Below are 71,662 nucleotides of genomic sequence, written 5' to 3' on the forward strand. Positions count from 1 at the left end.
TTCATCCGAGCGTCTGGGTCAGTTCTAGGTAGTAGGCACTGTCTGCATCACCAACAAAGTGTGGATAGTCTAGGCACAAAAGTTGGGTTCAGTAAGCTACTCCATAGGCATATTATATTAACTGGAAATGATTCATCTCTAGGATTTATGTAGATAACATGAATGGAAGGAGCTCAATGTTTGTATGATTTCGATGGTGTTCTTTTTGTGGCTTGTCAGTTTGTCTCTTAGCTTATTGTGTGAAGTGTATGTGTCCCCCCTCCCCCTACGTGCGCATCTGTGCTCGCGAAGAAAAGAGTGAAAAGGAATTGGCATGCATGATTAGAATTGGCTTGCATTATTCTTAGAGGAGCTTAATGAAGTCTGCTACAGTTTAATAATACTTCATTAGTAAATTATCTATCACGCTCAGAGACCAGCACATTTCATTTCTTATGCCTAACAAACTCTTGTGTTTGTACGTGAAGTTTTATTTAATTGGACTCTATCATTGAGAACCTGGTTGATTAGTATATTCCAAGAAGATAACATTTCTTAAACCTGAAAATGGAGCAAGAATGCTGAGTTTTCCATATTGCTTTCTTTGCACAGATTCAGCTGCATGAACTAAGGCAAATATATTGCAAGCTTTTGTTAGCAGTTAGCACGGGTTCTCTATGGGTGAACGTAGAAAACGCAAATCATTGTGGACTGAGGAAGCAGAAACAAAACCTTTTACTGGAAATCATAGTTGGATAGGTAAAGACAAACATCCCAGTCATGATGGTGAACAAAATCATGAATTTCCTGCATCTGGATCTCATGGATTGCCGAAGTCCAGGTATCATTCTGGTCACCCATCTATGGAATCAATTCATGAAGACCCAGTTGATTGGATAAATGGTAGAGAGAATGCATATCAAGATATGGAAATATGTGGTGAAAATAATTATTACCAGGACATGTCTCCCGAGTTCAAATATAACCACTTACTTGAAGATGATCAAAGCCATTCTCGCAGGTACATCAGTATCTGTAATTCTAAGCTGTGTTAAGGGAAGCTTAATTCTTTACTGTGTTATCCATGTCACTTTTTTCGGTTAAGAGGTATCTGCGGCTGACCTCTCTCTTGTTACAGCTTATTTACCATGTTTTTGCTGGAATACTTTCTAATTGCAATGTAAAAAATTTTGCAGATTTACGATGAACCTTACCTTGTTTTTGGCTATACATAATAAGATTACGACATGTGGGTTGTTTTTTTCTGACCTCACTTCTAGTTTCTCTCAGTTTATAATTAACTCTAACTAATCTTTCCCTGCCACAATATAAGTAAGTTATGATGAAATGTTATTAAGTTCTTAGACAGTGATTTTTTTGGGGTATATAACAAAATAGGTTCTACCTTTAGTCATAAGTTGGCATATGTGGAGTGGAGTCTTATTTTAAAACTTCTTGAAAGGAAATAAGAATTGTGGTGCATTCCTTTCGTTGATCACACAGAATGCGCACGTTTGATTGTTTTCTTATTATTGTAGGTAGCAAGGAAGAGGTAGGAATAGAAGCAGGCGTCGAAGTAGGAGCTTGAGTAGGGTCAGGGAAAGGGAAAGAAGAAGGGGAGAGAGCAGAAGTGACAGCGATGCACAGGGTTGGACAAGAGGCCATAGCCCTTTAGGAGATTACAAACATCTAGCTTCTGGATCGAGTGACAGGAGATGTCAAATGAAGCTGATTTTGCTCCAGGAAGGGGCAGGAGAGACGATTTTAGCAAATATTTCCTACCAAAAAACACAAATCACAGGGATGGTGGCCTTGGGGGAAGGGACACATCAGAGAGTCGGAGAAGTAGGGAAGACCATGGAAATGATTCCAAACAGTCTTACAGCAGAGGTGCTCGGATTGAAAGTGATGCTTCTGATCCTTATCATGGAGAGAATGAGCAATTCCTAAACAACAGTCACCGTGCAGAAACTTTGTTAAGGGTAGTTGTAGGTGGGGAGACAATTGCAGATTTTCTCACCATATTGCTTCTGATGAAACCTGTGTTCAAGGTACGTAACGTTCCTCCTCAGATAAGGACCCTGAGCACCAACCTTACAGAAACAGGAACCCACTTTGTAAGTATTTTGCAGCAGGCAAGTGTGATCGGGATCGGGATAATTGCAAATTCTTTCATGAGGATCCCAATTTTAACCGTTTGGAGGGTAGACTGGGCAAAGTCAACAATGACCATAACTCACGTGACAATGACCGTAGCTCACATGACAAGGTGAACAAGAGGGATGGCCTGAGATGGGAATCATGTAATGAGGCAGCTGGAATCTCAAATCATATGAAACCTTCTGGGAGAGATATTGTTATAGAAAGCACTGTTGACAAAAGTAATGCAGGACAAAACAACAGAATGAGCCAAAGTTTGGGCAACGAGAAAGTAAATCGGGGGCTGCCACAACACACAAATAATTTAGTACCTGTACATCGTGCAGGAAATGGAAGTTATGGTGGAGATGCCGGTACTACTGAATCTGCTGTTGAGGAAAATATGATGGCCAAACAGGACGTTCTTGAGTTTCATGGTTCACAGTTGCAAAATCAGGATGGAAATACGATCAAATTGCAGGTAGACCAAAGGTTTCCCTTGAATGCTGGGCAGCAGAATGTTTCTCCTGTTTCACATATTCAGCATCAGAACCATGGAGTAGTAGAAAAGAATGTGGTAAATTCATTCCATTCCGACGTTATTAATGAGGTGAAAGACTCCAGAAATGGCACTGTTGGAGATTTTATCTCTGCACAAAACTTGCATCAAAATGGCAAAAGTGTACTTCTTGAGAGTTCATCTATTTCCAAGGAAGCTGGTAGCAAAGATATGCCAGCCTTGAATGGGGCTGAGATTCACCATGCTGCTAATTTGAATTTGTCTCAGATTCAGAAACTTCAAGATGCTATCCAAATGGCTGGAGTGTCGGACACAAACGCCATGTTGTCTTTTCCGAATTCTGTAATCAGTGAGCAGTCTGCTCAATGTACAAACACTCTTCTTTCTACTTCCCTTCAGCAGGTTGCTCCTGCTGAAGATATGCAACTCAATCGAGTTACAGTTTCTCATGATCCAATCAGTTCCGCGGAGAATGGAAGAAATAGTAATGAGCATGAAGAAGGCACTAAAATGCCATCAACAGATAATACAGAAACAGAACATTCTGGAAGGTCAACAGAACAGCAAGAGATGTCACATAAAAATGCAGAATGTGATGAAGTCAAAGGAGGCATGGGCGAGCAAACTAAGGGAGTTCAACTCAGTAAGCAATCTGAAACTTTGGACGACCATGGGAAAGCTGACGAGAGTATTGGTAACAAGGATGATAAAGGGACACGCCTGTTTAAAAATTCTCTGATAGAGTTTGTCAAAGACAAACTGAAGGAAGGCCGAATGAGCAGAGACGTTCTATTGTAAAAAAAGTGGTGGACAAAATAACAAGCTCTATTCAAACCGATCACGTTCCAAAGACACAAGAGAAAGTTGAGCAGTATCTCTCATTTTCTGAACCCAAAATCACCAAACTTGTACAGGTAAACTGTGTTATCCAATCAGTTCTAGTCGAGTCCACTAGTTTGTCAAAAGATTTCCTTGATATTTTTGTGCAGTGGTTCTACCTAATCTTCTTTTCCTCTGACTAAATATTGGTACAATCAGTTCGTATTCGTAATCTCAGCCTCCAAATCCCAGTCTTGTTACTTCCTCCACCTGAATATTAAACTTGGGTTTTGTGCGAAAATTGAGTTTATGCAACATTTTAATATTTTCCATCATGCTGACCTTGAGATCTCTTGTATTTCGTTGCTCACTTATCATCAATATATTTTTTGTATGTAATCGAGTAGTAGTTTTTGATTCCTAACGCTAACACAAACTTGTGTTCTCTCTACAGGCTTACGTGGACCGTTGTCTAAAGATTGATTCTTGAATCACTTTTTTTCCCTGTTCTTCTTCAGACCTTAGGTTGCACTAAGAAGTGTTCCATTATGCAGTTGTGCATTTATGTTACTTTTAGCGTAGTTTGTTAGGATTGTTTTTATTTTCTTACAACTTTTTTTGGATGTGTTTTGGAACTGCACAGCCCTTCTGAGAAACATTTTTGGAGCTCTGATCACTTTGTGTTGTTTAAGCATAATAGAACACTTTTTTTGCTATACTTCACTAGCTGGCTTGAAAAGGCTATTTATGGACTTAGCAAGCTTCAAGATCACTGGACCTTTGTCAAGTTCATTGGATTTGAATAGTGCTCTAACGAAAGTTGTGTGTATAAGAAAGTAAATGGAAATGTGGTATTCTTGTTACTCTACATAGATTACATCCTATTGATTGGCAATGACGAGAAGATGTATAACATGGTTATCATTGAGTTTGAGATGAAGGATTTCGGAGAAGCTAGGCACATCCTTGGGATCAAGGTCATTCGAGATCGCGGAACTTGGGAATTCTACATCAACATAGTGCTGAAACGTTTAGTATGGAAAAACTCAAGAAAGGTTTATCATTGCTTCATTATGGAATTGGTTATAGATGTGTCCTCAAGTAACATATGCTTTAGCAGTTTTAGTTCTCTAGACTTGATATTTGCTTTGTCGTATACATGGTTACAAGATATAAACAAATCTTGGTCGAGCACATTGGGCTGTTGTGAAGAACATTCTCGAGTATCAAAAAGGGACTAAAGGGTATATGTTGGTCTATTAGCTAGACAAGTTGTGCTTAATATATCGATTGGGATTTTCAAACTGATTGATCAAGGTTTAAGGAAATCAACATCTGGCTATATGTTCATCATATGAGGTGGAATCATTGCATGGAAGAGTGTGAACCCGAAATACATCGCGGATTCCACCATGGAAGTTGAATATGTGGTTGCATTTGAAGCCGCTAAGGAATCAGTATGGCTTAGAAACGCGTCCTATTGTAGCTAGACATAATTCTGAGTGTGTCTAAAGACCAAGAGTATTTCTCATGTTGTGTCACTGTCGTAGAAGCGTTTCATTTTGAGCACTCGTTTTAGAAAAATAATAATAAATAGTTAAAATGGAGAGAGAATAAAATAACACAGTAGTTATTATTTTATCCATTTAGCTTGGATGTAACACCGTAGTAATAATATTTATTGAACTCCTTGCCAATCTATCTTTTGTAAACCATTATATATACGTAATATAATAGTTTTTCGAATTTATTCATTTCATACACTAATTGAATTCATATACATATTCTTTTTTGTGTTTAACATTCGGAGATCTACATGATCTCTTCTCTGTCATCCTAAGCTTAGAGAGAAATTTATTAACATTAAAATGAGAAGAATTATATTTTTAGTCTTTACTCATTGCACTAATTTCACCCGTAGTCTCTATCTTTAAAAATATCACCGATATCTATGGTTATTGATATAATATTGCTATCCCTGATTATTAACATAATATTGTTCGAAGAACTTTTACATTTTTCTGGATCATAATGCCCGTCATACTATAAGAGTTATTTTTATCATTTTTTAGAGAGAACCATCACTTTGGTTTATCACAATATAAAGAGAGGCACATCCATATCTCCCTTCATCAACATTCCCAAACAAACTCAAATCATCATAATTTGAAAATGGCTGTTCATACCGTCTACATCGTGTTCGTCGTCTCATTCGGGTGGTTCTTCTTCCTGGCCTTCTGCCTACTAGCAATGTGGTACTTGTTGACTCGGAGGAAGGAGAAGAAGATGCAGGAGGCTGAAGTCATACGCCGCAACGAGCATGTGAGGGTGAAGGAAGATATCATGAAGGGGCCTACGGGAGCAGAGACCGTAGCTCTATCCATCGAAAAAGACGAGAGGTTTGAGGAAGATATCATCAAGAAGGAGAAGGAATTGAAAGGCAAACATATGCACTATGCTGATATTGAGAAAGGAGCTTCTTCTGCTTCTAACTGATTTTCTGCTTATTCATGTATGGTCAAATAATAATGACTGTTGTTTGTAATATATTTCCTGCTTCATTTATTCTATGCCAGTGCAGCCTGAAACCCGTGAACTGACCTGAATTACCCGCGAAATTTAGAGGGTTGTGATTAATAATGAAACGCGTTAGAACATAACTGTTGATACAAGTTTCGGTTACGTGCAATTAACATGACAAAGTTGAATCTACATTGACACCAAACAGAGGCTTCATTTGTCTATTTAAACTCCTCAAAGCTTTATAAACCTCCTTTCTCTGTGGATGGCTGGTGTCTTTAGCAACAAATTCATGAACACTTTCTCCCACGTGAATCGAGCTGCAGCCCGTAACTTTCTCCCTCCCCTGTTCTCGAGCAGCCACTCGAAAAATCGATGCCTCCTGCCACTGCCCAGCAGAAGAGCTCAAGTCTGTGATCAGCTTCAGATAATTGGCATTATTCGGCTCTTGTTCCAAAATCTTTGTGTTCAACAACTCCATCAAATCCCTATTCCCATGGAGTTTACAAGCAGATAACAGAGTTGCCCAAATCACTGAATTAGCCTCCAAATGCATACTCTCTGTAAACCTAATGGCTTCCTCTATCTTCCCTGCTCGAGCAAGAACGTCCACCATGCATCCGTAGTGCTCAATCCGCGCCTCAATTCCAAAATCCTGCACCATTCGGTTGAACAATGCCTTCCCTTCTTCGAGCAGCCCTCCATGGGTACAGGCTGAGAGCACCGCGATGAAGATCACATCATCGGGCTCCTGGCCTTCCGCACACATGGTGTCGAAGAGGTCTAGGGCTTCCCTGCAACGGCCATTTACTGCCAGCCCCGAGATCATCGTGGTCCAAGTGATGATGCATCTCCGGGGCATCTTGTGGAAGATGATCTCCGCGCTTTCTAGATCCCCACACTTGGCGAACATGTCTATCAGGGCGTTGCCTAGGGGAAGCGAGAGCTCGAATTTGTTCTTCCTCATGTATGATTCGATCCATCTCCCGTGTTCAAGCGAATTCGAGTGCGTGCAGGCAGATAGGATGCTGATCAGCGTCGTCTGATTGGGCATGCATCTGCCATCGACCAGCATTTCTTGGAAAACAGATAAAGCCTCGTCAAAAGCGCTGTTGCTAACACAGCCAGCGATCATAGCGTTCCACGAGATCACATTCTTCGACGGCATTTGGTCGAATACCATTCTCGCAGAGGCAATGTCGCCATTCGTCGCATAGCCCGAGACCATTGTCGTCCAAGAAGCTACGCTTCTCTCCGGCATCTGATCAAACAACTCCCTCGCCCTTCCCAACTCGCCTAGCTTGATGTAACCCGAGATCATCGTGTTCCAAGACACGCTATTCCTCTCGGGCATTCGCAGGAAAACCTCATCAGCCAGCTCCATCCTGCCTCCCTTCACGAGCCCCGAAACAACGGTGTTCCACGACACCAAATTCTTCTCCGGCATCGCCTCGAACAGCCTCATCGCGCAAGCTACCTCCCCGCAGCTCATGTACGCCCTAATCATCGTGTTCCACGAGACAACATCTCTCTCAGACATTTCATCGAACACCTTCACGACTACCCCCAAATCCGCCGCGCATTTACTGTAGAAATCCAGGAGATTGTTCATCACAAACACGCTACACGAATATCCGATCTTCAAAACATGACCGTGAACCGTCTCGCCGCATCGCAGCTTCTGAAACGACGCGAAGCAACTAAGCAGAAATGTGAAAGTGAAACTGTTTGCCAAAATGTCGGACTCTCGCAATCGGTTGAAAGCGACGGCTGCGATTTTGTGGGACTTTCCGATCGAGCACTTGATCAATGTATTGTGAAAGATGAGATTTGGAGTCGGCAAATCATTGAACAGTTTGAGAGCGTGATCGAAAGAGATCAAGTCCGAGGAAAGTGGCATGAGCTTGACTGCTAAAAAGTTGCTATGTTTTAATCCGTTGATGAGAATTTGAAGATGGATTTGTTTCAATTGGTTGGCTGTTTTACATTTCTGCAATATAATTCCCAGACGATGCTCCATTGATTTTCATGTGTGATGAAACAGCGCAATCAGGTTGAAGCAGATGAGGATCAAATGTTTCTATATGCTATTTTTACAGCCTTATTTATTTATTTATTACTTTTTCAACCACTTGTTTATCAGCGCAAAGACGAAAGCCAACACTGCTCTCGATGAGGCAAAACGCCGGTTGGTTTGATTCCATCAATAACTGCATCATCCACAGAAAACCTAAAGCCGCAATCTTGACATACATCCGCATGCGCCGCTGCTGCGGAGGCATTGTGATCCCAGCCGCCCCATTACTCCTCAAAGCCTGCGCTTCACTTTCTGTGCTTAATTTCGGGAAAGTTGTGCATTCTGAAATCATCAAGTCGGGAATTGAAATCAATGTGATGGTGGGGACATCGTTGGTCGACATGTACGCCAAATGTCGCGACATAGCGAGTGCACGCCAACTGTTCGACGAAATGCCTGAGAGAAATTTAATCTCCTGGAATACGATGATTGGGGGGTACATGTGGAATGGATACGCGGGAGCTGCTTCGGCCTTGTTTGCGATGATGAAGGAGAAGACGACGGTCACATGGAACACCATGATCATGGGGTACGCCAGAAATGGGGATATGGCTACGGCTAGGTTAGTTTTTAATGCTATGCCCGAGGGTTTGAAGACTGTGGTGACATGGACTTCGATGGTCAGCGTGTACTCCAGCAATGGGAATATGGAGGCGGCGAGGGAGGTGTTCGAGAAGATGGGAGCGAGGAATTTCTACGTGTGGTCGGTTATGATAAAAGGCTACTTCAAGAGAGGTGATGCGGTGAAGGCGAGAGAGATTTTTGATGGGATTAGTTTGAGGAACTTGGTGATCTGGAATTCGTTGATTTCTGGATATGCGCAGAATGGGATGTTTAGTGAAGTGATGGATGCTTTTACGAGGATGCAAGAAGATGGTTTTGAACCAAACGAGGTCACGGTTGTAGGTGTTCTTTCAGCTTGTGCTCAAGCAGGGATGTTGGATGTTGGCAGAGAGATTCATGAGAGGCTTCTTAACAGCAGGATTGAGTTGAACGAGTTCGTTGTTAACTCATTGGTCGACATGTATGCAAAATGTGGAGATCTAGGAACCGCTAGGCTGATCTTTGAGGAGGCGTTGGAAAAGAACTCTGCAACTTGGAATAGTTTGATAACTGGATTCGCCGTTCATGGCCGATGCAGGGAGGCCATCGAGCTCTTTACCAGAATGGAGGAGTCGAGCATGAGACCCGATGGCATCACATTCCTCTCTGTTCTTTCTGGGTGCGCGCATGGAGGTTTAGTCAAAGAGGGGTTGGAGTCATTCTCGAAGATGGAGAGATACGGAGTTAAACGCAGTGTGAAGCATTATGGGTGTCTCGTTGATCTTCTGGGACGAGCAGGGAGGCTTGAGGATGCGTTAAATCTAGTGAAGGGGATGCCCATGGAGCCAAGTGACGCGATCCTTGGGTCGCTGCTGGGGGCATGTAAAACCCACTCTGATACATATATGACAACAAAGGCGTTGGAGTTCATAAATGAGCATTCTCATCACTATAGGCTTCTGTCGAATATCTATGCAGCTTCTGAAAGATGGGAGATGGCTGAGAGAATGCGTGTCGCCTTTTCAGCTACAGAATGCGAGAAAATAACCGGATACAGTGTGCTCACGACTTAAGGCATTCGACATCAAGAATCTCTGTTTTATCATTCAACATCAAGAATCTCTGTCTTATCATTCAACATCAAGAATTCCAATGCTAGAAAACATACTCACAAAAGCAACTCTCAAGCATTCATTAGCCTTTCTTGTATAATAGATGTTGGAGGTTTGTGTCGATTACATGAGTTTCTGCATTAGACGACCCTAAATGAGTCGGCTATCTTCTTCAAGTCCTTGTAATGTTTCTTCCATTGGAGTCCTGGCAAGTGAGAACCAGATTTTTGTTAAAATCAGTTACTTGGAGAAGCCACATTTTGCAGTTGTAGGTTTGAAGTGGAGGCAACGAATTGATTTACCATTTCCTGTCACGTTGAACAGGTAGAGGCGGTTTCCTGCTGCCGTTGCTGTGATTATAACATGAGGTGGCTCCAACTCGAACTGGTAATACGTTCTTCCCTCGTGTTCTGCAACTTGAGAGCTCAAAACCTTTCCTTCAACATTCTCTCCAATCACCTCTGGCCCGAATGCACTTATGACCTTCTCTGGCGTCCCTATTCGATCTATTGTGGTGTTATCACCAAGATCTGCAAAATATGGCGAGATGATGATCAGCGCATCGTTTTTGCTTATGGCATCACATCTGATTTATGTGACTAACCATCTGCAAATCTCAGGACAGGCGCGACAATGACAAAAAGGCGTCCCTCTTTGGGGCTGGCGAACCTCAGGTCAATCTCCGTTCCTCCTAAATCAGCAATTGACACAGGAACCTGTCGGGCCAGACATAAGAGATTCTCGGAAGAATGTAGAAGGGATAACATGAAAGAATCTCACGATGTAACCTTTGATGGTCATATGTGAGGCATTGATGCTTACCTCATTCCATTCGGCTGGCGCAGGCACGGAGAATTTATACGGTATAATGGGACTCCAGCCGACGCCATGGCCACCGGACTTATCCTCTGGTCTTTGGTAAGTTCTCCAACCTGTCTGAGCATTTTCTTCATCTTAAGATTACATTTATTTCTCATGAAAAAGCTTCACTTTTTATCCACATTAGCCACTTATTTCAGCAATAACCAGTCTGATATACTGTTGCTTTTGAAAGTAATTACTTTGTGATATGATAAAATAAAATCAAACTTATAATTGAGTGTTTGATGGATTAGATGATTTCAAAATTAATCAGTCCATCAAAGTAAATGATAGATAAACCTATACTCCTATTAATTTTTAAATTCTCTTAGTTTATGTTGTGTATTATAAAACTACGAAACCAAGTTTTCACTGCTCTCGAGTTACAGACCAAACATGAGAACTCAGCCCAAAGACTAGTTTACTAGGAGAGATAGTCCATTTAATCTATATATCCTACACCAGTTGTTCTCACAACCGATGTGTGATTTGAGTCCGTAACACTCTCTGTCAGACACACACACACACACACACAAAGACAAAGATATGGAGTATGATTAAGTGAGTAACCTTGTTCATCAGGTTCGGAGAGGCCAGGAATTCTCCCAGCCAGAAGGCCCTGTTTAACTACTGCTAATCCATCGCCAGGAAATCCAAACGCTGCTGCAGATGAAAGTAGAGCAATCCCAGATGATATAGCTTCCCTTCGATTAATCACACCTCCAAATTCAACATTTTGAGTTTCTCCCCTTGTTTTGGAGTGAAGTTTTTGTTGAGATGGAGGGCAATTCCTCCAACAAAGGCTTGAAACAGTTTGCATAACTGTGCCCATTCCAATCTCTACGCCAAATAACGGTAGAGACAGATCAAAGATTTTAACTCTTCTTCTCCTCAATGTATGAATTTTGTCTAAAAAAATGTTTTTTTGTGAAGAATGGATAGTGGTTGAGCGATCTTTATTTATCTCATTTATTTTTGTCGTTTTGTTCGTGGGTTTTCATGAGCCATAAGTTAATGGCTGATTCTAGCATTTTTCAGAAATTTCTAAATCACTAAAACTGGCTCAGGATGAGCTTGGTCAAATTCAATGCAATCCAATAAATAACTTCGGATATTATATTTTACTCTATTTTCAAAAATTCTAAAATAATTGAATTATTTTTATTTTTAGCAAAAATTAATTCTCTCTTTTACTTTATTATTTTTTCATCTATCTTATTTTATTCTCTCTTATTTATTCATCATTTATTTAACACACTATTTTTAAACCGTTGTGCTGAAAAAAAAGTCTCAATTAATAAGAAACGGACTGTATATCAAATACGTACATGAAATTCTTGATAGGTGTTCCATTTTCTTTACAAAACCGGCCAAAATCAGTTCTGAAGCTCAATATCTAGCTACCGAGGTAAGCCCATTTTGGAGCTCAAATTGGAAAACGATGCTAATACACCCTAAAATTATGCTCGTTACCAGGAGTGTGCATTCGGGTTTCGGTTTGATTTTTACTAAAATCGAACCAAAATAAAAAAAAAAACCGAATTTAGTTCAAAATTCTAACCGAACCAAACCCGAAAAATCGAAATCGAAAAACCGAACTTAAAAAACCGAAAAACCCAAACAAAACCGAAAAAATAAATATGATATTAATATATACTGTCATCAATTGAGATTTTTTAGCCTAATTAAAAATTGAGATGCATTATCAGCCACTCATTTTTATTAAATGAGTGGTCCAGAATTTGCCACATGGAAAATATTTTTAGATTAATTAATTATGAAATGGCAGAATGATAATTTCATATTTTAATACCTCCTCCTACGCTGCCTCCGCCTCTCCGGCTCCTACGACGACTCCTCCGTCGAGTTCCAGCTCAAAATCTTAAGAGAAATTTGATGCACTATTTATTACTACTAAAAATACCTGCAAGCATACAGGGTAGATCTAGTATAGCTAAAGGTCAGTACCGGATATCGAATACAGGGAATAAGATTGCAACTGACTACCATATACTAAGCGTCATATACTATCTAGAGACACGTGATTTTTGGGTTGATTAATTAAACTAGACTGAAAGAAATAAACAAAAAAATGGAAAACATAAAAAGAAATAATACAAAGCAGGCTTAAGAATGTAGAATTTTAGGATCCAAAAACACAATCGACTTCCTTGAATTACGGTCTCCAGAGCTATTAAGTCGATCACAATTATAGATTAAACCCCCTCCCGAGGTGAGAAACCTGTAGATTAGGTGATAGGATTGAAGTCCCCTTCTAACCCTTAAACCCCTAACTCCTAAAAGCATATAAGATCAAAGACCTCACTCAAAACCTCAACTCTCCTGAGTTCTATTGAATTAAGGTGTGAATTATCCCTTTTTCCAAGTCAATTATTTCGTCTCCCGAGTACTCTAATCAACTCTAACATGTATTCAAGAGGTAGCTAATCAATTGAACATAGAAAGCACGAGATAAATCAAATAACTGCAAGAGCTAACAAGGAAAATCAATCGAATATCTATACCAAAAATTCTACAAAAGATGTTCTACTCATAGACAAGTAAAAACTACAATTAAAGTACGAGACATGAAAGAAATTGATAAAACCCAAGGTTGAATATTCAATCTTCAGTGTTCTCTTGCCTGGATCTACAGAGCTCCGCTCCAATGGAAGATGGATGAATTATGTGTGTATTATGGAATGGAAAGAGGTGTAGAGATGGAGAAGGATTGGAGCCTCTGAGATTAAGATTATGAATTAGGTTCAGAGGTATTTATAGGCTGGAAAAATGTTTATTTTTGATAAATTTCGTGCCCTACAAGAAATATGAGAGATTTGACTTCACAATATAATAACTTCTTCTCTTCCGTGAATTTCCACCTAATTTCCGCCAGATTTTGACTGCACTGCGCGATGTTTGTAAAATGGCCATAACTTTCTCCACAGAACTCTGATTTAGATGTTTAAGGTATCCACGCGAAGGTCTTTTGAAGACGAAGAGACTGGTATCTAGTAGGTGCTGATTGGACTTCAAAATCGCTTCCAGAATGGGCTCGAACAGAGGCTGCTGCACTTTGGCCTTTTTTCACCTTTTTCTATCTTTTTCTATCATTTATCAACAAACACGTCAAAAATACCAAATGTATAACATATGCAATTTAAGAACATAATTTGCATGATTGACATTTAAAACAAGTCAAATCTAGTCCTTAAAAACATGCAAAATCTGTGTTTGTCAACTCCCCAAACTTAATTATTTGTTTGTCCTCAAACAAAACAAGAGAAAAACTACTAAAGAAACACGGATGATAAGAACTAGACTTCATAGTTGCCTCAAAAATTGTAACAAGAAATGAAGAGTTTTGACAAGAATACAAATCAAATCAAGCAAAGCTTATTAGTGCATTTCCATTACTAGCTCGTTGATCACCTTGAAGTACATGCGCTCACAAGTGTTTAGAATGTGTTTATCACTCACTCTCAAAGTGTATAAGGTAAAGAATATATGCTCTCAGATCATGCAACATGCAAAGTTTACCATAGGCTTGCTCGATGTCTAATCCCTCATCTACTTTATGTGATTAAAATCAAAAATCCGAAAGGTCTTTATTTTCAGTTATAATGTAGGCTCTTTGGTAAGGTGAGGAAATATGGCTAAAAAGTGACTAATCCCAAACTTAGCAAAAGTGATCAATTTCTACTACATCAAACATAGCACTGCACCAATAATTCGAATCTTAGTAAATTCTAGACTTTGTCTAAATTTCTTCTCACTTCCCAAATTCCTTTGATTTTTTTTTCTTTTCATTTTGTTTTCTTTTGTACATTTTTTTTCTTTCTATGCACAACCAATTATCTCATTCAAACCACAAATGTCTATGTACTTTTCACAAGTAAGCACACTACTTTTCTTTCTACCTTATCTCTCCAACTCTTTTCATAAGATATGAACTAACTTTCTCCAAGAGTGTATGAATATTCCCCCTTATTTAGCTTCCAAAGAAAAAGGCTTTAAAGGCTCAAAATGGCTAGATAGGGAAAAATATTTTGAGTAAGGTCAATAATTTGGATATATAAAGTAGCTAAGAAGGATGGCCTAACGTCCTCTTTTATCATTTAAACACTTTGCAGACTTAAGCAGACTAGGAGCAAGTTCTAGAAACAAATACATGAATACAGATAAATCACACAAGAAAGAAATTTATGGCTCAAGTCTCACAGGATATAAGCAAGATTCAAGGTAAACAAGCACTTCATTATTTATGCACATTTTCACTAAACCTTCAAATCAATGCATCAAGTCAACTCAATCAACACATAAACGAACTTTTAATCATAGGCAACTCAGTCTGATGTTCCTAAACATGAGTATTTCTAAATTTTCTATGTTATGGTCATGACAAGATTCACCTCGGGATTATTAAAAAAAAACTAACAAAAATAAGCAAAAACAACTAAACTCACGGTCCACCACTTCATCCCCCCAAACTTATTCAAAACCAAGTTAAGAATAAGTTTGAAAAGTCGGTGGAGATGTGAGTAAACTAAGAAAACAAATCAAACTAAATAAAAAAAGATACCAATGTTGGGTTGCCTCCCAACAAGCGCTTGGTTAACGTCTTTAGCTTGACGTTCTTTGAGTCTCATAAAATATCCCCCATTCTCGGGATTTTCCTTGGGATGCCTTATGTACCTACAATTTCGCAATGTGAGCATAGAATGAAGAAAATTATAGTAGAGTACAATGCATAACATGTGGCAATCCCCTAAACTTTAATCATATCAAGGCATAAAATATGCAAATCAAATTATTTACCTTAACATGATCATTTTTCATCCCCCGTAATATTCTCTATCCCCCAATTAATTGCAAAAATTTTCAACAATAGACCAAGATCACGCAAAACAATTTAAGCTCCTAAAAACACAATTCATGCAAGATAAAATAGCCTCGCAATGCTATGAACATGAACTATGTGTATCAACAATTAAGCCAAAGTGATATTCAATTTTCATCCACCAAAGACCAAACATACCCAAGCACACCCTACAACTACTTCTTGCAAATATCCAAAACTCACAAATTCACCAAAAATAAATCCAAATTAAATCGTTACTCATCAAACTCTTATCCAAACTCCCAATATATATATCAACAACAAAGTCATTTAATGAAAGAGTTCAAGATCAAAGCCCAGAAATTAAAAGAGAACGTACCTTGTGTTGATTGACAGCTAAGCACATGAATAATTGGTAGAGTACAAAGAATTTGCTTAAGTGATGTGAATTTGAAGTGTGTGGGTGATTTACGTGGAGAAAATAAAATAAAAATAGAGGGAAGGAGGTTCTAGTTTTTCTCTTTTTTAAAGATTTTCTTTAAGAAAAAAAAACGAAGAATAAGAAGTAAAAAAAAAGAAAAAAAGGAAAAATTCAAACGGGAAAAGAAAAAAAAATTTAAAGAAAAGAATTTTTTATTTTATTTTATTTAACTTAAGCTCTACGGAGGAGAAAACCAACGGTAAAAAAATAACAAAAACAAGAGAGCAAGCATATTTTATATCTCACCCACACTCTACGGAGTATATCAAATGTTGTAGCAGATAATTGCATCTTCCATAGGAGCGCAGAGTAATCCACTGTTGTGCTTCGTGCTCCTTGCAAAACAAATAAAATAAAACAATTAAAACAAAACTATACAAAATATTACACTCCAAATTAGTATTATCAACCGTTCTACAATATCAGCTTAAAGCTATAATATTCCCCGGCAACGGCGCCAAAAACTTGATGCACTATTTATTAGCACTAAAAATACCTGCAAGCATACATGGTAGATCTAGTATAGCTAAAGGTCAGTACCGGATATCGAACACAGGGAATAAGATTGCAACTGACTACCATATACTAAGCGTCATATACTATCTAGAGACACGTGATTTTTGGGTTGATTAATTAAACTAGACTGAAAGAAATAAACAAAAAAATGGAAAACATAAAAAGAAATAATACAAAGCAGGCTTAAGAATGTAGAATTTTAGGATCCAAAAACACAATCGACTTCCTTGAATTACGGTCTCCAGAGCTATTAAGTCGATCACAATTATAGATTAAACCCCCTCCCGAGGTGAGAAACCTGTAGATTAGGTGATAGGATTGAAGTCCCCTTCTAACCCTTAAACCCCTAACTCCTAAAAGCATATAAGGTCAAAGACCTCACTCAAAACCTCAACTCTCCCGAGTTCTATTGAATTAAGGTGTGAAGTATTCCTTTTTCCAAGTCAATTATTTCGTCTCCCGAGTACTCTAATCAACTCTAACATGTATTCAAGAGGTAGCTAATCAATTGAACATAGAAAGCACGAGATAAATCAAATAACTGCAAGAGCTAACAAGGAAAATCAATCGAATATCTATACAAAAAATTCTACAAAAGATGTTCTACTCATAGACAAGTAAAAACTACAATTAAAGTACGAGACATGAAAGAAATTGATAAAACCCAAGGTTGAATATTCAATCTTCAGTGTTCTCTTGCCTGGATCTACTGAGCTCCGCTCCAATGGAAGATGGATGAATTATGTGTGTATTATGGAATGGAAAGAGGTGTAGAGATGGAGAAGGATTGGAGGCTCTGAGATTAAGATTATGAATTAGGTTCAGAGGTATTTATAGGCTGGAAAAAGGTTTATTTTTGATAAATTTCGTGCCCTACAAGAAATAGGAGAGATTTGGCTTCACAATATAATAATTTCTTTTCTTCCGTGAATTTCCGCCTAATTTCCGCCAGATTTTGATTGCACTGCGCGATGTTTGTAAAATGGCCATAACTTTCTCCACAGAACTATGATTTAGATGTTTAAGGTATCCACGCGAAGGTCTTTCGAAGACGAAGAGACTGGTATCTAGTAGGTGCTGATTGGACTTCAAAATCGCTTTCAGAATGGGCTCGAACAGAGGCTGCTGCACTTTGGCCTTTTTTTTCACTTTTTTCTATCTTTTTCTATCATTTATCAACAAACACGTCAAAAATACCAAATGTATAACATATGCAATTTAAGAACATAATTTGCATGATTGACATTTAAAACAAGTCAAATTTAGTCCTTAAAAACATGCAAAATCTGTGTTTGTCAAAATCCGGCCTCGGCGGCCGCACGCATCTCCCCGAGGCCATCCTCATGATCCCTCCCTCCCCCACCTTGAAGGCCGCCAGGGAAGAAACAGAGCAATCTATATTCGGCGCCTTCGATTCCTTGCTAGCCAACACCAAATTCAACCCAAAGGACATCGACATCCTCGTCGTGAACTCCAGCCTTTTCAACCCCACTCCGTCGCTGTCCGCTGTCATCGTCAACAAATACAAGCTCAGGGGCAACATCAAGACCTTCAATTTACGGTTTGGATTATCAATTGTGTTGGATGTGAGCTGGATTGGGGAATCAAGCTTAATCATAATCCACTCTAGGTGTTTGGTGATATTCCTCACTTGGGAATTGGTTGCTAAGAGTTAGATTCAAGATTTAGATATCTCCCTTTTTTAATGTCAACTACGCACATATAATGTCAACTACATATACAATTCATGTCAACTACAAACATATAATGTCAACTATATATACAATTCATGTCAACTACACACATATAATGTCAACTATGTGTACAATCCATGTCAATTACATATATAATCCATGTCAACTACATACATATAATGTCAACTACATATATCTACATATATTATATGTAAAACGTTGTTGTTGACATAAATAATATAGGTCGTTGACATGAAAATATTTGTTGTTGACATTAATTATTTGTAAAATGTTGTTGTTGACATAATAGTTGACATAAATAACGTTTGTTGTTGACATCGTAGTTGATATAATGTCTCTATAGTTGACATCGCGCAAAAATGACAATTATGCCCACTAGTTGACATCGCGCGAAAATTGTGAATGAGTGGCTAAAAATGCATCTTAGTTCTCAATTAGGCCCAAAAATCTCAACCTAACAGGACCCTTCATATATATAATTTATTTTATTTTATATATACTAATAGAATATTTATATATAATATAAAATTAATAATACATATAATATATATTATATAGTAGAATATATTAAAAGAATATATTATATAATACTATAATATATTAAATTAATAGAATACATATATTTCGGTTTTTCAGTTTTTTTCTTAGCCCGAACCGAACATAACCAAAAACCCGATATTTTTGTATTTTCAAAACCGAATCGAACCGAAAAATCGAAAAAACCAAATCGAATTTTAAAATTTCATTTGGTTCTGTTCGGATATTCGGTTTCCTATTTTTTTCCTCACCCCTACTCACTAGTCACTCCTAGACTTTTGAAAAATGACACTAAAAATAATAAATTTTCATAAATTGAAAAACTATCTCCCTCTTATTGTTAGAGACCAAACACTCATTCTGAAAGACTTTTCGATTGATAGTTCATTTAGTCTATAAACTTCATATCAATTATTTTTACGATCGATGTGTGACATTACATGATTAGTTTAGGTATTTTTTGGTTTATCTTTTCTTGTGTTTCCCTGCTAGGTATTTTTTGGTTTATCTTTTCTTGTGTTTCCCTTTGTTCCATAATATATGACATACTTGGAGAATGACATGAGATTTTAGAAAATACTCCCTTCGTCCCATTAAATATGCAACATTTGAGAATCCGTACGGAATTTTATGTAGTGTTGTTTTGTGTGTTAATGAAGAGAGAGAAAAGTAAAAGAGATGAAAAAGTAGAGATATAGTTGTTTCCATTTTAGGAAACGTTTCATTTTCAATGGGACAATCCAAAAATGAAAACGTTTCATATTTAACGAGACAGAGGGAGTATTGTTTTGTGTGTTACGTGAAGACAGAAAATAGTACATTTATATTAATGTGAGAGATAGTTTTTTCCGTAAAAGGAAATGTGACATCTTTTATGGGACAAACTAAAAAGAAAAGCGTGACATATATTATGAGACGGAGAAAATAGTATTTTTCCCATCATACGAAAGAGTAAAGGCCAAAACTAGTACTCAACATATGTCCATTTTGTGATTTTGGTCATAGACATTATCTTTTAAATTTTTGGATCCCAAATATTTCAACTCGGATTACAATCGGTCCAAAGTTAACTATTCCGTCAAATTTTAATGGTCAATGTTTTTAATCTCGATTTTGACCAAATTAAGCGGTTAAATAACACAACAAAATTTAGCAACGGAACAAATCCGTCACTAATTACGAGATTCCAAAACTTTGTTCTCCCTCAATTTAATACTCTAAAAAGTGAGAATGCAAATGATACAATCATAAAATGCTAGACGTAAAAAGTGAAATATTTTGAAAGATTGGAGTAAAATTGACAAAATCACTAACAGACTTTATGAATAGCTAGAACATTACATACAAATATTATAAATGAAGATCAATATTATATTGCAAATCCTCTACTCCAATATTTTTGCTCCTCCAATCATCACTTGTCTGTGCACGTACGATTCTACTTTACTCGTAGGAAAAATTTCCATTTTCTGCAATAACTACCAATAAATCATTATAGAAATGATCAAATTCATTTTTGCCCTTCCAATTATCACCTCTTGTGGCATGTTTCTACTCGTTACTCGTTATTATAGTAGAAGAACTTTCTATTTTCTGCAATAACATCAATCAATTATATTAGAAATTATTAGATTCACAAATGCATATACCCATTAATCAAGATCGAGCTAGAAAGATTTAAACACACACATAACACAACAAAGACATATGATGGCAGAAGGAAATTAAAAAGTATTTACCCTTAAGACTATTCTCGAAGCTTCCTCGGGTGTATGAATTTTTATTACATTTTTAGAACTGCCTTCTGTTACACCAAGAAAAAACATAAATTGATAAAAGGTTAATACTTATTACATAATACCAAAAATGTTTGTATAAAAAAATTTGGACACAAACCTTGCTCGTTTCTTTTTTGCCAAATTAATTTTATCTTCCATGTCGCCTAAAAACTATTGTTACCTTTAGTATCTTATTCAATGCTGAAAAGAATGATTTTAATTTAAGAATCGAAAAACAATCAAAGAATCGAAAACACAACTATGGATAATTTCAATTGACAAAACCTAAAACACAGTATTTTAGGTTCTTCAATGAAATTATTCTTGCTAGCATTGAATGGAATGCTTCAAAAATGTGTTTTCAAATTTCTTATGTTGAAAACTTAATTGATATGAGGTTGGCCAAAAAGAGGTTGGAGTGAGTCAGTGAGTTAATGTAATGTGATGGTATTACTTGAGTTCTTAAATTCTCTAAATTCTATCTCACATCAACTTGGTGATGATCCTGGCTCCTCTATATAAATACGGATAACCTTCCCCCTTATATGGTATCAGAGCAGGCCCAAGTCGATGATGGTTTTCTCTTTTACTCTTATCTACCTCACGAGTGGAAGACCGATGTCCTTTCCGACCCACATCGATGATGGTTCTCTTATCTCATGCATTGCCTACCCACGTGATGGAAGACCGATGTCCTTTCCGGCCCACACGTGAGAGGGCGTGTTAAATTCTCTAAATTCTATCCCACATCGACTTAGTGATGATCATAGCTCCTCTATATAAGTGTGGATAACCCTCCCCTTATAAGGCCTTTTAAGGGGTGAGTGACCCATTTCTAATAGGAGTGTTTGAATTTATAGATTCCGAGAGGAGTAAACGATGAAACGTGGCATAAAAAATGAGTGCTTAAGTATACGCGTGTCAATTAAAGTATATACGCGTGTCAATTAAAGTATATGAATATTCAATCTTTATATATAAATTTGCATAGTTTCTTGTCATTCATGATAAAATTGAAATATGAGTAATATTTTGAAAATATTCAAGCATGTGACATTAGCTATTTAATCCTTGTATATTTTTTTATTATTAATAATAGTATCTGAAATTAAGACAATGTAAATTTATAAATTAATACTGCAAAATTGGGATACTACCATAATAAATAAAATCGATTGATAAATCAAGGTAAAAAACAAATAAAAAATAGTGGAAATAGAAAACATAGAAAAATACCTGAAAATGAGTTTTATAAGGAAGAAAGGGTCTCATTTTATTATTTTCATATTAATTAATGCAGATAATAATAAATATGTAGTATATTATAAAAAAATTAGAAAGTGTAAATAATGACAAAATTTTAATTACGTATGAAGTATTAGAATTTATTAGAAAATTACATAAGAAGCTGTTGACAAAAATGTGGCAGAAATCACTTGTCAACAATATAATAGAGTGACAAAAATGCTATTTTAGGGTCTGAGGGTATTTTGGTCCGAAAAATATGATTCATGATTTTATTTAACGTTAGGGTCCTCTGGTGTTATTTTTTTTGTTACGGACCTGCAGTGTCACAAACAGAAAAGTTATGAACTTTTGAGGTAGTTCACTCTTTAAATAATGAACTTTAGTCAAATTTGGTCTGTCTTATATAGTTTAAAATCTAAATATTAAATCATTAAATTCCATTTTTTCTTAATTGTCTCTTTTATATTCCATTTGTCCTATAAAAATAGAGACTTTTTTTCATTTTTGTCCATCCCATAAAAATAATCCACTTCTCTTTATAATAACTTTTTTCTCTCTCTAATGAGGTGGGTCTCATTCTCCTCTAACAATACTTCAATTACTCTTTCTTTCTATCTCTCTCTTACTTTACCAATTATGCATTAAAATCCGTATAATCCAAAAGTCTCTATTTTTATGGAACGGGTGGAGTATACAAAATGGCGTCTTTTGATCATGCTCAAAATGATATTTTTTCATTAAAATAAAAAAATAAAAAAGAAAGGAAAATAAAGAAGAGATATTTATTTTTAATGAAATATGTCATTTTGAATATCGTTAAAAGATGATATTTTGCATACATATGAGACAATTGTGAAAATTTGAAACTTAATCATATAATATTCAAATTTATGACATTAATTAGTTTATCATTTCCGGCCTTTTTTACCATAAAATAAAATCCCTTTCTACCCAATAAGGCCGATACTTCGGATCCGGCTTGAACGAAACGGAAGATATTGTCGATAAATAGAAGTACGTGACCCAAGAAATTGACAAACTTGTAAATGATTAAGGTTTTAATGTGAAATTGGTAAAGTAAGATAGTGAGAGAAAAAATAAGAGAGGGAAGAAAAAGGCACTGAAATGAATGTCAGTGGATTGTGGGTTTCACATAATAAATGATGTATAAGATTATTATTTGTTGAAAAACTTTCCATATTTAGACTTTATCTAATTTTAGGGAACGGCTTCAAACGGGTAAACTAGTCTATTTTTTAGGGACGTAGGGAGTATGTGTTTGAAAAGTAGTAGTACTCTCTTCATCTCTTCATCTCACCTAATGTGAGACATTTTTCATTTTGGGAAGTATCACTTAATGTGATACTGCATTTTTAATAATGAAACATCATTCTCTCTAGTTATTTCTCTCGCATAATTTATTCTCTCTCCGCCTAATACATTAAAGCGTTAGCACATAAAATGATACAATTATTAAATAATAAAGATAAAATTAAATTTTATGAAGATTGGGGTTAAATTGATAAAAATAAATCTTGGTCCAATTATAAACCCAACCAAAAAATACAAACATTATTATTATAATCAGCACACTATTACAATGTATATGGTGCAAATCGTCTTCTCTAGTCTCATCCAATTATCACTTCTTGTTGCATGATTGTTCTTTATTCATTAATATTATACTAGGAGAACTTTCAATTTATTGTAGAGAATGATCAAATTTATTTTTGCTCCTCCAATGATCACCTCTTGTCGCATGACTCCACTTTATTTGTTATAGTAGAGGAACTTCCCATTTTCTGCAACAATCAATTATTGTAGAATTTATCAGATTCAAAAATGCATGTACCTCATTAATCAAGATCAAGCTAGAAATTAATATTCAGACACACACATAAAACAACATATGGCAAGAGAAAGAAATCAAAGATTATTTACCCCTAAGAATATTCTCGATGCTTCCTCAGGTGTATGATTTTTTATCACATTTAGAGCAGCCTTCTATTACACCAAGAAATTAAAAACATAAACCGAAAAAAATTAATTTACAAAATAATATTATGAAATTTATTGGTGATGAAAAGCACAAACCCTAAAGGCTTCAAGCTCAGATGCACTCATTGTTTTCGGTTCGTCGCCGTCAAGCAGTGAAGGATCAACGGGGGCTGTTTGTTTGTCCATTTTTTTCGAAAAAAATAAATGAAATTAATCGAGGTGAGGATGAAAGATGTGTGTGTTGGTTTAATTTAAGGTATAATTTCATTATTTATAGAGAGATGAAAAAATGTGGCCAAAAATATGTAATTACGCCTGTCAATATGCATGGTGATGGTTGAGGGTTGGGATCATATTTCTTATCTCAAATTAACTTGAGTTTGCCACTAATATAAATGCAGATAGACATATACAGGTAGGTATGATTCTAAAAAACGTTAGTAGTATTATTTAATTCAAAATTGCATTTATTGCATATATTAAAAAGATGATTTTTCTAGCTTAAATTCCAATGCTCAACTACCCTTTCATTTGAAAAAACGTGCAGTGATATTTACAGAACAAAAATAGACCAACATATACTCCATAAAAAAATGTGCAATGAATTATTATAAAGCAAGCTAATACATAAAAAAATGTTAAATAATAAAAATAAGAGGAGTGATATACTTGCATAATAACCACTCCATATACAAAAATTGGGGTAATTTAGTCTTCTTAATTTATAATTTCTAAAATCAGATATTGGTTTATCTATCAATATCTAAAGGGACAGTTTTTGTGAAACTTTTTTTAATGACGATTTTGGCCTTTTTGGCGGGAAATTTGGTAGAATGACTGATGTATTTTGACGTTTTTTTTTTTTTGCATTTTTAACCTGTTTACTAGATTGATTGTATTTTTTTGTGAAAAGTAGTGTAGAGGCAGATCTATACACTGCCATTTTGAGGGCTACTTTGTAGAGGCGCACGAGTTACAATATTTGATATTACATATACATATAACTATTAAATATAACACAAAAAATCCTAACAATGAATAAAATGGTTTAATAGAATCTGTATTGAGAATTAATCTTATTGCTGCAATCCATACCTGAAAAATGAAATACATCATTAGTTAAAATCCAAGCAAATGTTTAGATATAGTATCACTACTTTATCTAAGCAAATTATCATATATAGTATCACTACTACTCTAAGCATTCCAACTTACATTTTGGTGGCTATTTGTATTAAATATTGAATTTATTAAAAGGATGTATGACAAGTTTCAGAATCAGCTGGAATGTTTAAGTTTTATTTACCTCAAGTCATTAAAGTAAATTATATATGAAGACATTTGACAGAATAAGTTAATTTCATTTATGGTCTATATATCTACAAATGTGTTATTAAGTATTTGGACAGGCTCTCGTTCTTTACTTATGTTGGTGTGTGAATGTGTAGATATGGACGGGGGAATGAAATTAGTATGTACATTATATCTAATCATAATATCTATTATAAACTTCTGTTGAATGCTCTCTTTCTTTAGTTATGTTGGTGTGTGAATGTGTAGATATGGACAGGTTCAATTTTATTAGTATGTACATTATATCTAATCATAATATCTACTATAAACTTATGTTGAATATATACCTTATGAATTCATATCTAAATCCATGTCAAAGTATTAGTAGAGATAATAAATTGAATATATGGCATACCTTGTGTATGGCTTTTTCCTCTATTCCTCCTATTTTGTGGTTCTGTTGTGGACCATAATAGGTGCCATGCTTGAAGCAGTCCTCTGCAGCTGTATAAAATGATTGTGTCTTTAGGTTCTGTTATAGAATGGTCTCTCCATTTCTTGCTATAGGAGAGGCGGCTCATGTCTTTAGGGTTTTATTTAAAACCATTGGTATTCCTACAATTAATGCTGTTGTTAAATAATGCAGAAATCTAAAATAAGCTATTTAATATTAGAGTTGATTCGGCCCATATATTGAATATCCAATTGCATTTATGTTTTAAGATTTCCCTATATTGCAATTAATAAGGGGCCGTTTATTGGGAATCTGCAGCCTTTTCTAGGTAGTGCATGCCTTAATTCAATATGTTTAAAATATCTCTAAATAGGTAATTTTCATAATGATATATGTAAACAATATTAAAATGGATATTTATTATTTCCTATTAGTACATGTGAAGGGTTTTTCTCATCATTATGTTTTTTTAGGCAGTGGGCTTCTTTCTACACGCCATTTCTTTCCTGATTATCTCTATAAATACCCATTTCTGTTCAAAACCCTTCAAGCCATTCCATTCACTTCATCATTTCTGCTTATTCAGATTTTAGGTAGCTCTCAAAACTTTTAAGCTGCTATTTCTCAAGTTGTGTCCATTCAGAGTTTAATCACTTACATAAATTGTTTGTTATACATTTATTATTTCTGTTTTTACATGGATCCAATTATTATTTATTAGCATTATATATGCTGAGAGGTCTAACCTGTGTTTATTGCTTTGTTTCCCTCCTTTGTTGTCACTTTAATGGTCCTTCATTTCACACCTTATAAGCTGTCGAAATAAATAGAATGAGTTTTAGACAGAAAATATATATCAACATATACAGTGTGATATGTGTTCAGCATTTGTGACTACTCTTTTATACACTTTTTGGCAGGAGATATTATTAGAAGTTTTATATAAAAATAGTGTTTCATTACCTATATTTGTAGCTTTCATTTTATGGCCTCCCTCATGCATTGCTAATGGGGTATAAGATACCTGCAGAACAGTGTAAAAGAGTGTTAAATAATAGCTTTGTATCAGTTGTTGAAGTCATTACCTATATATGTAGCTTTCATTTTAGGACCTCCTTCATGCATTGCTGATGGATTATAAGATATCTGCAGAACAATGGAAAAGAGTGTTAAATAATAGGAACAAATGCTGAGTTGCTGAAGTCATTATATATGGCTGTATTTGAAGCATTTTTTTTTTGTCTTTTTACAGGTTTACTTGTGAAATAATGGCTCCATTCATTACATGTGTTAACAATCTCAGCAAGTCAATCACCAATTCAACAATCAAAGTCAGGTGTGTTCGGGCTTATCAAGGTTTACCCGAAGATAAGAATGATAAAAGCTTAGAATGTGTGTTTCATGACTCGAAGGTATATATTCATTAATGCAGAATATACAAGCTAACAGATTCTATTTTTTGAACTACAGTTAAGAACTGATGGTGTTCTTTATAACATAAATCTTTGTTCTGATTTTCAGGGTACTAGAATTCAAGCTACATTTCCAAATAGTTTGGTCCAGAACTTTGGAAGTAAACTCAGGGAAGAAGGGATTTTTTGTATTGAAAATTTCTTTGTCAGACCTAATACACTCAGAAACAAAGCATCAAATCACCAATTTAGATTGCTAATGAATGTCAAGACAGAGATGGTTGAGGTTAATGATCATAGGTTTTTGAGAGAAATGTTTGACTTCAAGCCCTTTGCTGAAATATCACAATATGAAAATGTTGATGATTCATCCTTCTTTGGTATGATTTTATTGCTCCTTACATTTACTTTAGTGTACTTCTTCAATTTACTTGCCACTGATTATTGAATTGAGTTTCAATCTACTTAATTTTGAATCAAATTGCAACTGTATATTCCTCTTAGTTTCTGTAACAGTTGTTAACTTATTGTGTTATGCTTTCTGAAAGTTAATGCAATTGATATCTGTAGTGGATTGACTGTTATGCTGAAATTTATTGTTCATTTTGTGTAGTGGATTTAGCCTCAAATCTGCAAGTTGGAAGAAATGTTGATTAAGTTTTCATATTTGTAATTTCTGTTTGTTAGATGTCATTGGTGTGATAACCGGACCTGGTAGAGTGATCTCTCAATCTAAGTATAGATTGATTGAGATTGAGATTTCTGATGAGAAGTAAGTTCATTTCTGGGCCTAGTATTCACATTTTATATTGTACATATGTTAAACTAACTAAGTGTATATCTTCTTTAACAGCCATAACAAACTATTTTGTACAATTTGGGAATCAAATGTGGACTTATATCTGGATCAGTTGAAGAAGAGTGAAGGGACAATTCCAATTGTTATTATTCAGTTTTGCAAGCGCCATCTATTTAGAGGTTCTTTATATTTCAGGTCTTTTGTACTCTTTTTTTATTTGTCATTCAGTGTGGTAATCATTAAGTGATTGTGTTTTAGGTAAAATTCGCATTTCTACACATTTCTAAAGTTGTCATAAATGCTGATGTTAAAGAAGTTACAGAATTTAGGATGAGGTATTCATTATCCATAATTTGATTTTCTAGTCAAATGTCTAGGACATCAATTTTTGTTTATTCCTACTGATTTGTATTCACATATTACTCAGTTTATCTAAATGTACTTTTATTTTATTTAGGATAAGGGATGATAGCAGATTTGTTCAGCAAGTTTCTGTCATTGAAGGAGGACAAAGGCTTGGGGGTGAGTATGATGATCTATAATTGAAGTCCCTTGAGGATTTATCTTGCCTAGAGGTATTGAATAAGTTTCACATCTCTGTCTTTTATTGGTCTCATTTATCTTTAGTTTTATGTGTAACTTTTCAATAGTTTATTTCTTTTTGTGATTCACAGGAAGGTTCATGTTGGGTATTTGGCAAAATTGATTCAGTTGAGTGCCACTATGGTGAATGGTATTTTTTGGCTTGTAAGACATGTGTTAAGAAGGTCAGAGAGGTTGATAACAAGTTCAATTGTTCTGGATGTACAAAACCCATACTTATGCTGTTAAAAGGTTTGATACTTTGTCTCTGATAGCTTAGATTATAACTGAAATGTAGTTAAGTAATTTGTATGTATTCTTTTATCTTATTCAGGTTCAAGTTTGTGGTGAATGTTGTTGATCATACTAGCAATGCATCTTTGTTATTGTGGGATAGGGAAGGCACCCAATTGTTAGGGAGAAATGTGATTGATTTATTAGGAAATGGAGGTCAGGTTTGTATGTCTAAACACTGTAATTTGCTTTCTTTTTCTATCATGGAGAGTTCTAATGTAATTTAAAATTTATTTCAGCAGGTTGCTCCTAATAATTCTATTCGTTCACTTATTGAAGAGATACTTGTGGGTCAAAACGTGCTGTTTAAACTTCAGTTGAAAAACCATATTGAATATTACAGAAGTTACCCTTTCACTGTCAACAAAGTGTGTAATATCCCTGAAGTAGTTGATAGGTATATTCCTAAAGACTTGGGTGAACAGATCTTTAACTTTGAACCTAAGTTATCTGACCTACTTTTTGGAGCTGATCTTGCTGAGGTATTTTAATTTTGATATTATTCAGCAGTTGTACACCTTTCTGCATTTTTTAAAAGTTGTGTGGAATGTTTTTTTTCTAAATTCTTTTTACTTATAGGTGTCTCAGAAGCCCTATGGTACAAGTGATCTGGCCATTCTTGATAATGATGATAGCAGTGAGTTTTCTGTTGGAGGCTCTCAATTAAATTTTGGAGTTGATGTTGCTGAGGTATTTCTGTATATATTATAGCTATATTGTTTATTTTGTAATTAGTTATCATATTTTGCAATTGTAATTATTTATCATATTTTCCTTTGAATATAGGGTTCTCAGAAAGTGTCTGTTACACTTATCTATCCACTGTTTGTAATGAGAAACATAAAGGATGGGGTGTTGAAGGCTCTGCAAAGCAATGCTTGGATTTAGATTTTGACTGTTGTGATGATGCTGATGAAGTTCAGATGAAGAAGAAAGACAAAATTGCTGGTTCTAATTAGATGGGCAGGCTGTTTTGGTGTCTATGAACTGCTGTGTTTTTTACTTAGCATTTTAAAACAATTGTCAGTCTGTTTTTTGTGTTGGTTATGGATATTATCTCTGAAATTGACAATTTTTGATGCTGTTAGGGCATGTTTTTGTTTTCCATGTTGTGAAGTTAGTAATATGAGATCTTCAGACTGAATTTTGAATTTTCAGCTATCCCAACATTTTATATGCAAGTTTTTACTTTATTGTTTTGTTTTTCCTCTTATTAGGTTATAGGGTTTAGTGTTATTGTTCTGTTTTTAATGTTTGACAATGTTTAAGGATGAAATATATCATAAAGCTCAGTAAAAGAGTTTTACTAATTTAATAAACATACCTGCAATTTTTTCATGCATTACATACATTAGTTCATAAAATTAAGTAAAGTTTATTAATCTTAGAGGCAATTATTCTGATTCATTTTAGTTATACATATATTACTGTAACATTTATACTATAAACCAATATTAGCTTCAAAAAGGAGATAGACTAACCTGTATAACACTGGAAGTCTTGTGGGATTGTCTGAAAGGTCTTCTTGGTTATGTGACATAGCAAAGGTAGCAAAAAAGAGATAGACTCAACAGGACTTGCATTTGAAAACACAATAGTATGTTAGATAATATAATTTTGAGAGGTTGAGGAAAAGTAATCTATGTCTAACAAGGTAGGACAAACCTATAATCTTCCCCCACTTCAAACTTCAAGCATATAACCAAGAAAGTGTGTAGCAAATTCTCATTTCATGCAAAAGGTGCTTCTGCCAGATAAAGACCACAACATTGTAGAATTTTAAAAGTGAATATAACTGATTAATAAGTGTAGAATAAATGAATAAGTGTAAGTAAAGTTTCCCTCCCACTACTCTAACAGGTGCTTCAAGGCCATCCCCGTTTCTTTCTCTATGTTCCTGCGGACAAAAAATTAATAGTAAACAGTGAATAAAGGTTGAGTTATCTTTCATCAAATTGGTGTCATTATTTGTAGGACTGAGTTTATTTAGTTTAATCAGCATTCAGTAGCAGATATATGTCAAAGGAACATGATCTTTTATCTTGGATTTATTGTGGATTAATCAAACACAATGAAAATAGAATGCAGACTGATATTATAATTTTTGTCAAAGAGAAAGGAGACTGATATTGTACACACTGCAGTCAGCATTAATGCATTAAACTGATAGGTTAATCTTGATGTTGATATATGTAAAGTTAAAGTCCTAATTCCAAGCAAATTCTATATTTTGAACATAACAAGCATAATTATTGGCACATTATCATGGATTTTTTATTAAAAGCTGTCTGATTAAGTGTTTAACTTGATCTAATCCGATACTCCATATTTTTTCTTAAATTCTTATTCTTCTACTCCAGATTCTTTCTTAATGTCCTAATCTTTGACTCCATATTTTTTGTTAGAGAAACTTTTCTGGTCTTTATCCTTTTAATTTCTGAAATAACAATTTAAATAATATGTGTTTGTGGGATAATCTGAAAGGTCTTCTTGGTTTATGTGAATTTTTTATTCCTTTAAATATGCAGTTCTCCAGAGATTAGTATATCCTTACTATACTCTGAAGATTCTTATATCTCCAAAGATAAGTTGTTATTACCTGCTCTGTCATTCAAGTTGAGAATCTTATTGAATGAAGAAGTTAAAAAGGTCAGCTATACTTAAAAGTTCTGGTCTTCAACAGATTACAACTCCAACATCAGGTAAAACATGTAACTCTTACTCTTCTGAAATTTTCCCTAAAGCTCTATGATTTTTTTGTTTAATTCATTTAGTACATGTACCTTTTGTATTACATCCTAACATTTATTCCACCTGTATAAAAATGAAGAAGAGCCTTTGCTATGCAATGATTTGGGAAATGTTATGCAGAAACAGATTGTGGACTTTTATTGTTAGTAGTTGGATCCAGTAGCCAAATCAAGCAATTCTGTTTATCTGTAATGGCAAAAAATAAACTTTGAAATTTATTCACTATGGTGATGCTCCAGGTTCAATTATTTGTCTATTTCTGCCTTCTAATCGTTTGTGTCCAACGATTACAGATGTGTTTTGGCCATTTGTGTCAAACAATCTGTGACAACATCTAAGTCTGTAGCTGCATTCAGATGTGGGCTTCTTTGATTGCTTCTAAGCATGCATTTCCAATCAGATATATGGTTCTTTTGTAGGTTCTAAACATACATTTGCAGTGAGCTTCTAACCTAATCAAGCAACATACAGTGAATGGAAATATCAGATTACATACTTTGTGAAATTTGTGTTACCTTTTTAGAATTGGTTTGCTCGGTTTTGGTGAGGAAACTGTGATTCCCTTCTGATCCATTATCCAAGTGATGAGCGAGTATGTCCTGGACACTGTCGTCTGGAATTAGGTTTCAATTTTGAGGCTTCCATTTTTTCTCGGTCTGTGGGTTAGGGTTTTGAGGTATTTGATTATGGGAATCGATTGAGGGATCGATGCTTATGGTTTAGGGGAAGCCGAGCTAGAAATATATTAAGATTGACGGTAAGCAGAACCTGAGACATTCGAATTAGCCGTGTATGGAGTCGCTTCGCCGGAGACGGAGTCGATTCGCCGTTCATAGGCCACGACGTAGGTGGAGTAACAGGGAGATGGATTGGTCGGCTGTTTCATCGGGAAGTAGGGAGTCTTGATTCTCAAACCCTAGATGCTTAGGTATTATTATTGTGCCTCCATAATTTGGGCTAATTCAGTTGGGCTTCTGTTTTAAATTTTAGGGGCCCAATTTTATGCTTCTAATTGTTAGGGGTGTTTGGGCCCTGAAATTAAAAATGATAGTGATGGGTTGGATTAAATTAACATTGATTAGATGGATTAATATTTCATTAACATTGCTTGAAATTTAGAAAATTGGGCTAAATTGCAAATAACTACGACAAATGATTGAAGTTATTTAACAATCAAATAATTTAGTTTCATATTTAGAAAGGACTTTATTTATAATTCGCTCCCATTTTGTCAACGAATCGAGTTCTATAATAAAATTTGTTATTCTAAGAATTATCTATCCTTGGTCCAAAATTTATTTATTGTTTTTTATAAAACAATTATTACAAACTCTTCGAATTCTCTAAAAGAGTGAAAAAATAATTCCATTGTGATTATTTAGTATTATTTTGCCCTTTTTTTAGACTTTTTATTCTGCCTTTTATTAGACTTTTTATTTTTGAGTTGATAGTATTATTATGCCTTTTATTAGACTTTGTATTTTTACTTTCTGACAATATGCATAGGAGTGGGAAATTGTTATATAGACAAAAATATAATGAATACATAGAGAATAATTGTTTACATTTTCTGAAGTTAAAGCATAATTCCAATTGTTGGCCCTTACTTATTTGTTTTGCGAAGATGTTAATTTGTACTATTGTTTAAAGTATGAAAGAATACTTTTGGTAAAAGTAATCTTTTAAATTTATTAACAATGTATTGTATTTCTTTTAATTTGGATAGTAATACTCAAATCATATATTTTGGAAAAATGTGATTCAAATTTTGCTTTATATTTTGTAGTTGTTGTGTGTGGATCACTTGAAAGTCCTATTGTTATAAGTGATGATGTGCTTGATGAACGCAATCAGTCTATTGTTAATGACAGATCTTTCGGTTCATCTTTTGTTAATCAAGATGGAGGTATGTTTTATCGTATCTTGGTTACTGACTTAATTTCTAATTTTGTATTTTCCTGATTATAAATGTCAAATTGTATATGTGAATAATTTATGCTTTACTAAGTTTTTGTATAGAATTTTGGGATATTGGTGATCCTTCGTATATGTGTTCACATTGTGGAGCATTATTTTGGTATGAGGAACGTCTTGGCAAACCCAATAAGGCCACAAATCCAAGATATTCGGGTTGTTGTATGAATGGGAATGTTGAGATTCCTAAGTTGACTTCTCCACCTGACGTTTTGCACCAATTAATGTTCTCTAATGACGCCAAAAGCAGTCACTATTTGAAAAATATTCGTTCATATAATTCGATGTTTGGTTTTACCTCCATGGGAGGTAAAGTTGACAATAGTGTTAACACTGGTGGTGGTCCCCCTGTTTTTCGTTTACACGGGCAAAATTACCACTTAATTGGTAGTTTACTACCATTAGACGGTTGTGAGCCGAAGTTTGCCCAGTTATATGTGTATGATACAGACAACGAGATTAATTACAGAATAATGTCAGTGAGGTAATTAAGTTTTCATTAGCTAACAAATTAAATATATATTTAGTTTTGTTAAAAAATAAATATAGTATTTTTTATTGTACAGACAAAGGGATGCAGTGAATAACCTTCATTTAGAGATTGTCAGTGATTTGCAACATATGTTGGATGAAAATAATGCGTTAGTGAAGTCTTTTCGTATGGCCAAAGAAAAGATTGGACATGAAAATCAACCCAATGTAAGTTTGAGGTTGCTTGGTAAGAGAGGTAGGGATGGAAGAACCTATAACCTACCGTCCGTTTCTGAGGTTTCTGTGCTTGTCGTTGGTGATTTCGATGAAGCTTTGGGTGACAGAGATATTGTTGTTGTAAAGAAGTCAGGGCAATTGCAGCGCGTTAGTGAACTGCATCCTTCTTATCTTCCACTCCAGTATTGATACGGTGCAACCCGTGCAGCCCGCGCCAAGGCTGGAAGAGACGGGAACAGAGCACTCCATGGAAGAGTTGGATGTCGACACCTCAGCGAAGACCGCCCAGGCGCCGGAGAGAACGATTGGGAAGGATCGGCCGCGCCGCCAGCGACGGCCGCCGGATCACCTGGCCGACTTCGCCACAAGTCGGAAGTGAAGCAGAGCCATCGAGTCTATTTCTTGCGTCTAGAAAGTTTTATTATTTTTGTTGCTTTATTTTGATTAAACTTATTTACTTAATTTAATATTTCAAGTTGAGCGGGCTTTAAGCTCCTTTCCGGGTTGACTTCTCCACCTGACGTTTTGCACCAATTAATGTTCTCTAATGACGCCAAAAGCAGTCACTATTTGAAAAATATTCGTTCATATAATTCGATGTTTGGTTTTACCTCCATGGGAGGTAAAGTTGACAATAGTGTTAACACTGGTGGTGGTCCCCCTGTTTTTCGTTTACACGGGCAAAATTACCACTTAATTGGTAGTTTACTACCATTAGACGGTTGTGAGCCGAAGTTTGCCCAGTTATATGTGTATGATACAGACAACGAGATTAATTACAGAATAATGTCAGTGAGGTAATTAAGTTTTCATTAGCTAACAAATTAAATATATATTTAGTTTTGTTAAAAAATAAATATAGTATTTTTTATTGTACAGACAAAGGGATGCAGTGAATAACCTTCATTTAGAGATTGTCAGTGATTTGCAACATATGTTGGATGAAAATAATGCGTTAGTGAAGTCTTTTCGTATGGCCAAAGAAAAGATTGGACATGAAAATCAACCCAATGTAAGTTTGAGGTTGCTTGGTAAGAGAGGTAGGGATGGAAGAACCTATAACCTACCGTCCGTTTCTGAGGTTTCTGTGCTTGTCGTTGGTGATTTCGATGAAGCTTTGGGTGACAGAGATATTGTTGTTGTAAAGAAGTCAGGGCAATTGCAGCGCGTTAGTGAACTGCATCCTTCTTATCTTCCACTCCAGTATTGATACGGTGCAACCCGTGCAGCCCGCGCCAAGGCTGGAAGAGACGGGAACAGAGCACTCCATGGAAGAGTTGGATGTCGACACCTCAGCGAAGACCGCCCAGGCGCCGGAGAGAACGATTGGGAAGGATCGGCCGCGCCGCCAGCGACGGCCGCCGGATCACCTGGCCGACTTCGCCACAAGTCGGAAGTGAAGCAGAGCCATCGAGTCTATTTCTTGCGTCTAGAAAGTTTTATTATTTTTGTTGCTTTATTTTGTTTCTTAGTTGATTCTTTCCCGGATCGTAGGTCCAATCAACCCTAGGGTCCTTAGATATAAATAGGCGTGTATTTTATTTCATCATCAAGGAATAAAATATTTTTACGCTATCTTTTGTCTCACGTCCAACCCTATACTTCTCGCGATTGATCGTCGGGCAAAGGTTCCCGCGACTTCTCGAAGGAATTAATCGTTGTTGGGGAGTTTCTCCTTAACAAGTGGTGCTTTCATCACGTACTCAACAAAGCATGTCGATTTCAGAGGGAGTTCATCCGATTTCTGCCTTTGTTTCGATAGCACCGTTTATCACCGGTTGGAGCCACTGCCGTCGGCGTCCGCCCCGTTGAACGCCCAGGCCTTGGCGTTTGAACACATTCTAGCGTCGATCGCAAGGGTGGAGGCCCGTCTGGATGCGGAGGGCCGGCAGCCTGCAAGTGCGCCGCCAAGATCGCGGCCTGACCCCGACCCTCCCTATGACGCAACGGCAGGGTGGAGGAGAGGTTCCATGGACCAGCGCCCTATCTACACAACGACGGTTACCACATCTACACAGCCGCCGTTAGGGTTCGCGGGGCCTTTGGCGAACCGGGGGCCGCAACGGTCAGCGCCCTTGGGGATGACACCGTGGGTACCACCGGGGTATGGGGGCCACCCATTCGATCCAGCCAGCCTTCGGCTTGGGATTATCCGGCATATCGCCAGGAGGGCCGCCACGGCGAGCTGCACACGGCTTGGGATCTTCCGTCAGGGGAGCGGGATATGGGACAGTATTCGGAGCCTATGCGGTACGATCAGCAGCGTTATGAGAGGCCGCGATATGAAAAGATGAAGCCACCTCGTTTTAATGGGTCTGAGGTTGTTAATTGGATTTCCAGGGTGCAATACTACTTTAACCATATGGGTACACCGGAGGAGCACCGATTGCATTACGTGGTCATGATGTTTGAGGGCCCGGCATCGGAGTGGATATTTAACTACCGAGATAATAATCCGAATGCACAATGGGTGGATTTCTTGGAAGATGTGAGGCGGCGGTTTGACCCCCAGTGTTTTCAAAATTTTGTTGGGTTAATTGCGAAGTTGTGTCAGACGGGCTCCCTGGCGGAGTATAATGCAACGTTCGAGACCATGCTCAATCGGGTTAGAGGGGTGCCGGAGTACATCCTCCTGCCTATTTATGTAGAGGGTTTGACGCAACCGGTGAAGAATCAAGTGCGTCTTCAACACCCGTCCTCGGTGGCAGCCGCCATGGTTTTAGCTGTGGAGTATGACAGCTGCATCGATCGCCCACCCCCGGCAGGAGGCTTGCAGCGACGTTCTGGAGGCCGTTATGAGCCCAGGCATATCGGTCAGCCACAGCAGTTGACCTTGCCATCCTACCAGCAGCACCAGGTTGCACTGCCACCCCAGCAGAAGTTCTTGGAGTTTTCAAAACTCTCGGTTATTCGCTTATCCCAGGCTGAGAAGGTAGAGAGATCACGTTTGGGGTTGTGTTGGTGGTGCGCGGAGAAGTGGGTAGCGGGCCACAATTGTCGGGGTCGGTTCTTGGTTTACATGGGCGCGGATGGTGACTCGAAGGACGAGAGTGAGGAGGATGAGGTCCCTCCAGATTCACAGATTGTCACGGCGGACATATCTCATATCTACGCACTGGAAGGTCGGCAGAAGGAGGACGCGATCGAGCTGGTCGGATCGATGGGTTCGATGGAGGTTTGGATTTTGGTGGATACAGGTAGCTCGCACGATTTCCTACATCCTCGCGTGGCAGAGCATCTCGCCCTGCCGCTACGGAAGGTTCGCCCCTTCAGGGTGTATGTGGGCAATGGGGAGTCCCTTCTCTGCTCCTGGGTTAGCAAACAAACGAGAATCGTCATCCAGAAGCATGTGTTTCTAGTGGATCTGCACATCCTGCCGGTTCATGGGCCGGATATTATCTTGGGAAGGGCATGGCTGAAGTCTCTCCGTCGGGTGACCAACGACTTCGACACAGATACGTTGGAGTTTGTGAGGAATGGCGAGCACATTCGGCTGAGGTTGGTGCCGCCAGTTGCCCAGCACGTCTCGCTGCGGCAGTTTGCGACCTTACTTACATTGCAGGGCGATGGAGAAGTATTTGAGTTGGTACATCTGCCACGTCAGCAGCCGCATGACGAGGCAGCGGCGGACTCGCTCTCTCTCCCGGAGGACCTCCCGGATGAAATCTTGGCGGTATTACGGTCGCACATCGGGGTGTTTGGAGTGCCATCCGGGATGCCTCCGAAGCGTATCTTTGATCACAAGATTCATTTACTTCCACAGACAAAGCCAGTAAACGTCCAGCCGTACAGGTATCCGTACTACCAGAAAACAGAGATCGAACTCCAAGTCAAGGAGATGCTTGATTCGGGTATCATTCGCCCGAGCCAGAGCCCTTTCTCATCGCCAGTATTGCTTATACGGAAGAAGGACGGGTCATTCCGTTTTTGCATTGATTACAGAGCACCGAATGCAGCTACTGTGCCGGATAACTTTCCGATTCCGACCACAGATGAGTTATTCGATGAATTGGGGGTGGCGAGATTCTTCTCCAAATTGGATCTGAGATCGGGATACCACCAGATACGGATGTGTGAAGGGGATGTATATAAAACGGCTTTTCGAACCCATGACGGGCACTTTGAGTTCTTGGTTATGCCGTTCGGGCTGACGAACGCCCCATCTAAGTTCCAGGCGGCAATGAACGCTCTCTTTCGGCCCTTCTTGCGCCAATTTGTTATCGTTTTCTTCGATGACATCTTGATTTACAGTCCGACGTTGCCGGCTCATGTGCGCCATCTGAACGTGGTTTTATCGATTCTTACAGCGAATCAATTTTTTGTGAAGCTTTCGAAGTGCACCTTCGCGTGTACAACGGTCGAGTACTTGGGCCATATCATTGCGGATGGCCACCTAAAGGCGGATTCCACTAAAATCGATGCGATGATGTCATGGCCGGTCCCGATGACTGTCAAACAACTGCGGGGTTTCTTGGGTCTGACGGGGTACTATAGACGTTTTGTGGAGCATTATGCGTCCATCGCTGGTCCGCTTACTGACCTGTTGAAGAAGGACGCCTTTGTGTGGTCCCCCACAGCGGCGGCAAGCTTTGAGGCATTAAAGGCAGCGATGTCGTCGGCTCCTGTCCTTCGCCTCCCCGATTTCGCGAGGACTTTTTACTTGGAAACGGATGCGTCAGACTTCGGTATAGGGGCGGTGCTGCTTCAAGACGGACACCCATTGGCTTTTTTCAGTAAGAAATTGGGTCCGAAGCGGCGCGTGTCATCCACGTATCATAAGGAGCTATACGCCATTGTCGAGGCGGTTCAAAAATGGCGTCAATATTTGCTGGGTCGGGAATTTGTGATTCGGAGTGACCAAAAGAGTTTGAAGGAGTTATTACAACAAATAATCCAGACACTGGATCAACAGTTCTATGTCCGGAAATTGATGGGGTATAAGTTCCGAATTGAGTATAAGACGGGGGTCTCGAACAGGGTGGCTGATGCGTTATCAAGAAGAGATGTGGAGGGGAAGCCGGGGTCGCATGAGATGACCGCCGACCTGCCACTGGCCGACGACCCAGGTGATGCGGCGCGCCTACTACTGGCGATCTCTAGTCCGGTTCCCGACCTGCTAGCGGTGCTGTGCGGCGAGGTGCAGTCCTCTGCAGATTTGATCGCGCTCCAGACAGCGTGGAAATTAGGGACTGCTGACCCGGGGGTGTCTATGTCGGATGGGTTGATTTATTTCAAGCGCCGCATCTATGTCAGCCAAGATTCGACGATGAAGGAGCTGCTGTTGCAAGAGTATCGCGCGTCGCCAACCGCGGGTCACCCAGGGGTGGATCGCACATTTAAACGGTTAGCATCAGTGTTTTATTGGAAGGGCATGCAGAAAGAGGTGAAGAACTTCGTGAATGCTTGCTATGAGTGCCAAACGATGAAATATTCTACACAGAAGCCGGCAGGCTTATTGCAGCCCCTTCCAATCCCATCCCGGGTTTGGGACGATGTGTCGATGGATTTCATCACGGGCTACCACAATCTAGGGGGTACACGGTAGACCGCCTCACCAAGTACGCACACTTTGCTCCACTGCCGAGCACGTATAACGCATTAAAGGTGGCATCCATCTTCATAGATACGGTGGTTAAGCATCACGGATTTCCGAAAACCTTGGTATCGGACCGTGACCCGGTGTTCTTGAATGCGGTGTGGGAAGAGATGCTGCGTTTGAGTGGCACGAAACTCCATTTTTCTACCGCCTACCACCCGCAGTCCGACGGGCAAACAGAGGTGCGTAATCGCGGCCTCGAGCAGTACTTGAAGGCCTTTGTCGTGGACAAACCATCCAAGTGGGCGAATTTCCTTCCGTGGGTGGAGTTGGCCTTGAATTGCTTCTTTCACGAAGGGCTGGGGACGTCCCCATTCACCACCCTCTATGGCAGGGAGCCACCGTCGCTGATCGCGGCCCCTCCGTCTGCCGCCACACCCCCGGATGTCGCGGTCATGATAAGACAACGGGGGGACCTCATTGTGATGTTACGGAAGAACTTGGAACGAGCTCAGCAGAGGATGCGTACGGCTGCGAATAAACATCGCAGGGACGTGGAGTTCGTGGTTGGGGACAGGGTGCTGTTGAAATTACAATTATACAGGCAACATTCCGTCGCCCGATCGTTGTCTACTAAGTTGGCGAGGCGTTTCTATGGGCCGTTTGAAGTGCTTGAGCGGATCGGGCCGGTGGCGTATCGTTTGAAGCTGCCTGACGGGAGCCGGGTGCATAACGTGTTCCATGTAAGCCTGTTAAAACCGTTTGTTGAGAGTGCGTCCAGCGGCACTGCACCTTTTCCGCCTGTGTTCGCTCATGGCAAGCCAGTGGTCCAGCTGAGGAGGGTCGTGGATCGGCGGGTCGTGTTGAGTGAGGTGGCTACCGTAGAGGAGGTGCTGTTGGAATGGGATGATGATGGGGGGCTGCGCCTACGTGGGAGCCTGTGACAATGGTGAAACGAAGGTTTCCGGAGCTGCTCCTTGAGGACAAGGAGGTTGTTAAGGGGGAAGGAGTTGATACGATGCAACCCGTGTAGCCCGCGTCAAGGCTTGAAGAGACGGGAACAGAGCATTCCATGGAAGAGTTAGATGTCGACACCTCAGCGAAGACTGCCCAGGCACCGGAGAGAACGATTGGGAAGGATCGGCCGCGCCGCCAGCGACGGCCGCCGGATCACCTGGGCGACTTCGCCACAAGTCGGAAGTGAAGCAGAGCCATCGAGTCTATTTCTTGCGTCTAGAAAGTTTTATTATTTTTGTTGCTTTATTTTGATTAAACTTATTTACTTAATTTAATATTTCAAGTTGAGCGGGCTTTAAGCTCCTTTTCGGGTTTTCTTAGTTAATTCTTTCCCGGATCGTAGGTCGAATCAACCCTAGGGTCCTTAGATATAAATAGGCGTGTATTTTATTTCATCATCAAGGAATAAAATATTTTTACGCTCTCTTTTGTCTCACGTCCAACCCTATTCTTCTCGCGATTGATCGTCGGGCAAAGGTTCCCGCGACTTCTCGAAGGAATTAATCGTTGTTGGGGAGTTTCTCCTTAACAAGTGATAAGTCGTATTCTAGGCCTAGGTTACTAGTCAGTATGATGTGCGTAATTGAATTATATCTGCAAAAACTAGTTGCTTAAGCGTGCAGGGTAAGCATTCTAGCCAGTAGGCAGAGTTTCAGACACTTCAAGTGAAAAGGGCGTCAGGACGATTACGTACTGACCAGTATACATGCAAATATGGCTCGAGATGGAGAAGGAGGATAGCTGGGACTGCTCAATCACAATTAAGGGCAAAGAAGTCATCTCACCGCAAGGTCTTACCCTAAAAATCAAGGGTAAGCCTCCCTATAAAAGGAAGCCACAAGGGGGAATCGAATCATCATCATCACTCTTAGGTAGAATTCTCTCGGAGTTCAGTCCTTCATCCCAGTCCAGAATCTCATTTCTCGCCACTGCCATGGTCACTTGAAGATTTAGATGTTCCCGAAATTCCAGATCGTCCGTTCCAGCCAGCAAGACCGTAGCTTAGAGATTTCATCGCCCGGAGTGGCGAAACACTTTTATTCGCTTTCGTAGTTTAATTTACTTGCTTTCTTTACGTTGGATCTTTTGTTGCTTTTGGATATTTTCTGTTTTGAAGTAACTTGTGGAAGATCCGAACGTGTTTATGCTATGAAGTTGATTTCCGTTTCGTATATTGTGTCATTTTCTTTTCCTTTCTATTTCGCCTAGTTAGCTTAGATCTAAGGTTCCTTGGTGTTTTAAGTGCTGAAACTTTCCTTTCTTTGTTTCCGTCAAAATTCCTTTAGTTAAATGTGGAACTATTGATCGTGAGTGAATCGCTGCATGTGAAGTCTTGTTTGAGTTCGTTTTCATTTTCCTGCTGACCAGTACGCGGAGTTGCATTTTCTGATTTCAGATTTGGTGTTCTTATTTGTGGATCTGTGTTCGCGAATTGATAAACTGTGTTTCCGTGTTGAATCTGGAATTATTTTCTGATTTTAGTTTGTGTTGTTGAAGAAGATGATGTCCCTGTCTAATGTTGGGGACCACTTTGCTTTTTAGATGCTTTTTGCTTTTTGTCCTTTACTTTTAGTTATAACCTGCAGATCTGTCAGCCTAGTCACCTTGACTACCACTACCCTCTGAATATTCTGTCTAGCCCAAAATAGAATCGCGTACCTTCCAAATATTTCCTGTTACAAAAATGTCTCCCTATTTCCACGTACACAGCTGCACCCCTACACTCATTTCCCCATTCTAGTCAGGAGGAAATTACCTTTAAGTTCTTGCCTAGGTAGAGACTCAACCCGAGTGTGGTAGCTAACCAAACCATCCAGAATATTACCACAATAGTTTTAACGCACCATCTCTGTGGGATTCGACCCTTACCACCACTATACTAATCAGTAGAAGTGGGTTGAGGAATTTTTGAAACCAGGGTCTAGGCTTAGTTAGGATCTCTATCCTGACCAGTAGGACATATCCTTGCTTGAACGAAACCTAAGCACCCTGAGAAGAACCATCGTTTCAAATGGCGCCGTTGCCGGGGATGGATGGCGTTACTAGTTACTTTTGTGTGTGATACTTTGGCGTATATATTGTGCATAATCTTCTTTTCCTTTTCTTTCCATTTCAGTTTATGAGAAGCAGTTCGGCTCCTGACCAAGAGAGACCGAAGATACTTCAGCGAGGGTCTATACTCGTAACCACTCGTTCTGGCTTGTCGACCACCTTGTCTGACCTAGGGACGAGTAGTGACGAGGAGAAGGGCATCATAGAGGGACCGATACCAGAAGAGATGCCACTGTTGGAAGGCAACCCAAGGGAAATGGCCAACCAGGGAGATGAGGACCCGGAGATCGGGACGCTGAATGCGCATACTGAAGGAGAACCCCTGCAAGCCATAGTCGTTACTCCAGGCCAAACCGCCTGCGATGTGAAGCCTCATGTGATCGCAGTCCTGCCTACATACTGTGGGAAGAGCTATGAAGGGCCGTATGAGTTTCTGCATGAGTTTTGTAAAATTTGTAGGGCGCAGAGGAGACCAGCAGGAGCGACGGAGGATGATTATAGGTTGAAGGCTTTGCCATTTGTGCTAAAAGGGGAAGCTAACACCTGGTTCATGCGCCTGCCCCCCAACTCCATCGAGACTTGGGCCGATTTCAAATCAGCATTTCTGGGCGAGTTTTTTCCGTCATCCAAGACAAGCGCGCTGAAGAGGGAAATAACTAATGTGAAGCAAGGGTATGATGAGCCCTTGAGTGATTATTGGGCAAGATACATGGGTCTTTTGGAATCGTGTCCCAACCATCGCATGGCGGACATTGAAGTACATCATACTTTCTACGAAGGCATGAACGCGGTAACCAAGGACCTGGCAAATTCATCGTCGGGAGGAAGCTTCACGCAATTGCGGGTTAGCGAAGCAAAGAGAGTCCTAAGGAAGCTACTGAATGCAAAGAAAGAGTATGACCATTCAAGGGAATGATATAACCGAGAGCGGGCTGCTGTTGCCTCGGTTACTGATCAGGAAAATACACTGGAACAGAAAATGGATTTGAAAATGGATGAGCTGAAGAAGTCACTTCTAAGTGCGATCGAGAAGAGCACTCCACCACCTCCCCCAGCTGGGAATTACAAGGGTGCAGATCAGGGAAATCAAGGACCGAACTATGATCAGCCTAATGACTTCGTGAATATGGAGCAAGTTAATGCTGCGGGGTACTTCAACTCTAGTGGGCATTGGATTCAAGGTAGGCAACGGGATGCACCATGGAGGGATCATCCAAACTTCCGATGGGGTGACGGGAGCCAAAATCAGAACCAAGGTCAGAGCCAGTATAACCCCCATCCGAACCAAAACCCTAACCGTGGACCGGAGAACCCAGACTACCAGCCCAACTGGTCAGGAAGAAACCAACATTCCCAAAACTAAAACCCACAGAACCCGAACCCTGTCTATGTGCCACCCCACCAGAGAAACTTCCAAAACTTCCAAAATCAGCCAAACCCAGGACCCCAAAACCATCAGAACCAAAATCAATTCCAAGGCCAGCACCAGAATCAATATCCTCAAGATCAGTACACCCCTCCTGCCCAGTATAACCAATACCCGCCTAATCAAGGCCAACAAAACTCCCAGAACTATCAACACCAAGGGCCAAGTCATTTCTAAAACTCGAACAGGTCAAGGAGATCCGTTGAAGACATGATGGGTGAAATGCTAGCATCACAACAGAGCATCAAAGGAGAATTGCAATCCCATAATGAGGTCGTGCAGGGGATGCAAAACGCCCAGAAGGAACATAAGGCGAACATGGATATGATGAATAGGCAGTTAGCTCAACTGGCCAGTTCGGTGGGTGATTTGAAGGGAAATGCAGGGAAACTCCCATCTACAGTCCAAATGCCCGAAAAGGCAAATGTGAGTAAGGTTACGTTGAGGTCGGGAACCACTTATGACGCGCCTCAACCGAAACAACCTGGTGGAGGATCTAATGGAACGAAGATAGGAGGTGATACCATTTCAGCGGATGAATTAGGGAGAACTATGCCTCGGATGAAGGATCCATTCTTCTTGGATGATACACCAAGTTTACGAGGTGAACCCGACACCCTACTGACCAGGAAGAAACCCCCTCAAGAGGTAGAACCCAGAATGGAGGCCCAGACCCAGGAACTACCCAAGAAAAACTCCAAGAAGGTTGCTGAAGAACCAGTAGAGAAAAAAAAGGGGAGAAACCGTTCCCATTCCGATTTGGTACAAAGAGGAAGAAAGAGAACCCGGTTGACTACTTGTCGATTTTTGGGAAGTTGGATGTCACCATACCATTCCTCCAAGCCGTGAAGCTACCCCCTCTCGGGAAATTCATTAAGGACTTCATAGCCGGGAGAGCCCAGAAGGATGGCAAGATTATGGTGGAAGGAATAGCGTCAGCAATAGTGCAAGAGAAGTTACCACCCAAGAGAGCCGATCCAGGTATGTTCACTTTGCCTATAACTATAGGAGATGTGAAGGTCAAACATGCAATGTGTGATTTGGGGGCGTCCATAAATGTTATGCCATTGTCTATCTATAACCGATTGAAGGGAGTTAGATTGTCTAATACTAGGGTGTTGATCCAACTGGCTGATAGGTCGTGCATAAGTCCTGAGGGAGTTTTAGAAAACGTGTTAGTAAGAGTGCATGATTTTACCTATCCTGCTGATTTTTATGTGATCAAAATGAGTGAGCATGAAGCTAGGGAATCTAGTGGAGTGTTGTTAGGAAGGCCATTTTTGAGAACGGCTAAGACAATAGTAGACATGGCCGAGGGGACAATTTGCATTGATTTCCATGGAGAGAAATTTACTTTTGATATCAATGAAGCCATGAAGAAACCGATTGATTCTGAAAATTTGTGTTATGTTGACGTGATTGACCCCCTTGTCCAAGATTTTCTTGAGACGAACTATTGCAGGAGAAACTCCAAGCATTAGATGCTTATGAGCAGGCTGACGTCGAAGCCGTTGCATGGTGTGAAATGATCAGTAGCCAAGGGTTGACTGATGAAGAAATAGAAGTAGCAATCAAGGGATTCTGTCAGAAATCGGAATTCACTGGAGCCGCAGGGGTTCAGCTACCAGCCAGTATAGAAGAACCATCGAAGGGAGGTTTAGAAAAAGAAGGAGAGATTGAGAAAAACCCTCTACCCGAAGACACACTTCCACCTCAAGTTGAGCTGAAGAAGTTGCCACCAAATTTGAAGTATGCCTTCCTTGGAGAAGAGAACTCTTATCCAGTGATCATCAGTAGCAGCCTCACGAAAGAACAAGAGGCTAGGCTACTGACCGTGCTGAGCAAGAACAAGAAGGCAATTGGATGGAGTCTTACAGATTTAGTGGGGATTAGCCCCGACGTCTGCATGCACCACATTAGGTTGGAGGAAGGAGCGAATGCACATCGAGATGCTCAAAGGAAGGTAAACCCTAACATGCGAGAAGAGATATTGAAGGAGATCTTGAAGTTGTTGTCGCTAGGGATTATCTATTCAGTACCGGATAGTGAGTGGGTCAGCCCGATCCACATGGTCCCAAAGAAGTCGGGCATCCAAGTAGTTCAGAATGAGAGGAATGAACTGATCCCAACGAGGCTAGTCACGGGTTGGCGAATGTGCATCGATTACCGTAAGCTGAACAATGCGACCAGGAAGGACCATTTTCCCCTGCCGTTCATCGACCAAATGTTGGAGAGATTAGCTGGGAAGAAGTTTTTCTGCTTTCTAGATGGGTACAGCGGGTATTTCCAAATTTACGTAGATCCTGAGGACCAGGACAAGACTACTTTCACTTGCCCGTTTGGAACCTATGCATACCGTCGCATGCCCTTCGGCCTGTGCAACGCTCCAGGTACGTTTCAACGATGTATGATGAGCATATTTTCTGATTTGATTGAGGATTGCATAGAGATATTCATGGATGACTTCACGGTTTACGGAGACTTGTTCGACTCTTGCCTTCACCATTTAGATATAGTTTTGGAGAGATGTCAAGCAAAGAGTTTGGTTTTGAACTTCGAAAAGTGCCATTTTATGGTCGCCGAAGGGATAGTTTTAGGACACGTGGTCTCAGAGAGAGGTATCCAAGTGGATCGAGCCAAGGTAGATGTTATATCCAAATTACCATTCCCTACTGATCAGAAGGGAATAAGGGGTTTTCTGGGGCACGCCGGATTTTATCGAAGATTTATCAAGGATTTCTCCAAGATCGCCCAGCCCCTTACTAGATTACTTCAGAATGACGTGGAATTCATCTTTGATGAGCAATGCAAGGCTGCTTTCAACCTTCTCAAGGAAAAGTTGATATCCGCACCTATCATAAGGGCTCCTGACTGGAACCATCCGTTCGAAGTAATGTGCAACGCCAGCGATTTTGCGGTAGGAGCCGTGCTGGGTCAGAAGATCGAAGGGAAGAGGTACGTAATTTTTTATGCGTCCAAGACTTTAAATCAAGCCCAGCGGAATTACGATACCACTGAAAAGGAGATGCTGGCAGTGGTGTATTCTTTCGAGAAGTTCAGGCCATATTTGTTGGGATCTAAGGTCATAGTGTATACTGACCATGCGGCGATTAAGTATCTGATTGCCAAGAAGGAATCCAAACCACGCTTGATCCGATGGGTACTCTTGCTACAAGAATTTGACTGGGAGGTAGAAGATAAGCGAGGAGTCGAGAACAAAGTGGCGGACCATTTGAGCAGAATAGTGCAAGATGGAAACGGTGACGAAGTGCATGATAAATTTCCAGAGGAACATTTGTGTGAGGTGATTTTTGTGCCCAGAAAAATTGATTGGGAAGAAGTGTTCAAGCTTACTGGTCAGAATGATACAGCAAAAGGAAAAGAGAAGGTAGGGCAAGAGCCTTGGTACGCGGACCTGGCCAACTACCTGGTAACTGGAGAGCTTCCAGAAGTGCCAAGTGTTACCAAAGCCCAAAGAATGAAGATCAAGAGTGAAGCGAAATACTACTTTTGGGACGACCCCTATTTGTGGAGGATAGGGTCCGATCAAGTGATAAGGAGATGCATTCCTGACTGGGATCAGCGGGATGTTTTGACCCACTGCCATTCGTTAGCATGCGGAGGACATTTCGGGTCCAAGAAGACGGCTAGGAAGATTTTGGATAGCGGTTTTTATTGGCCAACCCTCAACAAAGATGCGTACGAGTTTTGCAGAAGTTGTGAGCATTGCCAACTGACCGGTGGAATATCTGCCCGGGATGAAATGCCACAGGTACCCGTAATAGTTTGCGAGTTATTCGACATATGGGGAATGGATTTCATGGGGCCTTTCCCTTCATCCTATGGGAATCTGTATATCCTAGTTGCTGTAGACTACGTCTCCAAATGGGTGGAAGCCAAGGCCACAGGCACGTGTGAAGCCAAGGAAGTGGCCAAATTCTTAAAGAGTCATATCTTCAGCCGATTCGGTGTGCCCAAAGCGATCATATCCGATCAAGGTACACACTTCTGTAATCGCACAATTGAAGCTTTAATGAAGAAATACGGTGTGCACCATAGACTATCCAGCCCTTACCATCCGCAAGCAAATGGTCAAGCAGAAATCTCTAACCGCGAAATAAAGAAAATTTTGGAGAAGACGGTGAACACTTCTAGGAAGGATTGGAGTGTAAGGTTAGAGGATGCTCTCTGGGCGTATCGAACAGCCTACAAGACTCCCATAGGCATGTCCCCTTACCGGATTGTCTTTTAAAAGATGTGTCATTTACCAGTTGGAATCGAGCATCGAGCATACTGGGCAGTACAGAAAGTGAATATGGATGTTACAGCCTGTGAAGAGGAAAGGAAGCTGCAACTGCAGGAGCTTGAGGAACTTAGATTGGAGTCATTCAATTCCGCCATGTGGTACAAAGAACGAACTAAATTATGGCATGATCGAAATCTGAGGACTAAGGAGCTCCATGTTGGCCAGAAAGTACTACTCTTCCAGTCAAGATTGAAGCTTATGCCAGGGAAACTCAAGTCCAAATGGACAGGACCTTACATCATAACTACACTCCGGTCCAACGGGGCAGTAGAAATTTCAGGGAGTTTTTCTAACTCTGAACCTTTCATAGTAAATGGGCATAGGTTGAAAATATTCAGGGATAATAGCGAGGTGGGTGTAGTGGATGAAATTCCACTACAGCCACTTACATCGGTTTCATACTGATCAGTAAGATAGGAATTTGGAATTCCGCGCGGCCAGTTTCCCTTTGAGAATAGTATGCATATACTGGCCAAGTTGAATTCCAAATTACCTAAGAAAGTTGTAAATATTGTAAATACGTAATTAATATTTGCACGCTAGATAATTCCTAAAAATCCAAAAAAAATATTTTCGGGCCTTAATTTTAATTTGAAGTGCGCATTGACCAAAGGATTGCTTATCTGGTGCTATTTCAAAATGTTATTTAAGTGCCCATTTAAATTAGTCTCTTTTTTTAGGCAAGTAGAGGAGGAATTATGGAAAGGACAAAATTTTGAATTAAAGCTTGTGCAGCTTTTGCAGGGTGACAGCAAGAGAAATGGCGCGTGAGCAGAGGGAAAAGACGCGCGGACCAATCAGAGGCCAGCAACCTCAACCGCCCTTCCCGTCTGAAACGTCGCGACCGGCTACCCCTGATAACCGGTTACAACCACCTGCAACTACTCTCTCTCACCCGAATTAAACTTACCGTCCCAACACTTTTCCCTCACAAACCCTCATTTTCAATTCGCTTTCAAGAAATCCTTGTCCATCTCTCTCGCGGAAACATCATTCTCAACCCTCAACCCTACCTTTTCACCACTAAATCGCAGATTTCCACTCATGGGGAAGAAAGCTTTCGCCCGGAAAATCAAACCGCGCCGCCAAGAAACCCAGGAGGCGCAACCACAGCAAAATCCACCGCCACCAGCACCGACCGCTCAGCCACCACCTATGATTTCCATGGATGCCATGATGGCATTTCTTCGTCAACAGGACCCTACTCGGGACTGGACGGCGGCATTGACTGGTTTTGATCAAATGGAGGGCGTAGGAACCACACCCAGTGAACTCCCGCCTGCGCCGGACAGTCATGCAGCAGATTCAGTGCCGAATTCGGCAGAGCTCGACGCTATCACCGCACATTACGACTCTGACTCTGAGGAGCGTACGAAAAAGTCGAGTCAAGGCAGGACAACTCCGGAGGGGAGCGAAGGAACAGAGAAAACGCCCGCAGCGGAGCCGGTAGTTCAAGAAGTGAGAAGGCCGGAAATAGATTTGAATGAATCGGCCAGAAAACAAGGCCTAATGACAGACGAAGAATTTGACTCGATTCTGAACAGGGTCAACCAGAGAGAAGAGGACACTGCACCAATGGCTGAGGGTCTAGACCTCGCATTGGGGGCAGTAGGAAACAGGGAGAAAGCCACATCAGGAGACATACCGGAAGGCCGCCCTTCCCAGTTGGTAGGAGGGGAAGGAGAAGCACCGAGTAAAGAAAAAGAGCCCGTAGACCCCCGAGTAGAAGTAGGGGATGGTAGAATGCAGGTAGGAGAGGAGGAAACAACTGCAGAAACCAATGAACCAGAACCGGTGGCACCTCCGGTAGTGAAGCCCAAGCCCATAAAGCGGAAACTGGTGGTGAAAGCAGACCCCAAGGCAGACTCGCCCAAACCGCGGAGAATTTCGCAGAGATGCTTGGGAAGGTGGGCAGCTAGTAGGGATCAGCCGAACACAGAGGCAGATCCCGTGGAAATCTTGAGTGAAGCTGAGGAGGAAGCCAGGTACCAGATAGAAAGAAAAAGGAAAGGAAAAGCCGTTGTGAAGAACAAGCCGAGTACCAAAAAATCGCGTACCGTGAACACAGGCATCGTGATCACTGAGGCTGACCAGAGGACCCCATCAAACCGGCAAACACAGAGTGACAGTGAATATGAGATCAGTGAAGAATCTGAATCCGATAGCGATACGACCATGGAAGATGAGGAGTACAAGGAGCAGCAACTCCCTAACGATCATCGGAAACTATTGCATCCACCTGCAGAACCACTCCGATATAAGCGTTGGACGGTGGAGCTCACAGATGACGTGGTGGAGGGGATGCAATTTTTTGACTCCAAGGAGCTCCAATCCATCTATCGCACCAAGAACGCAAAAGGCAAGAAGGTTAAGTATGGAAAGGTAATTCATCTCCCCTCGTTAGATGAATTGAAGGTTCGGGAATCGTTTCTCACCCTTTTCCACGAATTGGGTTTTGAATGGCTGTTAAGAAATGAGAATTTGAATGTTCCGGTCGATTTGGCCAAAGAATTTTTCGCGACCTTTCGATTCAAGGTCACAACGGATTTGGATGTAGAGTGCATCAGTTTCAGAGTATTTGGAGGAGAGATTAGGATGAATATGATTGAATGGACTGTTCGGCTAGGGATATGCAGTTTGGAGGAGGCCATAGGGCCCGAGTGGAGAGATAGGGAGCGGGGGATTCCCCGCAGGCATGTGGACTTTTAGCCCCAGGTAGCTTGGGAAGAGCTTACTCACCCCGGGGCAGGACAGTTTCAGTCCACCATCTCCCGATCTATCCATCTCAACGATCCTAATCTACGCCTGGTTCAACTCTTCTTGGGTTACAACCTTTTAGGACAGTCGAATTCGGCAGTCCGGACATCGATGACGGAATTGTATCTTATGTGGTGTGCCAAGAGAGGCAAGAAGTTGCACTTAGGGTTCTGGACTGCATACACATGTCACCTCATCGCTACCCACCCAGCACGGAATATTTCCCTCTGCCATATATTGGGAATCTTTGTGAGAAACAACGTCACCGTTTCAGAGGACAAAGACTTAACCCCCTTGACGATGGTGGACGCCCCAGGATTGTTTGATACCCCCCTATTCATCCGGACGAATGCGGTATACATGAGGCAAGGCGTGCCACACTTCTACGCGATGGGAGAGGAAGCTACACCCACTGCTCGGTTGGCAGCAGCTCATGAAGCACCGGCACACGACCAGAGACAAGAGGGGATGGAAAAAGCTGTGGAGAAGATAGCGGAGGGAATCAGACAGATAAGGGCAGAAATGATCGGATTGGCATCGGACCAGGAACAGCGTCAAGCCAGAATGGAGAAGGAAATGGATGAAGTTAGAGAGGAGAATAAGCAATTGAAAGCAGAGATGGTCAAGCTAGCGGCAGTGATGGAAAGGATGTTGGAGAGATCCGCAGAGCAGAAGACATTGGCTCAAAAGCAAGACGCTATGGAGACGTTAGTGACTACTTTGGGAGAGGAAAACCATCGATTGATCACGGAGATGGGCCGGATGGCATCCGTGATAGATGTGTTGTTGGAAGAAGTGACTAGCCGGAAGAAAGAACAAGCTACAGGAACAAGCGGCCATGGAGGCCAGGACGATGAGACCCACCCACCAGAGACAATGATAGACGAGCCCGAGGAAGAGAACGCCGAGGTGCCGGCAGCAGCCGAGGAACCGGTGAAGGAGAGTGAGGATCACACTGGAACGGAAGAGGAACCCCTGGAAAAGCAGCCTACACCACCTGCCCCACGGAGGAGCAGGAGACTTCGCTAAGACCACCCCCATCTGACCAGTTAGTTTTTCTTTTTATTTTCTCGTTTTTAGCTTTTCGTTTTAAATTGTGTTTTGTGTGTCTAGGTAGTATAATTTCTGTTTGTGCGCAAACCCCGTTCATAACACTTAGCCTATTCTATAGTCTAAGTGTGAGAAGTTAAGGGTTTGTCTTTTGACGCATGTGTTGTGTTTTCTGTTTTTCGTAAGCATGATTGACGCACACTTAGTCCGTTGCACGGCCTAAGTGTGAGGAGTTTTGTATATATGTGTGTTTTGTTGGTTGCTGTTTAGGTTTTCAAAATCTCACACTTAGCCTATTCCATAGTCTAAGTGTGAGAAGTTTTAGTTTTAATTTGTTGATTTTGTCTGTTTGTCTATGTGTCCATCATACTGGCCATTACCTTTTCCACTTCACAGCCCTATCTGAGGGCAGACACTTGTGAAGTGGGAGGGGGGACGCAATGACCAGTATGATGAGTATGTGTATATGTGTAGTTTTTGTGTTCGTGCTTGTGTTAGTGTCCTGTTAGGTTTAGTTTTTTTTATTTTGTGTGTTGATTGGGCTTAAAACTCAACCGTCTTGAGCTGACGGTGAAGGGAACTGAGGGAGATAAGACGTGCTGGAAAACCGAAACCACCCTCCCTAGTACCTCCTAGTCAGGATAGATGATGTGAGTATGAGAGAAAAGCCCATACTTAGAGCCAAGCGCGAAAGCCCTCTTAAAATGTGAGTTATAAGCTTTAAGTGGAACCACTTTCCACATATATGGAAAAGAAAGAGAGGCTGCCACAAATTGCCTAGGATGAAGTGACCACGGGTAGCAAAGACTGAAGGCAGTAGGAAACCCCCCATCTGAAAAAAAAAAAAAAAACCACCCTTAGAACCTTTTTTTTTTCCTAACTCTTTTACCCAGATAAATACCCCTAGCCACTGGGACTGTGTGTGTGCAAAGCGTGAGGCGAATGAAGCCTACTGGCCAGAAAAATGTACAAGAAAGCAGACTCCAGCTGGGCAAGAAGGTTCGGAAGAAATCGACCAGGGAGTTATCCTGGGTCCACAAAAAGAAAAAAAAAGGGAGAAGAAGAAGGGATAAGGGTGGCGAAGCCACATAAAAAAAAAAAAGAGAGAAGAATGTGGAGAAAAATGGTCAGAAACTTGACCACAAAAAAAGAGAAGGAATAAGGGTGGCAAAGCCACAAGATGATACTGAACAGTTGGAGACCCAAGCCAGAAGCGCCAGCTAAAAAGCAACTGATCAAAAGCCTACAGCACACAGTTCTCCCGCATTAATAAAATAGAAATTTTGAAAACTTAGAGCCTTAGGAACATCTACCCCAAAACGCTGCAACCCAATAGCCCCATTACAAGCCTTTAAGTCCTTCAGTAGCTGCACGTGAGATCTAAGTCCGAAGCAAGTGTGGTTGAGCATATTGAGAGAATGCGGTCCTAACATTCCTGGTGAGGTATGAGAGACCGAGTGAATCTAGTGTTTGGCCGAGAGTTTGGGCGATCTTGACAAACGGATGTACTGACCAGGAAGGAATGGGGGGGTGGCAGGAGTTCAAGGCTGTCTAAGGCTGGATTGCACCAGATCCCGAGGTAAGGGATGGTTGACAATATAGCCCAAATCTTTGTGTTTCGGTTTTATTTGTGTTTGTGTGTTTGTGTGTCTTTTTCTGTGTTTGCCCAAGTGTTTTTTCTTTGCGTCGAGTCTAGTTTAGGTAGAGTCGGTCAGGGGAGTAACCAGGCTAGAATTCGACTTATTCGTTTTTGTTTGATCTTCACGCTTGAGGACAAGCATGTGGTAAGTGTGAGCAGTTTGATAAGTCGTATTCTAGGCCTAGGTTACTGGTCAGTATGATGTGCGTAATTGAATTATATCTGCAAAAACTAGTTGCTTAAGCGTGCAGGGTAAGCATTCTAGCCAGTAGGCAGAGTTTCAGACACTTCAAGTGAAAAGGGCGTCAGGACGATTACGTACTGACCAGTATACATGCAAATATGGCTCGAGATGGAGAAGGAGGATAGCTGGGACTGCTCAATCACAATTAAGGGCAAAGAAGTCATCTCACCGCAAGGTCTTACCCTAAAAATCAAGGGTAAGCCTCCCTATAAAAGGAAGCCACAAGGGGGAATCGAATCATCATCATCACTCTTAGGTAGAATTCTCTCGGAGTTCAGTCCTTCATCCCAGTCCAGAATCTCATTTCTCGCCACTGCCATGGTCACTTGAAGATTTAGATGTTCCCGAAATTCCAGATCGTCCGTTCCAGCCAGCAAGACCGTAGCTTAGAGATTTCATCGCTCGGAGTGGCGAAACACTTTTATTCGCTTTCGTAGTTTAATTTACTTGCTTTCTTTACGTTGGATCTTTTGTTGCTTTTGGATATTTTCTGTTTTGAAGTAACTTGTGGAAGATCCGAACGTGTTTATGCTATGAAGTTGATTTCCGTTTCGTATATTGTGTCATTTTCTTTTCCTTTCTATTTCGCCTAGTTAGCTTAGATCTAAGGTTCCTTGGTGTTTTAAGTGCTGAAACTTTCCTTTCTTTGTTTCCGTCAAAATTCCTTTAGTTAAATGTGGAACTATTGATCGTGAGTGAATCGCTGCATGTGAAGTCTTGTTTGAGTTCGTTTTCGTTTTCCTGCTGACCAGTACGCGGAGTTGCATTTTCTGATTTCAGATTTGGTGTTCTTATTTGTGGATCTGTGTTCGCGAATTGATAAACTGTGTTTCCGTGTTGAATCTGGAATTATTTTCTGATTTTAGTTTGTGTTGTTGAAGAAGATGATGTCCCTGTCTAATGTTGGGGACCACTTTGCTTTTTAGATGCTTTTTGCTTTTTGTCCTTTACTTTTCGTTATAACCTGCAGATCTGTCAGCCTAGTCACCTTGACTACCACTACCCTCTGAATATTCTGTCTAGCCCAAAGTAGAATCCCGTACCTTCCAAATATTTCCTGTTACAAAAATGTCTCCCTATTTCCACGTACACAGCTGCACCCCTACACTCCTTTCCCCATTCTAGTCAGTAGGAAATTACCTTTAAGTTCTTGCCTAGGTAGAGACTCAACTAGAGCGTGGTAGCTAACCAAACCATCCAGAATATCACCACAATAGTTTTAACGCACCATCTCTGTGGGATTCGACCCTTACCACCACTATACTGATCAGTAGAAGTGGGTTGAGGAATATTTGAAACCAGGGTCTAGGCTTAGTTAGGATCTCTATCCTGACCAGTAGGATATATCCTTGCTTGAACGACACCTAAGTACCCTGAGGAGAAATAGCATCGTTTCAACAAGTATCCACTTTTGTTTCCTTATGGGGAGGATGGTTATAGAGAAGATATTGGATTTTCTAAAAATTGTTCTTCTTCATCGACCGATAGAAAAAGTATTAGTCCTAAAGAATTTTTTTCCTTCCGCTTACATGAAAGAATTTCTGAGTATTCTATTCTTTTATTTGGAAGGCGATTGTTTCAGCAGTTTGTCGTTGATGCATACACGATGATTGAGACTGGACGTCTTACTTTTGTACGAACCCATCAAAAAAGGTTGCTGGCTGAATTGTATAGTGGTCTGGCGGAAGCTGTTCTTCGTGGTGAGACAGATGGTTCAAGGCATGGGAAACGAATTATCTTGCCTTCCAGTTTTGTTGGTGGAGCTCGATATATGGTTCAGATTATCAAGATGCGATGGCGATCTGTAGGTGGATTGGGTACCCAAATTTGTTTATTACCTTTACGTGCAATCCTAAATGGCCAGAGATATGTCGATATCTTGCATCTAAGGGCTTGAAATCAGATGATCGTCCTGATATTATTTGTAGAATCTTTAAAGTCAAGTTGGATAATTTGATAAGAGATCTTAAGAGTAAAAAAATATTTGGAGCTGTGAAAGCAGGTATTTTTAAAGACCTTGCTTTCAAATATTTTTTAAAGTTGTTTTCGAATAAGTAATTTAGTAAAATTATTTTCTGCAGTTGTGTACACAGTTGAGTTTCAGAAACGTGGATTGCCCCATGCTCATATTTTGTTGTTTTTAAGCAATGAGGACAAACAGCCTAAGCCTCAACGCATTGATGAGATTATTTCAGTTGAACTTCCCGACCAAGTAGCTGATCCTCACTATTATGAGTATGTGAAAGAATACATGATGCATGGGCCGTGTGGTGTCGTTCGAAAATCGTCTCCTTGCATGGTCAATGGACGTTGTTCCACATATTTTCCCAAAAAATATCTCGCGGTCACAAGCATTGATGAAGATGGCTATCCTGCTTACAGACGTAGAGATAATGGTCGTATTGTTGTGACGGATGGTGTGCCCCTAGATAATAGATATGTTGTTCCACACAATCGTTATCTTCTTATGAAGTATGGCGGTCATGTCAACGTTGAGTGGTGCAACCAGTCGCAATCTATTAAGTATTTGTTTAAGTATATAAATAAGGGTTATGATCGTGTGACAACTTCTTTTTTCCAATCTGGTGCGGATGGTGTTGAATGATGTACTGATGAAGTAAGTTTGTACTACGATTGTAGGTATATATCGTCTTGTGAAGCTGCTTGGAGAATATTTGGATTTGAAATTCAATACAAAGATCCTCCTGTTGAAAGATTGAGTTTTCATCTTTCAGATCAACAACATGTCATATTTGATGAAGCAGCTGACTTGGTTACTGTTTTGAATCGTAAGACAATTCATGAAAGTAAGTTCTTGGCTTGGATGGAAGCAAATAAGATATATTCTCAAGGTAGGGACCTCACTTATGGTGAATTTCCTACGAAATTTGTATGGAAGAAGAATCACTGGGAACCTAGGAAACAAAGATATTCTATTGGAAGGTTGTTTTATGTTGCTCCTGGTTCTGGTGATATGTATTATCTCAGATGTTTGTTAAATATTGTTAAAGGAGCTTCTTCCTATGAAGACATCAGATGTGTTAATGGCGTTCAGTATGCTACATTTAGAGATGCTTGCTTTGCTTTAGGGTTGTTGGATGATGATAAGGAATATGTTCATGGAATTGTGGAGGCTTCTTTTTGGGCTTCAGCTCACTCTTTGAGATTGCTGTATGTGAGTTTGTTAACATCAGAATCTATTTCACGCCCGGATTTTGTTTGGCAAAGTTGTTGTAAACAGTTGTCCGAAGATGTTCTTTATAGCCGTCGAAAATTAACAAATAATCCTGGTAAACTATTTTTTAATTATTTTCGTTGCACTTTTGTTATGTTATTTATTATTCATTTTAATTGACAAGTTGACAATAATTCTATCAATGTATTTGTAATTACTATAGGTTTGATCTTGAGTGAGGATGAAATTCAGAATTTTGCGTTGGCAGAAATAGAGAAGTTGCTGCAGAATCTTGGCAAAACTTTGCGTGATTTCCATGGTTTGCCGTATACTGGTATTCAGTATTTTGAATCATGTGAAAATAGACTGATTATTGATGAGTTGTGTTATGATCGCGATGTTTTAGCAAGTGAATATTCGGAATGTATTTCCAAATTCACTGACGAGCAACTTTGTGTGCATGACACTATAATGTCGTCTGTGTATTCTAATGATGGAGGAATATTTTTTGTTTACGGGTATGGAGGTACTGGGAAAACTTTCATTTGGAGAGCATTGTCTGCAGGGATTCGTTCGAAGGGCGATATTGTTTTAAATGTGGCGTCAAGTGGCATAGCATCTTTATTATTGTCGGGTGGTAGAACGGCCCATTCTCTGTTTAAAATTCCCATTATTGTGAATGAAGATTCTATGTGCAATATTAAACCAGGTAGTGCACTTGCTGAGTTGATTGTGAGAGCAAAGCTTATTATATGGGATGAAGCTCCAATGATTCATAAACATTGCATAGAAGCCGTGGATAGAACTTTAAGAGATATTATGCGTGTATCTGATCAATTAAACATGAACAAGCCGTTTGGTGGAAAAACGGTTGTTTTCGGTGGTGACTTTAGACAAATTTTGCATGTTGTTCCTAAAGGCAGTCGTCAAGATGTTGTGAATGCTACTATTAACTCATCTTATCTTTGGAAGAGTTGTACAGTTGTAAGGCTGACAAAAAATATGAGGCTTTTGAATGTGGAAAATGTTGATGAAGCCTCCAAATTGAAAGAATTTTCCTCTTGGGTTGCTTCTATTGACGATGGTGTTATTGGTGGTCCAAATGATGGGGAAGTGAGTATTCAACTTCCTGCTGACATTGTTTTGTCAAATTCTGGTGATCCTCTTAGAACCATTGTTTCAAATGTCTATCCTTCTTACATGATTCCTGAAGAATTGATTAGTTGTTTGCATGGTCGTGCTATACTTGCTCCTACATTAGAGGTAGTTGATGAGGTTAACCAATTCATGATTTCTTTGGATCAGTCTCCAGGTCGTGTTTACTTAAGTTCTGATAGTAATTCAAAATCTGATTTCACATCAAATGGTCTCGCTGAGATACATTCTGTGGAGTTCTTGAACAGTTTGAAGTGTTCTGGTACTCCTAACCATGAATTGTTGTTGAAAGTTGGTACACCAGTGATGTTGTTGAGGAACATAGACCTGTCAAATGGGTTGTGTAATGGCACAAGACTGATAATTACACGATTAGGTGATTATGTGTTAGAAGGACGGGTATTGGGTGGCCATAATATTGGCCATAAAGTGTTGATTCCTCGAATGTCCCTAATACCGTCTGATCCGAGATTGCCTTTCAAGTTCCAAAGAAGACAGTTTCCTTTGACTGTGTCGTATGCAATGACCATTAACAAGAGTCAGGATCAATCGCTCTCTCATGTTGGATTGTTTTTGAGAAAACCTGTTTTCAATCATGAACAGTTGTATGTTGTTATATCAAGAGTCACAAGTCGTGAAGGTTTGAAGATTTTGGTGTGTAAAGATGAACAAGGTGAAGGCTATGGTGATTCTACTGTTAACATTGTTTATGTTAACATTGTTTATAAAGAAGTTCTTCAAAACTTATGAACCTTGAATTTTTGTTGTATTAGTAAGTTTCTATTTAAGAATATTGTGTTTTGTAATGAACTTATTTTACTATTGTCTTACGTATAATGTATGTATATAAGTATCATTATCTCATCCTTATTATGTACTATATTTTATTTGTTCATCTCATATCTGCGTTTCAAATGCATAACAATTTTGTGGTATATATAAAGAGACACTTATGTATTTCTCTGGATATTTATGATGTGTTTTTTTTTACAAACAACAAATTCTCTGTTTGCAAGCATAACAATACAAAAGTTAATCATGTGAATTTTTTTAGTTCATTTATCGTAGAACCTTTTACAAGTTTCATGGCTCGTGCATAGCACGGGTAGTAAAACTAGTTTTAAGTAAAGTAACACTTTAAAAAAAATAATTAATTAAAACACAGGTCTATAATAGGAAAAATGACATTATATCAGTAAAATTTAAGTATATTTATGTTTTCACTAAAAAACACTTGGTCACATACCTTCCGATCTGAGAAATTGATATATGAGGTAAATCGTTTCTTTTCTGCCGTATTTTCTCCTCCATTTTGAGTCCTAATAACTATAGTTACACATACACAAACTATATCATGCCCAATGAAGGCCAACAACAATTTTAGCATAAAATGAGAAAAAATCTTTGTTCCTTTAGTATCTCATTTAATGCTGAAAAAAATGTTTTCAATTAAATAATCAAAAACACAACAACGAACGATTTCAATTGGAAAACCTAAAACACTGTGTTTTAGGTTATTTAGTGAAATCATTCTTCCCTGCATTGAATGGAATGCTTCAAAGATGAATTTTCCGATTTTTTGTTGCAAGACTTAGATGAGAGGTTGGCATTAAAAAGGGGTCGGAAAGAATCCGTGGGTGAGTGTAATGTGGAGTGTTTGAATTTATAGAGTTCAAGAAACGTAAGCGATGAAACGTGGCAAGAAAAATTACTTAAGTACACACGTGTAGTTAAAGCATACGCGTGTCAATATGCATGGTTGGATAGTATTAAGAGTATCCACAATAGGGGGAGGCGCGCCGGCTGCCCCATTCCCGCCGCCGCCCCGCCGATCTACAGTGGCGAGGACGTCCGCCCCGAAGCGGACGGCATTTTTGGGGCGGAAGGGCCTCCGCCGAGAGTTGTGTGAGGACGCGCCGGTGCCCGATCGCCGCGCCTATAGGCGTGCCGGCCGCCCCGGTCAAAATATTTTTTTTTTTCAAAAATTCTATTATAAATACCACCCCTCCACCACCCATTTTACACCCTTATCACACACTCTCCATTCATTCAATCTCTACACTTTCACTCTCTAAAAATACACGGTGGAGACGACGAATCACCCGGCACTGACGAATCGGGATATGGCGGCTATCCTTCCCAGCCGTCGGGATATGGCGGCAATCCGTCCCAGCCGTGGAGTTGGAGTCAAACTCTCCCTCAGTGGGGATCGAGTCCAACCCCTCCTCCATCTCAGCCGTGGAGGTCTTCTCCCACGCCCCAACCTTTTCAAAGGAATGTGAGTCGCTCGGCGTTTGGAGATTACAGACCCAACCTCGACGCGCTTAACCATCCGCGTCCGGAGACCCCTTTCCAATCCAACCAATCTCCTTTCACCGATGCAGATCGAGACGCACTGGAGACGATGATGGTTCTGCTCAATCCGGGCGTACCGGATACGCCGGCAGCGCGCGTGGATACGCTTGTTCCGACGAGAGTGGGTGGAAGCAGTGACGGCGGGGGCGGGGGCGGCAGAAGAGGAGGCAGCCGCTGTGGCAGCGGCGCCGACAGCGAGGAAGGCGGCGGCGGCGCGGGCAGCACCGGCGGTGGCGGCGAAGGCAGCGGCGCCGGAAGCCGGCGGTAAACGGGCCACGCTCTACACCAAAGCGGAGTCCATTGCTGTGGCGCGGGCGTGGGATGCCGTCACATCGGACCCCATAGTGGGAACCGATCAGACCGAGGGGAGCTTTTGGAAGCGCGTCATGTTGGCATACAACGAGTTCAAACCTCAAGGCGCCAAACCGCGTGACGGGGAACAACTCCGCAAAAAGTGGTCTAGGATTTTGACGGCCACCAAGCGGTTCGCGGGCATATACGAGAACAACCTGCTCAATGCTGAGAGTGGTCGAAGCGAAGCCGACGAGAAGGCACTGTCTATGAGCCAATTCAACACGAAAAGCTGGCCGAAGTTCACAATGTGGGAGGAGTATCTGATTCTCGAGCACTGTCTGAAATTCAAGACCATCTGTGCGCAAGAGCGAGCAGGAGCTCTTGGGGCGAAACGTACTAGCCACAACATAGCCGGGGACTACAGCAGCGGCAGCGGCCCGCAATCAATCGACCTCAACGACGAGCAAACCGAAGAGCCCTCTGCTACACACTCTAGGCGTCCACGCCCTCCGGGACAACAGGCCTCTATCCGAAGCGCTAGAGTGGCTGGAAGTTCCTCCCGCCTATCGTCGACCGCGTCTGGATCCCGCATCCCGCAGCCCGCCCCTATATCGCAGCCCATGGCCCCTGGTCCCCACGAGGTCTTGAGGGAGAACCTAGATGTGCAGTTGATGCAACAACTGCATGATAACTGCCTCCACTATGAGACCGCAACCGACTCGGTCATCAAGGGTATATACTAGATACTCATAGGTCGGATCCAGCGCCGTCTAGGCTTGTCAGATAAGGATTTGGCAGGGGCGGCCGGCGGAAGCGGGGGAGACGGCGGAGAAGAGGAGGAATCCGACTCCGCCACCGAGTAGACGGTGGCGGTGTTTTTATTTGTATTGTTTTTAAATGTTCGTTGTAAAATTTTCCCGGTTCCATAATACGACGAATATTCGGTCCCAATTACATCGTTTTCTAATTATTTACATTATTATAATTTTATTATAATTGATTTAAAATAAACGAAAATAAAATTAAATGAAAAGTGGATACAAAATTTTGGGGCTATTGGAAGTGTCCACTTTATAGCTGCAAACAATTTTTTTTGTGGGCGCGGACAAATAAACCAGGGCTGTGGATAAAAAAGGGGGCGGGGCTATTGAGGCTGTCCGCCTATAGTAGATACTCTAACAAAATAAAAAAAAATTGCTCCTTTCGTCCCGCCTTCCTTCCTTCCTCTTCTACTCAAATTTTAAATATATCAGGAATAGAAGAACTCTAATGTGTTAGTGTGCCCAGAATCATGGGGTGTGAGCCCTGCCACCCCATCGGCCCGCGTCCCAAATTTTTACATAATCTCACCGCTGCAGCCCGCACCCCTAACAACTCTGAACCCTATGGATTTCTGGTAGTGGAGCTTTAGAAGTGTGGAAGTGAGATAAATTCATCCATTGACCATTAGTCTAAGATTGCAATCAGTCACATATTTTAATTAATAGTCTGCTACAAGGGTTATGTTGTCATCCTTTCCTGAGAAATCTTATGATAATTTGAGTCTCAAAGTTCTTATTCTTGTCTATCAAATTTTGTATCAACCATTGTCCCATTTAAGGAATTACTACTTCTTCCGTCCCCTAATAGATGTCATACTTTCCTTTTTAGTTTATCCTATAAAAGATATGTTACATATGTTGAGTTTGACTAATTGCTTTGTAGTTGGGACACTTGCAATCCTAGAGGTCATATGTATTCTATATCAGTTAGTTGTTAGGAGCAAACTAAAGATTCTCCATGATTGAAAATTATATTTATTCTGAGCTTTGTCCTCACTTCGTTGCTGTAACTTTCTAACTGCTTTTCCTTTCATGTTTCATCTAACTTCAGAATTTTCATACTATAGAAATGTTCCCTCGCTAAGATCGTAATAGTTGGTTCGAGCACTAAGTGATCTGAGGATTCGAGCAGTGCTGACAAATAACACGAGAGCAGGGGTTGAATTCACCACAGCAGGATATGAGCAACCACCAACTGCTAACCGGTGGTCTCAGTTCAGTTAATGGTTTCAATAACCTTCAATGTAATTGGAAAGAGTGAGTTCCGTTGGTTTCAACCAACTACTACATAATTCTAGCAATGTGGATTAACGGCTTTTTGTGCAGCGTACAAGAGTGAGTTCCATTGGTTGGGGACTGGATGTTCGTATAGCGAGAAAAGAAGAGAAATGGTTTGGGAAGGAAATGGGAAAGCATAGGTTTTATGATTGAAAATTTACTCTTGACTGCAACAAGCTTTGGTTGTCTGTGTGGACTAACAGTTTTCCGGGAAAAACAGCAGGCATGGCGTGGCGTGGCCAACACATTTTGAGGCATATGCGGTTGTCGGTTCTTCCACTGGGCTCTCCACACCCTACTGCACTGCTGCTTCAACTTTCCCCAATATGTGAGTGTATAGATTGGATTGCCTTCAAACCAAGTTTTGATTGTCATCTTTCAACGTTTTCCTCAACAGATTCCAGTGAACATACCTATTAAACTGCAACTCTATAATTGTTTTTTATATTGTTGGCATAATAAGTGAGATATGAAAAAGGTATAATCAAATTTCTCTCAAATAGTAGGCCATAACAAGTCAAAGAAAACCTTTTCCACATCTCAAGATGTAATTTTTTTTCTCACTAAAGAAATCAAATCAAACATAAAAGCAGATCCCAAAGGCAGCCGTCATGAACTTAAAGATTCAGCTCCCATCGGTGGTTTTGCTGAATTTTCGCCCAGATAAGTTTTCAGACTCGTATAACATATGGTTGATCAGTCCTCTCGCCGCACTGTTGTACAACAAACAACGTAAGCAAGCCTCGATAGAGGATGGCGAGAGCAGCATACACTTGGAGATATTATTCGAGCAAGTAGACATAGTGATAAATGAATGATAATAATTTTGAATGATCCAAAAATAAAGAGAGAATGGGACTCACTCATCCTTCATCTTTAGAATCTTATCCGGATCTGTCTCATGCATGTTTTTCTTGAACTGCTCTCTCACCATAGTAATTAGAAGTTCAGTGTTGAATTTCTGCATTCCAATAGTTAGAGGAAAATGATTCGTCAGCATTTTTTGTTCATGAAAGAAACGCTATGCTGAAGAAATACAATCTCAACTTGAAAATGGTAGCATCTGTCAGCTTCAAATCAACTATAATGCATTATATAATTTGCTTGAGTTCAGTTTGTAACTGCGATACAGATACCTCTCATTTCTAATATACAATATTTCTATCTACTTCAATCATTTTTTTAAAAATAAATGTGGCAATCAGCTAAACCTGTCCTCTATAAATTACATGGATGCTTTGTTGTTTGTTATGAGCATGTTGTAGATCCTCAATTTTAGAACGCTCATAGCTAAACAAAGCCCTTACAGAAAACAGTAAAAAATTTGTTCCTAATTACCTGCTAAAGAAAGGCATATCTGTTCACTCAGGGAAAATCGAGATTCGAGAGGTTGTGGTGCTATGGTACACTAACCTAATCCAACCTGATTAACAAACATACCACCCCCAATTCGAAGTCAGACAAGGCAAATGTTCATTAATCTATATCTTAGTCAGCCTTTAGCCTTATGTGTGAATATAAATTCATAGCTTAATAAAAAGAATTGAATGTGGCAGGAAGTTGATCATCAATTATCTACAATCCCAAAACTCTCACAATTATAAAACAACATGAATAGTATTTAGAGACCAAAACAAATTCAGCTCATCAAACAATCATGCATATTCTTCAATGGTCATACAAGTATAATTCCATTCTACAAAATACCTTTTGCCCGATATACTTTGCTCGCCTTAGGCATTCGCGATAAAGCTGCATATCAAAATTACAAAATAAGTTACTTTAAAATCACACTAATTATCTGCTTACCATAGCTTCATTTATACAACAAAATAGAACTGGAATTGCTGATTTTAGGTTTCTAATTCATAATTAAAAAAAACACTTTGTTTCAGCATGAAAGTTCATACAAATTACGGCTGAACAATTAAGAGAGAAAAATTCAGAAAAAGAACTGCTCTGACCCTGATGGCATTGTTGGCAAGCTCAGGAGGTAATGCTGTTTGCAGAGACGGCATTCTTTCTGCAAAACGTTTAAATCACAAAACAATTAACAAAAAAAGTTGCTAAACAAACCGGATCGAGAAATGAGTTAACAGACCATAAAAATTAGTTAATGAATACCGCGACTTTTAAAATCGGGGATGAATTGGAGAATCGAATTACCTTTACGCTGGAGGCAATAGAGAGGGGAGGTCGACAATGGTGGGGAATATGGTGAATTTGGACGGCGGCGAATCAAGGTGGGGGTGGCGTCTCCGTCGGGATGCAATTATATATCTATACCTCCATTTCTTTAATTTCTTTTTACTTAATAATCATTTAAATCATTAATTTTTACACCAATATCGTTAATATTGTTGAATTAATTAATTTTAGCTCAATTTCATAGGAATAATTATTAAATTATTAAATTTCATTTTTTCTTAATTTATGCACAAAATGTCAGTTTTTTATGATATTCAAAATACATGTTTCACTAACTGTTTTTTTTCCTTCTTATTATATTGAAATAATGTTATTTTTAATATCATGAAAAGACATCAATTTATTCTTGAATGGGATAAATAAGAAAAATAATAACTTTGTAATTTAATATTTTAATTTAAAAGTCATTGAACAAACTATAATAAGGACTTAAATTTAGTATGCATATTATGATTATTGATTTTTCTTGTGTAATTATTGATTTCCATTTTTAAAAAAAATATATTTACTTTCTCCTCTTAACCTTTTTTTATTCATTTTTTATTTTCTCTACTTAATTCAATAAATAACATATTTTAAATATCATGCCAAAAATATCAATCGCTTGTACCGAAACGGAGGAAATACTGAATATATAGAACAACTTAATAAATACTCCCTCCATCCCTGAAAAATTGACATATTTTATTTTAATCCCTCGTTTATCCCTCGTTTTAAAAAAATAATAATAAATACTTAAAGTTAAGAGAAAGAAAAGTAAGAGAGAATAATATGTAGACGATATTTTTCTACATTATTCTCTCCACTTTAACTATTTATTACTATTATTTTTTCAAAACGAATGAATAAAATAGAATAGGTCAGTCCTAGTTATATTTTTAGTGTAAACACAAGAAAACAATAGAATTTCTATAATCTGTTTAGTGCGAATCTGAATTTATGTGTGTTGCATGATTTGCATCATAAAATGACACTATTGAAAATGGAAGATGAAGACTATATTGTTGCAAATAAATATTTTTCTCAAACGACCGCTTTAGGCCATTTTTCTCTCTGTTTTCTCCATTCAATCAGTTTATAGCTTTTTAAAGGCTATGGATAACAACACACATGAAATTACTTAATTAATATTCATACTTAAGCGCATAATTGAAGTTTCTATTAGATCTGTTCCGTGGTCTGCACCCGCATTCAATTCTAGGTCATATTTCCATCTGGGATTTTGCTCTTTTGAGTGTCTTCTTTCTTGATCGGTCGGTATTTTAATTTTGTGATATCAGGTTTCTTGAAAGAAAAAGGTGAGATTTTGACAAGAATATGGAATCATCATCTGGGGCAGCGCCCGAATTTGATTATCTGTTCAAGCTGTTGATGATTGGAGATTCCGGGGTTGGAAAAAGTAGTCTTTTGCTGAGTTTCACATCTGATGCTTTCGAGGAACTCTCTCCTACAATCGGCACCTCAATCACAATCTCAAAATATGCATGTGGTTTTTTTTTATCATATTATTCTATTCCTGCATTATAGTATTGAGTTTAGTTATCCTTTTTGTCTAGGATCTTGATTGATACAATTTAGGAACTGTTGTGCTATTGTTATTGACATAGCTAATGCATGGATTTCTTTTGATGATATGAAGCCAATTGGCAGTTTTTTGGGGTTGGATGATCTGTGATACTCCCTCCGTCTCATAGAAAAAGGATAATTAGGATGACATGAGTTTTAATGCATAATTGCTAAAGTAAAAGAGAAGTGGAAAAAATAGTTGAAATAATATAGTGGATGATGGAGCCCATAAATGATATTATAGTAAAGGAAAAGGAGAAAAGATTACTATAAATGGATATGAAATAATTTTATGGGACGGACGAAAAGGAAATTCAACCTATTTCTATAGGACGGAGGGAGTGTATTTGAGTGAGGATAGCAGAAACAGAGTTGGTCCTTGTGAGTTGTGATACTGTGGTTATATGTTTGGAAGCAGAAACAGAACTTCTAGTAGATTAGAGGTTTATGTTTGTTCCCTTCCCCGGATTGAGTCTATTCACCTAACCAATCCCTAGTCTTTTAAGTTGAGTTATCTGGTTTCACACTAATTCCGTACCCGTTGTTTTGTTTGCTTTGTAGTACAAATGAGGTTGTTTGTGTATCTTCTATGTGACATTCAACTGTCAATATATTCCAACAAGCCTCCCCAAGAAAGTTGGTTTGTGGTCAGTGGAGCTGAACTTGATTTTGTTATATTGCTTGCTGGTTATTGTTGTTAATGGATGCGGTTTTGTTGTACTCAATACTCAACAAGTTCTCTTACAGTCATTCTACTTTTGTACGATAAAACTGAAACCCTCGAGTAAGTACCTACTTGATTGGCTGTGATGTAACGAGAAACCTAGAAAAAGCATGTAGTCCGAGAATGGTCTGTGTCTTAATCTTGAGAGTCGTGTGTAATGCTCACTAGTTTGTTACTTCCAGTTTTCTTGTTGTTGACACTTGAGACTGTCATTCGTTCATGTTTGCGGTCTCAAGGATTATAACGCTCCATTTCTATCTACAGGAGTGGATTTTAAGGTAAAACACGTAACGCTTGGAGGAAAGAAATTGAAGCTTGCAATCTGGGACACAGGTTAGAATGCTTCCATGACCTGCAGTTCGCTAAGTAAAGACTAATATTATTGTAATGTAGGGAAGATATTAGTTAATTTCCTGAAACAACCTAAATAAATAATGAAAGTTAATTCAAATTTGTGTTTATCGTTATACCTTAAATTACCTTTACATGTTTATGGTTTGCCCTAATCAAATTTTGCTTAAATTCTTTATCAAGCAATTAGATCATAGATGGGGCTTTTGAAGTTGAAAATATATGAAAGTTGAAGAACAAAATTCACTCAATTAAACGTATGTTAAACTAAGCCCATTGTGCTGAAATAGAACAAAATATTGCTTCTATATGAAACCATTACGTTGTACATAATACCAAGTGAAACTGAGATTCTATCTCAATTACCATATTGCACAAATGCTCAAAAACACACACACACGCGCTAAATCACAATTTTGAAGCCCTTGCACCTCCTAGCTTTGGAAAAGTCATTCAATTTGCATGTGTTATCTGTTTTGTATAGATCTATATTACTTCATAGTACTTATTAATTTACATGGCTTGCCAATCTAATGCCTCATTTTGCAGCTGGGCAGGAAAGATTTCGGACTTTGACTAGTTCCTACTATCAAGGTGCTCAGGAGTCATCATGGGTAAGTTCAAATATTTTTGGTTGTATTTTCTTGTTGCTCTTGCACTTTTGTTCTTGAGTGATTTTCTGGAACTGTTGAATGTTATTTCTTGTCTCTTTACTCCTTGACCCACATCATAAGTACCATGTAAACACTGATTCTTAAATCTACATTTAATGGTTTCTTTTGCTTTCATTTCTTAGCATAATAACTTTGTCTTTACTAGTTTCTTACCCCCAAAAACATTTGTTCTGTGATACAGTAATGACGTGACACGACAAGACACCTTTACGAATCTTTCTGATATTTGGGCTAAAGAAATTGATCTCCACTCCACAAATCAAGATTGCATCAAGATGCTAGTTGGCAACAAAGTAGATAAGGTATTCTCCTTGTTAGCCCTAGCTTATTAATTAATAGGAGTCCTATCTTCCGAAAATTGGTTAAATTATAGTATGCTGTAATGTGATTGGAAATTTCCATTAAAAGCTTGCTAACGTTCACATCTTTTGCAGGAGAGTGAAAGGGTTGTCAGAAAAAAAAAGGGATCGACTTTGCAAGGGAATATAGCTGCCTCTTCATTGAATGTAGTGCCAAAACTCGTGTCAACGTGGAACAGTGTTTTGAGGAACTCGTCTTGAAGGTCAGTAGGTTTGCATATCTACGAGTGAATTTCTTTTTTCAAACATATAAGGACGTTAGAATGTCTAGAATAGTTGTGTAGCAAGCTCTTAGCACTATATAGTGTGCTAAATTCGTATTCTGTGGTTAATCGACAGATCTTGGATACGCCAAGTCTTTTGGCGGAGGGCTTAGCTGGTAATAAAAAGAACATTTTCAAGCAGAAGCCTCCCGAGTCTACAGATGCATCGAGCAGTTGCTGCTGAATCTTTTACCCTCTGCGTTTTCAGTTTCTTGTTGATGTTTGATCCAAGACTCATCTGCAACTCATATCTTTTGCATAATTTCTTGTGTTGCTCAAGTTATCTAACATTGCATATTTGTTTGATCTCAGTGTCTCTTTAAATTCACCCATGGATTGGTGATTGCAAAAGAAAAAAGTAGTGTATAATGTAGTCTTCGAGTTAGTTTGGTATATTAAATAATGTGTGTGTATCGTTTTCTTGTGAACTCGACATCTATCCCAAGGCCGATTTCGCTTGGTCATCGTGAATATGTCAAAGGAATAAGCGAAAAGGAGGTCGTTGAGGACCTTAATCCTAAGCTCACGGAGGAGTATGTGAGGGTCGAGATTTGTTGCCTAGTGCGCGAAGGACTGATAAGATCACACAAGAGCGCTCGAATCCAAGGGATGGGGATGATGGCGGGAGGCCACTTTTGGGCGAGGGAGAATAGGAGAAGGTAGTAGGAGAGGAAGATGATGAAGCTGAGGAGATCGCGGGGGGATGGCAGATTCTTCGAGCAAGACCTCAAGATGAGACATACATAGAGGGCTTTGACGCAGGACACCACTAGGGTGCCGTGGAGAGAGAAGTCAGAGGTTGAATGCACGAAGATGACAAGTTGAGCAACATGAAACATAAAGATGAATATACTGTTGTTTGAAGGTAAGAATATCTGGGATGTTTTATCTTGGGTGGGAAAGAAGGGTCGAGCATATATTTGAGTATCACAATTACCCTTAAGCCGAGAAGGCTAAGCTTGTGGCAACTGAACTTCGATATAAGTTTGTTAACACCAAATGTTTGATTAACTTATTGTTTCTTAACTTCTTCATTGTAGTAGAGTAGAAAGATCACAGCCCACCATTCCTTTGTACCTCTATCTTCGTCGCATATCATGTGCCAGATAATTTTATTAATAATTCCTCCGTTTCAAACTATATGTGTCACAATTTCCTTTTTTTTTTATTTTATAACATAAAAGATGAGAGGGCACATTTTAATTTTTCAGAAAAAGTTTAACTTCATATTAATATACTTCAAATATTTCTTAAACTCTGGTGTTATTAATTATTATCGAAGTGTGTTAAGGGTGTTTCCCTTAACAAGCACCGGCGGCGAGTTTCGCTCGGCGGTGGAGATAAATTTCCGGCTACCAATAGGCTCGGCGGACGGTGGCAGAGTTTCTGTGCGCGGGAGTCGCTCCCGTCGGGCGGATAACTCGGCGGCTGATAGAATACTCCGGCGTCCAATTAGGATCGGCGGAGGGAATCTAAAGTTAGCATTGAAAAACACACGTTATCTTTGATGGAGAAAATATTTCCTTAATTGATTGAATAAATGGTAACAATCTCTCATATTTATAATACTCTAATACTACTACCCTAACTTATTGAACAAGAAACAAATATCTAAACAAATATGGAAAAGATACGGTAAATCAAAATATAACTAAATAATTGGGAGATAGGATCGTATCAACTCTCCCACGGTTGAAATCCACCTTGTCCTCAAGGTAGGAACCATAAAACCACGAAGAGAGTTGAAAGAAGAAGCTTTGGCGCGGTAACTCCTCCTGGATCAAATGCTCACCGAATAGTTGTGCGTCTCCCTTCATCATTTCCACCCAAAATCACCAATAGAGAACCGTGTTGGGTATAAGATATGGTGGACACCCCCGCCACATTGTTGTCGTGACAATTCAACGCAAAGATGAAAAGTTTTGCCACACCTCCATGAATGCTCAAACACGACGTGTCATTTCCCGGAGGAATCAACCTTGCATCGGCGTCGAGCGACTGTAATTGAGGATTCCTACTTGTAACATTACTGACATTCAAATCCACATAGACACAAACAAGTGCTTGCGAACCGGAATGAGCATCCCCTGTCTTACCCAATTCTTCTGCTTTTAATTTAAGCTCATCCTCAAACAACCTTCGCTTGTTTTCCATTTCCTCTTGATTGTCCTGTTTTTTCATATCAAATCCAGCCTCGATGTCATCAACAAGGCTCTGATTCTCCATGCTCTCTCTCTTGTTCGGCTTCTCACTCAACACACATAAATCTTTTTCTTTCGGCTCTAAACTAGATCGAAGGGCTTCTGCTTTATTTTCTTTCTCCAGCAAAGTCGCTACATCATCTTTCATCTCCAATTCCTTATGTGTTGGAACACTAATATCATCAATCTTCTCATCATATGCCCCGACGAGCACTTGCAGCGGCGTATTGTCGGTCTTGGCGATCTCTTCCAGGGACCCGT

At 39.6% G+C, this 71,662-nt stretch overlaps 5 protein-coding genes and 2 pseudogenes across 6 annotated transcripts; 4 read left to right on the forward strand and 3 right to left on the reverse strand.

The window, feature by feature from the left end:
* Positions 1–656: 656 nt before the first annotated feature.
* On the forward strand, positions 657–3,947 carry LOC121754617 (annotated as a pseudogene).
* A 2,107-nt stretch (positions 3,948–6,054) lies between these two features.
* LOC121756291 (pentatricopeptide repeat-containing protein At3g29230-like) lies at positions 6,055–7,997 on the reverse strand. Its single transcript, XM_042151795.1, has one exon. It carries the CDS (start codon positions 7,995–7,997, stop codon positions 6,147–6,149), a length of 1,851 nt encoding a protein of 616 aa, XP_042007729.1. The 3' UTR covers positions 6,055–6,146.
* LOC121756292 (pentatricopeptide repeat-containing protein At3g21470-like) lies at positions 7,925–9,680 on the forward strand. The gene is made up of 2 exons (XM_042151797.1): positions 7,925–8,030; positions 8,121–9,680. Exons 1-2 carry the CDS (start codon positions 8,006–8,008, stop codon positions 9,668–9,670), a joined length of 1,575 nt encoding a protein of 524 aa, XP_042007731.1. The 5' UTR covers positions 7,925–8,005; the 3' UTR covers positions 9,671–9,680.
* Position 9,681: 1 nt separating this feature from the next.
* On the reverse strand, positions 9,682–11,500 carry LOC121756293 (psbP domain-containing protein 4, chloroplastic-like). Of its 2 annotated transcripts, none has more exons than XM_042151798.1 (5): positions 11,141–11,500; positions 10,532–10,641; positions 10,314–10,425; positions 10,012–10,239; positions 9,682–9,914 (listed from the first exon to the last, which is right to left on the reverse strand). In XM_042151798.1, the coding sequence occupies exons 1-5, from the start codon at positions 11,400–11,402 to the stop codon at positions 9,850–9,852; spliced, it is 777 nt and encodes a 258-aa protein (XP_042007732.1). In that variant the 5' UTR covers positions 11,403–11,500; the 3' UTR covers positions 9,682–9,849. The 2 variants fall into 2 exon arrangements, with proteins under 2 accessions (XP_042007732.1, XP_042007733.1); XM_042151799.1 differs by having other exon boundaries at positions 10,532–10,645; positions 11,141–11,279.
* Positions 11,501–50,030: 38,530 nt separating this feature from the next.
* LOC121754618 lies at positions 50,031–59,057 on the forward strand. Its single transcript, XM_042149946.1, has 6 exons — positions 50,031–50,194; positions 55,547–55,794; positions 55,842–55,979; positions 56,059–56,500; positions 56,618–57,267; positions 57,376–59,057. Exons 1-6 carry the CDS (start codon positions 50,031–50,033, stop codon positions 59,055–59,057), a joined length of 3,324 nt encoding a protein of 1,107 aa, XP_042005880.1.
* A 4,408-nt stretch (positions 59,058–63,465) lies between these two features.
* On the reverse strand, positions 63,466–65,361 carry LOC121754935. Its single transcript, XM_042150219.1, has 5 exons — positions 65,222–65,361; positions 65,020–65,078; positions 64,763–64,807; positions 63,919–64,016; positions 63,466–63,768 (listed from the first exon to the last, which is right to left on the reverse strand). Exons 2-5 carry the CDS (start codon positions 65,071–65,073, stop codon positions 63,681–63,683), a joined length of 285 nt encoding a protein of 94 aa, XP_042006153.1. The 5' UTR covers positions 65,074–65,078; positions 65,222–65,361; the 3' UTR covers positions 63,466–63,680.
* A 1,219-nt stretch (positions 65,362–66,580) lies between these two features.
* Positions 66,581–69,600, forward strand: LOC121754619 (annotated as a pseudogene).
* Positions 69,601–71,662: the final 2,062 nt, after the last annotated feature.

This window comes from Salvia splendens, chromosome 11, assembly GCF_004379255.2.
Source record: "Salvia splendens isolate huo1 chromosome 11, SspV2, whole genome shotgun sequence".
In the NCBI taxonomy this organism is placed as follows: domain Eukaryota; kingdom Viridiplantae; phylum Streptophyta; class Magnoliopsida; order Lamiales; family Lamiaceae; genus Salvia; species Salvia splendens.

Bases quoted from the DNA above. Each gene is read 5' to 3' on its own strand.
- LOC121754618 (XM_042149946.1), top strand. From the start codon at position 50,031: ATGCAGGTAGGAGAGGAGGAAACAACTGCAGAAACCAATGAACCAGAA. The intron at 50,195-55,546 runs GTGGGCAGCTAG...TTTATTTGGAAG, and splicing joins TCGCAGAGATGCTTGGGAAG to GCGATTGTTTCAGCAGTTTG. The intron at 55,980-56,058 runs GTATTTTTAAAG...TATTTTCTGCAG, and splicing joins ATTTGGAGCTGTGAAAGCAG to TTGTGTACACAGTTGAGTTT.
- LOC121756293 (XM_042151798.1), bottom strand. From the start codon at position 11,402: ATGGGCACAGTTATGCAAACTGTTTCAAGCCTTTGTTGGAGGAATTGC. The intron at 10,642-11,140 runs GTTACTCACTTA...ATGCTCAGACAG, and splicing joins CTCCGAACCTGATGAACAAG to GTTGGAGAACTTACCAAAGA. The intron at 10,240-10,313 runs GTTAGTCACATA...CATATTTTGCAG, and splicing joins TGTCCTGAGATTTGCAGATG to ATCTTGGTGATAACACCACA.
- LOC121756292 (XM_042151797.1), top strand. From the start codon at position 8,006: ATGTGTGATGAAACAGCGCAATCAG. The intron at 8,031-8,120 runs GTTGAAGCAGAT...CTTGTTTATCAG, and splicing joins TGATGAAACAGCGCAATCAG to CGCAAAGACGAAAGCCAACA.
- LOC121754935 (XM_042150219.1), bottom strand. From the start codon at position 65,073: ATGCCGTCTCTGCAAACAGCATTACCTCCTGAGCTTGCCAACAATGCC. The intron at 64,808-65,019 runs GTCAGAGCAGTT...TTTGATATGCAG, and splicing joins TTGCCAACAATGCCATCAGG to CTTTATCGCGAATGCCTAAG. The intron at 64,017-64,762 runs GTATTTTGTAGA...ATTGGAATGCAG, and splicing joins CAAAGTATATCGGGCAAAAG to AAATTCAACACTGAACTTCT.
- LOC121756291 (XM_042151795.1), bottom strand. From the start codon at position 7,997: ATGGAGCATCGTCTGGGAATTATATTGCAGAAATGTAAAACAGCCAAC.